General features: G+C 47.0%; 1 protein-coding gene across 1 annotated transcript; it reads left to right on the forward strand.

Moving 5' to 3' along the window:
- The first annotated feature begins 13,798 nt into the window (after nt 1–13,798).
- On the forward strand, nt 13,799–59,313 carry cenpv (centromere protein V). Its single transcript, XM_078224587.1, has 5 exons — nt 13,799–14,024; nt 19,056–19,154; nt 38,566–38,635; nt 56,741–56,855; nt 58,849–59,313. Exons 1-5 carry the CDS (start codon nt 13,960–13,962, stop codon nt 58,968–58,970), a joined length of 471 nt encoding a protein of 156 aa, XP_078080713.1. The 5' UTR covers nt 13,799–13,959; the 3' UTR covers nt 58,971–59,313.
- The last annotated feature ends 1,635 nt before the right edge of the window (nt 59,314–60,948 follow it).

A 60,948-nucleotide genomic window follows, 5' to 3' on the forward strand; every position in this document is an offset into this window, starting at 1 on the left:
GTCCTTGGTACCCAAGTGCCTGATTCAAATTGTGTGGCTAAATTCAAAAGCCTGTTGTCTTGGTAATGCTGCTGCTTGGCATTTCGATGCAAATATTTCAGTTTGGGCTCTCTGTGTACTTGCAAATTTTAAAACTCTCTAAGCATTGATAAAGCACCACCTTTTAAAGGGACCATGCAACGCTTCCCCCCGCCCCCCCCCCCCCCCCCCCAAAACATTTTACAATTTTACCCCAAATTCTAACTTCCTACCTCCCAATCTACAATTATGTCAGTTAGAGGCACGGACAGGCGATTCTGTGGGTGCGAACAGGACTCCAGGATGGTAGTCTGCCTACCTGGTGCTGGGGTACTGGATGTCTCTGAGCGGATAGGAGGCATCTTAAAAGGGGAGGATAAAGAAACGGATGTCATTAGACACATTGGTGCGAATGACGTAGATAGGAAGAGCAGGGGGATCCTACAAGAGCAATTCAGGGAGTTGGGAAATAGACTAAAAAGTAGGGCCTCCAGAGTGGCAATCTCTGGGCTGCTCCCAATGCCTCGTGCCAGTGAGGCTAGGAATAGGGAGATAGTACAATTGAACGCTTGGCTAAAGGACTGGTCCAGGAGGGAGGGCTTCATATTCCTGGATCACTGGGAAGTTTTCAAGAGATGAGGGCACCTGTACAAGGACGGGTCACAACTAAATTGGAAGGGCACGAATATCCTGGCTGGGAGTTTTGCGAGTGCAGTTCGGGTGGGTTTAAACTAATATGGCAGGGGGGTGGGGATCAAAAAATTAGGTCTACAAGTGTAGAGGCTGGGCACGAGCTTGGGGCCAGGACAGGGCTGGCAAAGAAGAAGAGCACTCTGGGGAGGATGACCTCACTGGGCCTGGAGGTCTGGAGTGCTTCGACTTCAATGCAAGGAGCGTAGCAGGTAAGACAGACGAACTTAGGGCCTTAATGCTCACGAGGAATTTGGATGTGGTTGCAGTGACAGAGACTTGGTTGAAAGAGGGACAGGACTGGCAGCTGAATATTCCGGGGTACAAGTGTTTTAGGCGAGACAGAGGAGGGGCCAAAAGAGGTCGGGGAGTAGCAGTATTAGTTAGAGAGCATATTACAGCGGTGCAGAGGGAGGACAATTCAGAGGGGTCGTGTAACGAGTCACTGTGGGTGGAGCTCAGAAACAGGAAGGGCGCAGTCACTATGTTGGGGGTATACTACAGACCCCCCAACAGCCCAAGGGAAGTGGAAGAACGGATATGTCAGGAGATAATGGATAGGTGCAGGAAAAATAGGGTTGTTGTAGTGGGAGACTTCAATTTCCCTGGTACAAACTGGAAATCGCGTAGGGCTGGGAGTCTGAATGGGGAGGAATTTGTAAAATGCGTACAGGAAGGTTCTTTGGAACAATATGTAGATAGCCCGACTAGAGAGGGGGCTATACTGGACCTAGTACTGGGGAATGAGCCCGGTCAGGTCTTCAAAGTTTTGGTAGGGGAACATGTGGCAAATAGTGACCACAATTCTGTTAGCTTTAGGATAGTGATGGAAAAGGATGAGTGGTGTCCCAAGGGTAAGTGTTGGATTGGGGGAAGGCTAACTTTAGTGGGATTAGGCAGAATTTGGCAGCAGTTGATTGGGAGAGGCTGTTTGAGGGTAAATCCACATCTGGCATGTGGGAGTCTTTTAAGGAACAGTTGTTAGGGCTGCAGGATAGGCATGTGCCTGTAAAAAAGAAGGATAGGAAGGGTCGAGAACCGTGGATAACCAGGGAAATTGAGCGATTGGTCATAAAGAAAAGAGAGGCGTACATTAGGTCCAGGCAGCTAAAAACGGAGGGAGCTCTGGAGGAATGCAAAGAAAGTAGGAAAGAACTCAAATGAGGAATTAGAAGGGCAAAAAGGGGTCACGAAATGTCCTTGACAGACAGGATTAAGGAGAATCCCAAGGCATTTTATTCATATGTGAGGAGCAAAAGGGTTGTAAGGGAAAAATCGGACCTCTCAGGGACAAAAGTGGAGAATTATGCTTAGAGCCCAAAGAAGTAAGGGAGATCCTAAATGAATACTTTGCGTCGGTATTCACAAAGGAGAGGCATATGTTGACTGGGAGTGTCTCGGAGGGGAGTGTTGACCCGTTAGAGAAAATCTCCATTACAAGGGAGGAAGTGTTAGGTTTTTTAGGGATTATAAAGACTGACAAATCCCCAGGGCCTGATGGAATCTATCCCAGGCTGCTCAGGGAGACGAGAGATGAAATCGCTGGGCCTCTGACGCAAATCTTTGTCTCGTCACTGGACACAGGTGAGGTCCCAGAGGATTGGAGGATAGCTAATGTGGTCCCGTTATTTAAGAAGGGTCGGAAGGATAACCCGGGAAATTATAGGCCGGTGAGCTTGACGTCCGTGGTAGGGAAGTTGTTGGAGAGGATTCTTAGGGATAGGATGTATGCGCATTTAGAAAGGAATAAACTCATTAACGATAGTCAGCATGGTTTTGTGAGAGGGAGGTCATGCCTCACTAACCTGGTGGAGTTTTTTGAAGAAGTGACTCGAATGGTTGATGAGGGAAGGGCCGTGGATGTTGTCTATATGGACTTTAGTAAAGCGTTTGACAAAGTCCCTCATGGTAGGTTGGTGTAAAAGGTTGGAACTCATTGGATAAAGGGGGAGGTGGCTAGATGCGTGGAGAACTGGCTTGGTCACAGAAGACAGAGGGTGGTAGTGGAAGGGTCTTTTTCCGGCTGGATGCCTGTGACTAGTGGTGTTCCGCAGGGCTCTGTATTGGGACCTCTGCTGTTTGTGATTTATATAAACGATCTGGAAGAAGGTGTAACTGGGGTGATCAGTAAATTTGCGGACGACACGAAAATGGCTGGACTTGCAGATAGTGAGGAACATTGTCAGAAGCTACAGAAGGATATAGGTAGGCTGGAAATTTGGGCAAAGAAATGGCAGATGGAGTTCAATCCAGATAAATGCGAAGTGATGCATTTTAGTAGAACTAACGTAGGGGGGAGCTATACGATAAATGGCAGAACCATAAAGAGTGTAGATACGCAGAGGGACCTGGGTGTGCAAGTCCACAGATCCTTGAAGGTGACGTCTCAGGTGGAGAAGGTAGTGAAGAAGGCATATGGCATGCTTGCCTTTATAGGACGGGGCATAGAGTATAAAAGTTGGAGTCTGATGTTGCGGTTGTATAGAACGTAGGAAGGAAGAGTGAGGAGGTCCTAAAGAGTGAGTACAAAGAGCTTGGAAGGAAGTTAAAAAGCAGGACCCCGAGGGTAGTATTCTCAGGATTGCTACCTGAGCCACATGCCAGTGAGGGCAGGAGTAGGATGCTTGGGCAGATGAACACGTGGCTGAGGAACTGGTGCAGGGGGCAGGGTTTCCAATTCTTGGATCAATTGGACCTCTTCTGGGGCAGGTGGGACCTGTACAAGAGAGACGGGTTACACCTAAACTACAAGGGGACCAATATACTTGCAGGGAGATTTGCTAGTGTTATTGGGGAGCGTTTAAACTAGATTTGCAGGGGGGTGGGAACCAGAGTGCCAGAGCAGATAGTGGAGCAGGGGTAAAAAGACAGGTTAGTTCAAGCAAAATCACAAATGGAAGGGTAGAGTGTGGTGGAAATAATCTTTTGAGGTGTGTCTATTTCAATGCCAGGAGTATTGTGGGGAAGGCAGATGAGCTGAAGGCGTGGATAGACACATGGAAATATGACATTATAGCCATTAGTGAAACTTGGCTACAGGAGGGGCAGGACTGGCAGCTCAATGTTCCAGGGTTCCAATGTTTGAGGCGGGATAGAGGCAGAGGGATAAAAGGTGGGGGGGTGGCATTGTTGGTCAGGGAAAATGTTACAGCAGTACTCAGGCAGGATAGATTAGGGAGCTTGTTTACAGAGGCCCTATGGGTGTAGCTGAGAAACAGGAAAGGTATGACCACATTAATAGGCTTGTATTATAGACCACCCAATAGTCAGCGAGAATTGGAGGAGCAAATCAGCGGAGAGGTAGCTGACAACTGCAAGAAACACAAAGTTGTGATAGTAGGGGATTTTAATTTTCCACATATAGATTGGGACTCGCATACTGTTAAAGGTTTAGACGGGGTAGAGTTTGTAAAATGTGTTCAGGATAATTTTCTACATCAGTATATAGAGGTGCCAACTAGAGAGGATGCGATATTGGATCTCCTATTGGGAAATGAGTTAGGGCAGGTGATGGATGTGAGTGTGAGGGAACACTTTGGATCCAGTGATCATAATGCCATTAGTTTCAACCTGATCGTGGATAAGGATAGATCTGGTCCTCGGGTTGAAGTTCTGAACTGGAAAAAGGCCAAATTTGATGAAATGAGAAGGGATCTGGGAAGTGTGGATTGGCACAGGCTGTTCTCTGGTCAGGATGTAAATGGAAAGTGGGGGGCCTTCAAAGGAGAAATTTTGAGAGTGCAGAGTTTGTATGTTCCTGTCAGGATTAAAGGCAAAGTAAATAGGAATAAGGAACCTTGGTTCTCGAGGGAGATTGTAACACTGATTAAGAGGAAGAGAGAGTTGTATGAAATGTACAGGCAGCAAGGAACAGATCAGATGCTCGAGGAGTATAAAAAGTGCAAGAAGCTACTTAAGAGGGAAATCAGGAGGGCTAAAAGAAGACATGAGGTTGCTTCGGCAGACAGAGTGAAGGAAAATCCCAAGAGCTTCTATAGGTATGTTAGGAGCAAAAGGATAGTGAGGGATAAAATTGGTCCTCTTGAAGACCAGAGTGGTACACTGTGTATGGAACCAAAAGAGATGGGGGAGATTTTTTGCATCCGTATTTACTGAGGAAACGGGCATGGAGTCTTCGGAAACAGGGCAAACTGGTAGGGAGGTCATGGAACCTTTACAGATTAAAGGGGAGGAGGTGCTCGCTGTCTTGAGGCAAATCAGAGTGGATAAATCCCCAGGACCGGACAGGGTATTCCCACGGACCTTGAGGGAAGCTAGTGTTGAACTTGCAGGGGCCCTGGCAGACATATTTAAAATGTCAGTATTCACGGGGGAGGTGCCGAATGATTGGAGGGTGGCTCATATTGTTCCGTTGTTTAAAAAAGGTTCCAAAAGAAATCTGGGAAATTATAGGCCAGTAAGTTTGACGTCAGTGGTGGGCAAGTTATTGGAAGGTGTGATAAGGGATAGGATCTACAAATATTTGGATAGACAGGGACTTATTAGGGAGAGTCAACATGGCTTTGTGCGTGGTAGGTCATGTTTGACCAATCTATTAGAGTTTTTCGAGGAGGTTACCAGGAAAGTGGATGAAGGGAAGGCAGTGGATGTTGTCTACCTGGATATCAGCAAGGCCTTTGACAAGGTCCCTCATGGGAGGTTAGTTAGGAAGGTTCAGTCGCTAGGTATACATGGGGAGGTAGTAAATTGGATTAGATGCTGGCTCAATGCAAGAAGCCAGAGAATGGATGTGGAGGATTGCTTCTCTGAGTGGAGGCCTGTGACTAGTGGTGTGCCACAGGGATCGGTGTTGGGTCCATTGTTGTTTGTCATCTATATCAATGATCTGGATGATAATGTGGTATATTGGATCAGCAAGTTTGCTGATGATACAAAGATTGGAGGTGTAGTGGACAGTGAGGAAGGTTTTCAAAGCTGGCAGAGAGATTTGGACCAACTAGAAAAATGGGCTGAAAAATGGCAAATGGAATTTAATGCAGATAAGTGTGAGATATTTCACATTGGAAGGACAAACCAAAGAAGAACGTACAGGGTAAATGGTAGGACTCTGAAGAGTGCAGTTGAACAGAGGGATCTGGGAATACAGGTACAGAATTCCCTAAAAGTGACATCACAGGTGGATAGGGTCGTAAAGAGTGCCTTTGGTACATTGGCCTTTATAAATCGGAGTATCGAGTATAAAAGTTGGAGTGTTATGGTAAGGTTATATAAGGCATTGGTGAGGCCGAATTTGGAGTATTGTGTACAGTTTTGGTCACCTAGTTACAGGAAGGATGTAAATAAGGTTGAAAGAGTGCAGAGAAGGTTCACAAGGATGTTGCCAGGACTTGAGAAGCTGAGTTACAGAGAGAGATTGAATAGGTTGGGACTTTATTCCCTGGAGCGTAGAAGATTGAGGGGAGATTTGATAGAGGTGTATAAGATTTTGATGGGTATAGATAGAGTGAATGCAAGCAGGCTTTTTCCGCTGAGGCTAGGGGAGAAAAAAACCAGAGGGCATGGGTTAAGGGTGAAAGGAGAAAAGTTTAAAGGGAATATTAGGGGGGGCTTCTTCACGCAGAGAGTGGTGGGAGTGTGGAATGAGCTGCCGGATAAAGTGGTAAATGCGGGGTCACTTTTAACATTTAAGAAAAACTTGGACGGGTTCATGGATGAGAGGGGTGTGGAGGGATATGGTCCAAGTGCAGGTCAGTGGGACTAGGCATAAAATGGTTCGACACAGACAAGAAGGGCCAAAAGGCCTGTTTCTGAGCTGTAATTTTCTATGGTTCTAACGTTGGTTCAGCCGCATTTGGAATACTGCGTCCAGTTCTGGTCGCCACACTACCAGAAGGACGTGGAGGCTTTAGAGAGAGTGCAGAGGAGGTTTACCAGGATGTTGCCTGGTATGGAAGGGCTTAGTTATGACGAGAGATTGGGTAAACTGGGGTTGTTCTCACTGGAAAGACGGAGGATGAGGGGTGACCTAATAGAGGTGTATAAAATTATGAAAGGCATAGATAGGGTGAATGGTGGGAAGCTTTTTCCCAGGTCGATGGTGACGTTCACGAGGGGTCATAGGTTCAAGGTGAGGGGGGGGGAGGTTTAACACGGATATCAGAAGGACGTATTTTACACAGAGGGTGGTGGGGGCCTGGAATGCGCTGCCGGACAAGGTGATGGAGGCGGACACACTGGGAACGTTTAAGACTTATCTAGATAGCCACATGAATGAAGTGGGAATGGAGGGATACAAAAGAATGGTCTAGTTTGGACCAGGGAGCGGCGCGGGCTTGGAGGGCCGAAGGGCCTGTTCCTGTGCTGTCTCATTCTTTGTTCTTTGTTTTGTTTGTACTCTGTCCAACTTCGCAACATAGGTTGGCTGTACTTAAAGTGGATAAGACACCAGGACTGGATGGGATGCAGCCAAAGATATTGAGGGAAGTAAGGATGGAAATTGCAGAGGCACTGGCCGTAATCTTCCTATCCTCCTTAGATACAAGGGTGGTGCCAGAGGACTAAATGTTGCACACATGTTCAAAAAAAGATGTAAGGATAAGCCTAGTAACTAAAGTCCAGTAAGTTTAACCTCGATAGTGGGAAAACTCTTAGAAACAATAATTTGCACAAAATTGACAGTCACTTGGGCAAATGTGTATTAAGGAAAGCCAGCATAGATTTGTTGAAGGCAAAATGTGTTTAACTAATTTGCTTAACAGAGAGGGTTGATGAGGGTAATGCAGTTGATTTGGTGTACATGAACTACAAAAAGGCATTTATAAAGTGCCACACAACAGGCTTGTGAGTAATGTTAAAGCATGGGCAATAATAGGGACAACACAGTAAGAAGTTTAACAACACCAGGTTAAAGTCCAACAGGTTTATTTGGTAGCAAAAGCCACACAAGCCACAATAATAGGGACAGCAGCAACATGGACAAAATCAACAGAGTAACAGGAAACAGAGCCTTGGTACATAACATAAAACAATGTTGGATATACTTAGCAGGTCAGACCACATTTCTGGAGAGAATGATTCATGTTCATGATGACCCTCCGTCAGAGCTAAGCAAAAGTAGAAATGCAAGACCATAAGATATAGGAGCAGAATTAGGCCATTCAGCCCATCGAGTCTGCTCCGCCATTCCATCATGGCTGATATGATTTTCATCCCCATTCTCCTGCCTTCTCCCCGTAACCCTTGATCCCCTTATTGATCAAAAACCTATCTACCTCTGCCTTAAAGACACTCAATGACCTGGCCTCCACAGCCCTCTGTGGCACTGAGTTCCATGGATTCGCCACCCTCTGGCTGAAGAAATTCCTCATCTCAGTTTTAAAGGAGCGTCCCTTTCACTCTGAGTTTGTGCCCTCGAGTTCCAGTCTCTCTCACTAGTGGAAATATCCTCTCCACGTCCACTCTATCTAGGCCTCTCAGTATTCTGTAAGTTTCAATTAGATCCCTCCTCATCCTTCTAAACTCCATCAAGTATAGACCCAGACTCCTCAATTGCTCCTCATATAACAAATCCTTCATTCCTGGGGTCATTCTAGTGAACCTCCTCTGGACTCCCTCCAAGGCCTTCCTTAGGTATGGGGCCCAAAACTGCTCACAAAATTCCAAATGGGGTCTGATCAGAGCCTTATACAACCTTAGCAGTACATCCCTGCTCTTGTATTCTAGCCCTCTAAGAACAAATGCTAAGATTGAATTTGCCTTCCGAACTGCCGACTGAACCTGCATATTAACCTTAAGAGAGTCCTGAACTTGGACTCCCAAGTCCCTTTGTGCTCCAGATTTCCGAAGCCTTCCCCCATTTAGAAAATAGTCTACGCTTCTATTCTTCCTGCTAACGTGCATAACATCACACTTTTCCACATTGTATTCCATCTATCACTTCTTTGCCCACTCTCATAGCCTGTCCAAGTCATTCTGCAGCCTCCCCACTTCCTCAACATTACCTGTGTCTCTATATATCTTTGTATCATCTGCAAATTTAGCAACCATGCCCTTAGTTCCATCTTCCAGATCATTTATGTAAATAAGTGAAAAGTTGTGGTCCCAACACTGACCCTTGTGGAACAGCACTGGTCACCAGTTGCCGAACTGAAAAGGATCCCCTTATCCCCACTCTCTGCCTTCTGCCTGTCAGCCAATTTTCTATCCATGCCAGTACCTTGCCTCTAACACCATTGGCTCTTAAGCTTATTTAGCAGCCTCATGTAAGGCACCTTCTCAAAGACTTTCTGGAAATCCAAATAAATCACGTCCACTGGCTGTAACTTCTTCGCTATGTCCTCAAAGAATTCTAACAAAGAACAAAGAACAGTACAGCACAGGAAACAGGCCCTTCGGCCCTCCAAGCCTGTGCCGCTCCTTGGTCCAACTAGACCAATCGTTTGTATCCCTCCATTCCCAGGCTGCTCATGTGACTATCCAGGTAAGTCTTAAATGATGTCAGCGTGCCTGCCTCCACCACCCTACTTGGCAGCGCATTCCAGGCCCCCACCACCCTCTGTGTAAAAAACGTCCCTCTGATGTCTGAGTTATACTTCGCCCCTCTCAGCTTGAGCCCGTGACCCCTCGTGATCGTCACCTCCGACCTGGGAAAAAGCTTCCCACTGTTCACCCTATCCATACCCTTCATAATCTTGTATACCTCTATTAGATCTCCCCTCATTCTCCGTCTTTCCAAGGAGAACAACCCCAGTCTACCCAATCTCTCCTCATAGCTAAGACCCTCCATACCAGGCAACATCCTGGTAAACCTTCTCTGCACTCTCTCCAATGCCTCCACGTCCTTCTGGTAGTGCGGCGACCAGAACTGGACGCAGTACTCCAAATGCGGCCTAACCAGCGTTCTATACAGCTGCATCATCAGACTCCAGCTTTTATACTCTATACCCCGTCCTATAAAGGCAAGCATACCATATGCCTTCTTCACCACCTTCTCCACCTGTGTTGCCACCTTCAAGGATTTGTGGACTTGCACACCTAGGTCCCTCTGTGTTTCTATACTCCTGATGACAGATTTGTCAGACATGACCTCCCTTTGACGAAGCCCTATTTTATCATGCATTTCCAAGTATTCTGTAATTTCATCCTTAATAATGGACTCCAAGATCTCACCAACGACCAAGGTCAGGCTAACTGGCCGATAATTTCCCATCTTCTGCCTCCGTCCCTTCTTAAACAGGGGTGTTACATGAGCAGCATGGTACGGTAGCACAATGGTTAGCACTACTGCCTCACAGCACCAGGGACCCGGGTTCGATTCCTGGCATGGGTCACTGACTGCGTGGGTTTCCTCAGGATGTTCCAGTTTCCTCCCACATTCTGAAAGACATATTGGTTAGGTGCATTGACCCGAACGGGTGCTGGACTGTGGCGACTAGGGGAATTTCACAGTAACTTCACTGCATTGTTAATGTAAGCCTTACTTGTGACGAGTAAATAAACTTTACTTAGCCTTTTTCCAGTCCTCTGGAACCCTCCCTGCCTCTAGTGATTCCTGAAAGATCACCACTAATGGATCCACAATCTTCTCAGCTATCTCCTTCAGAACCCTGGAGTGTAGTCCATCTGGTCTCGGTGATTTATCCACCTTCAGCCCTTTCAGCTTCCCTAGCACATTCTCCTTAGTGGTGGCCACTACATTTACCTATTTACCTCTGCCCCCTGACCCTTAACCACTCCTTGTCACCAGATCTCCCGTTTCCCACTTCTTAGTAGATGTTACTAGGCTGACTTCTCCCAGAATGCTCCAGTGAGGTCCCTCTGTCACCTCTATCGGATGCTCTTCCTCCCGTTTATCACTGGAGGAACATGGTGTGGAAAACATAAGGAGAGATTTTTGATAGGGTGAAGAACAGGAGAGACAAAATGACAAAAAGTTTCATTGTACAAAAACCAAAGAGGATGGTAATAGATATAATAAATGAAAGATGTATCCAAATGAGGTGTGGACGGTTGGTTAGATAGCAGCCATTGGAATGCAAATTAATGGAATAAACAAAAAAGTGAACCCACAAAAACAAGACATGAAGCAAAAGAGAGAGAGATTATGATGGAAAATTGAATTCAATATTTGGTACAAAGGCTGTAGCGGGCCAAGTCAAAAGGAGAAGATCTGTTCCTCCAACTTGCCTTGAGGTTCATTGGAACACTAGCAGGCCGAGAACAGAAAGGTCAGAGTGGGAGCAAGGTAGAGGATTTAAATGATGGTGACATGTTCAGGGTCATGCTTGCAGAGCAGGTCTCGTAATTTCAATCCTCCAACCTTGCTGCCAGTCTGACCTTTCCTCGACCTGTTACTGTGTTCCAGTGAAGCCCGCAGGTGTTGTTCAGGGATCTGGACAGTCCATAGAGAACAACTGTTTGTTGTTGGAAATTAGGAGAGCCAGAAGGGGTCACGAGAAGGCTTTGGCAGGTAGGATTAAGGAAAACCCTAAGGCGTTCTATAAATATGTGAAGAGTAAAAGGATGAAACGTGAAGGAATAGGGCCTATAAAAGGTGAAGGTGGGAAAGTCTGTACAGAACCAGTAGAAATGACAGAGGTGCTTAATGAGTATTTTGCCTCAGTTTTCTCAGACGAGAAGGACCTGGGTGGATGCACTGCGGGCTTGCGGTGGACTGAAAGGATTGAGTATGTGGACTTTAACAAAGAGGTTGTGCTGGAATCTCTGAATGGCATCAAGATAGATAAGTCGCCGGGTCCAGATGGGATGTACCCCAGGTTACTGTGGGAGGCGAGGGAAGAGATTGCAGAGCCTCTGGCGATGATCTTTGCGTCGTCGATGGAGACGGGAGAGGTGCCGGAGGATTGGAGGATTGCGGATGTGGTTCCTATTTTCAAGAAGGGGAATAGGGATAGCCCAGGAAATTACCGACCGGTGAGTCTAACCTCAGTGCTTGGTAAGCTGATGGAGAAGATCCTGAGGGACAAGATTTATGAGCATTTAGAGAGGTTTAGTATGCTCAAGAATACTCAGCATGGCTTTGTCAAAGGCAGATCGTGCCTTATGAGCCTGGTGGAGTTCTTCGAAAATGTAACTAAACGCATTGACGAAGGGAAAGCGGTAGATGTGGTTTATATGGATTTTAGCAAGGCGTTCGATGAGGTCCCCCATGAAAAGTGAGAGGGCATGGGATCCAAGGGGCTGCTGCCCGGTGGATCCAGAACTGGCTTGCCCAAAGGAGGCAGAGAGTGGGTATAGATGGGTCTTTTTCTAAATGGACGTCGGTCACCAGTGGTGTGCCCCAGGGATCTGTTCTGGGACCCTTGCTGTTTGTCATTTTCATAAATGACCTGGATGAGGAAGTGGAGGGATGGGTTGGTAAGTTTGCCGACGACACGAAGGTTGGTGGGGTTGTGGATAGTCTGGAGGGATGTCAGAAGTTACAGAGGGACATAGATAGGATGCAAGACTGGGCGGACAAGTGGCAGATGGACTTCAACCCAGATAAATGCGTAGTGGTCCATTTTGGCAGGTCAAATGGGATGAAGGAGTACAATATAAAGGGAAAGACTCTTCGTACTGTAGAGGGTCAGAAGGACCTTAGGGTCCGGGTCCATAGGACTCTAAAATCGGCCCCGCAGGTGGAGGAGGTGGTTAAGAAGGCGTATGGTGTGCTGGCCTTTATCAATCGAGGGATTGAGTTTAGGAGTCCGGGGATAATGATGCAGCTATATAAGACCCTCGTCAGACCCCACTTGGAGTACTGTGCTCAGTTCTGGTTGCCTCATTACAGGAAGGATGTGGAAAAGATTGAAAGGGTGCCGAGGAGATTTACAAGGATGTTACCTGGATTGAGTGGCATGCCTTATGAGGATAGGCTGAGGGAGCTCGGCCTTTTCTCCTTGGAGAGACGTAGGATGAAAGGAGACCTAATAGAGGTATATAAGATGTTGAGAGGCATAGATCGGGTGGACTCTCAGAGGCTTTTTCCCAGGGTGAAAATGGCTGCTACAAGAGGACACAGGTTCAAGGTGCTGGGGGGTAGGTACAGGGGAAATGTTAGGGGGAAGTTTTTCACACAGAGGGTGGTGGGCGAGTGGAATCGGCTGCCGTCAGTGGTGGTGGAGGCAAACTCAATAGGGTCTTTTAAGAGACTCCTCGATGAGTACACGGGACTTAAGAGCATGGAGGGTTATAGGTAGGCCTAGAAGGTAGGGATATGTTCGGCACAACTTGTGGGGCCGAATGGCCTGTTTTGTGCTGTAGTTTTTCTATGTTTTCATTGACAGGGTTAAGATGTGGGGATGCCGGCGTTGGACTGGGGTAAACACAGTAAGAAGTTTAACAACACCAGGTTAAAGTCCAACAGGTTTATTTGTTAGCTTTTGTGGCTTTTGCTACCAAATAAACCTGTTGGTCTTTAACCTGGTGTTGTTAAACTTCGTCGAGTGTTAAGAATCAGAGGATAGCGATTTACATTGATTGGCAAAAGAAGCAATGGTGATATGAGGAAAATCTTTTTACACAATGAGCCATTAAGATCTGGAAAGCACTGTCTGAGAGTATGGTGGATGCTGTGGGGAAAAGGTGGTTGAGTGGCAGTTGCTAAATTGACCTTTCAGAGAGACAGCAGAGAAATATTGGACTGAATGACCTCCCTGTGCTGTAATTATTCAATGAATCTTGATGGAGTGCTCTGGGGGCAGGTGCAGTGTGTTCTATGTTTTTATATTTGCCCTTTTAAGAAAAACAATTTCAGCTTCTGGAGTTTCACCTACTGATTCCTTGCTGAGTGAACCTCTTGTCCACTCTGGCCAAAGACCTCGATATCCTTCCTTAAATGAAATGTCCAGAACTCCACTCCAACTGAGGCCTAATTAATGTTTCATAAAGCTTTCGCATAACTCCTCACTATCGAACTAAACAGCCCAACTGTTTGCGAGCCCCACCCCAATGCATACCCCCCAGTCTGCTTGCTATCTCCTTTATTTTGGGACCATTTAGTTTATATTCCGTCTCCTGATTCTTGTCAAAAACAATTATTTCACACTTGTCTGTGCTGAGTTCCTCCCACCAGTTTCACCAATCCAACTGCTGCATTTTGATTTGCTGTCTGGAATTTGGACGAAGCGTCTGACCTTTGCTTCCGACAGCAGCGAGTGGTGAACAGAACCCGCAGCGAGTGGTGAACAGAACCCGCAGCGAGTGGTGAACAGAACCCGCAGCGAGGCTGATTGAGACGCCCCTGACTGGGATTCTCAGCACCGCCGAGGCGCTCTGCTCCCAGGGTAAATGGAGTTAGTCACACCGGAGGAACTCACTCAGTCCGCAAGCTCCGAGCTGCCTCGTTCTTCCAGGTGAATCGGGGGGTGTTGGCGGGGATTCTGTGCGCTCATTTTCCAAACCACAATCTCCGGGGAGATTCCGCTTCTCCCTCCCGGTGAATGAGGACGGTTCGCGGCGCCGGGAACACAAAACTCCCCGGCCAGAGGCGGAGAGGCTGGGGAGGGGATACAACACCCCACCCCTCACTGTAACACTCTGATACACCCCACACCCCTCACTGTAACACTCTGATATACCCCACACCCCTCACTGTAACACTCTGATATACCCCACACCCCTCACTGTAACACTCTGATATACCCCACACCCCTCACTGTAACACTCTGATATACCCCACACCCCTCACTGTAACACTCTGATATACCCCACACCCCTCGCTGTAACACTCTGATATACCCCACACCCCTCACTGTAACACTCTGATATACCCCACACCCCTCACTGTAACACTCTGATATACCCCACACCCCTCACTTTAACACTCTGATATACCCCACACCCCTCACTGTAACACTCTGATATACCCCACACCCCTCACTGTAACACTCTGATATATCCCACACCCCTCACTGTAATACTCTGATATACCCCACACCCCTCACTGTAACACTCTGATATACCCCACACCCCTCACTGTAACACTCTGATATACCCCACACCCCTCACTGTAACACTCTGATATACCCCACACCCCTCACTGTAACACTCTGATATACCCCACACCCCTCACTGTAACACTCTGATATACCCCACACCCCTCACTGTAACACTCTGATATACCCCACACCCCTCACTGTAACACTCTGATATACCCCACACCCCTCACTGTAACACTCTGATATACCCCACACCCCTCACTGTAACACTCTGATATACCCCACACCCCTCACTGTAACACTCTGATATACCCCACACCCCTCACTGTAACACTCTGATATACCCCACACCCCTCACTGTAACACTCTGATATACCCCACACCCCTCACTGTAACACTCTGATATACCCCACACCCCTCACTGTAACACTCTGATATACCCCACACCCCTCACTGTAACACTCTGATATACCCCACACCCCTCACTGTAACACTCTGATATACCCCACACCCCTCACTGTAACACTCTGATATACCCCACACCCCTCACTGTAACACTCTGATATACCCCACACCCCTCACTGTAACACTCTGATATACCCCACACCCCTCACTGTAACACTCTGATATACCCCACACCCCTCGCTGTAACACTCTGATATACCCCACACCCCTCACTGTAACACTCTGATATACCCCACACCCCTCACTGTAACACTCTGATATACCCCACCCCCCTCACTGTAACACTCTGATATACCCCACCCCCCTCACTGTAACACTCTGATGTACCCCACACCCCTCACTGTAACACTCTGATATATCCCACACCCCTCACTGTAGCACTCTCATATACCCCACACCCCTCACTGTAACACTCCGATATATCCCACACCCCTCACTGGAACACTCTGATATATCCCACACCCCTCACTGGAACACTCTGATATACCCCACACCCCTCACTGTAACACTCTCTGATATACCCCACACCCCTCACTGTAACACTCTCTGATATACCCCACACCCCTCACTAACACTCTGATATACCCCACACCCCTCACTAACACTCTGATATAGCCCACACCCCTCACTGTAACACTCTAATATACCCCATACCCCTCACTGTAACACTCTGATATACCCCACACCCCTCACTGTAACACTGATATACCCCACACCCCTCACTAACACTCTGATATACCCCACACCCCTCACTAACACTCTGATATACCCCACACCCCTCACTAACACTCTGATATACCCCACACCCCTCACTAACACTCTGATATAGCCCACACCCCTCACTGTAACACTCTAATATACCCCATACCCCTCACTGTAACACTCTGATGTACCCCACACCCCTCACTAACACTCTGATATACCCCACACCCCTCACTAACACTCTGATATACCCCACACCCCTCACTAACACTCTGATATACCCCACACCCCTCACTAACACTCTGATATACCCCACACCCCTCACTAACACTCTGATATACCCCACACCCCTCACTAACACTCTGATATACCTCACACCTCTCACTGTAACACTCTAATATACCCCACACCCCTCACTGTAACACTCTAATATACCCCACACCCCTCACTGTAACACTCTGATATACCCCACACCCCTCACTGTAACACTGATATACCCCACACCCCTCACTGTAACACTGATATACCCCACACCCCTCACTGTAACACTGATATACCCCACACCCCTCACTGTAACACTGATATACCCCACACCCCTCACTGTAACACTCTGATACACCCCACACCCCTCACTGTAACACTCTGATACACACCACACCCCTCACTGTAACACTCTGATACACCCCACACCCCTCACTGTAACACTCTGATACACCCCACACCCCTCACTGTAACACTCTGATACACCCCACACCCCTCACTGTAACACTCTGATACACCCCACACCCCTCACTGTAACACTCTGATACACCCCACACCCCTCACTGTAACACTCTGATATACCCCACACCCCTCACTGTAACACTCTGATATACCCCACACCCCTCACTGTAACACTCTAATATACCCCACACCTCTCACTGTAACACTCTGATATATCCCACACCCCTCACTGTAACACTCTAATATACCCCATACCCCTCACTGTAACACTCTGATATACCCCACACCCCTCACTAACACTCTGATATACCTCACACCTCTCACTGTAACACTCTAATATACCCCACACCCCTCACTGTAACACTCTAATATACCCCACACCCCTCACTGTAACACTCTAATATACCCCACACCCCTCACTGTAACACTGATATACCCCACACCCCTCACTGTAACACTGATATACCCCACACCCCTCACTGTAACACTGATATACCCCACACCCCTCACTGTAACACTGATATACCCCACACCCCTCACTGTAACACTCTGATACACCCCTCACTGTAACACTCTGATACACCCCACACCCCTCACTGTAACACTCTGATACACCCCACACCCCTCACTGTAACACTCTGATACACCCCACACCCCTCACTGTAACACTCTGATACACCCCACACCCCTCACTGTAACACTCTGATACACCCCACACCCCTCACTGTAACACTCTGATACACCCCACACCCCTCACTGTAACACTCTAATATACCCCACACCCCTCACTAACACTCTGATATACCCCACACCCCTCACTAACACTCTGATATACCCCACACCCCTCACTAACACTCTGATATACCCCACACCCCTCACTAACACTCTGATATACCTCACACCTCTCACCGTAACACTCTAATATACCCCACACCCCTCACTGTAACACTGATATACCCCACACCCCTCACTGTAACACTCTAATATACCCCACACCCCTCACTGTAACACTCTAATATACCCCACACCCCTCACTGTAACACTCTGATATACCCCACACCCCTCACTGTAACACTCTGATATACCCCACACCCCTCACTGTAACACTCTGATATACCCCACACCCTCACTGTAACACTGATATACCCCACCCCCCTCACTGTAACACTCTCTGATATACCCCACACCCCTCACTGTAACACTCTGATATACCCCACACCCCTCACTTTAACACTCTGATATACCCCACACCCCTCACTGTAACACTGATATACCCCTCACTGTAACACTGATATACCCCACGCCCCTCACTGTAACACTCTGATATACCCCACACCCCTCACTGTAACACTCTGATATACCCCACACCCTCACTGTAACACTCTAATATACCCCACACCCCTCACTGTAACACTGATATACCCCACACCCCTCACTGTAACACTCTCTGATATACCCCACACCCCTCACTGTAACACTCTGATATACCCCACACCCCTCACTGTAACACTCTGATATACTCCACACCCCTCACTGTAACACTCTGATATACCCCACACCCCTCACTGTAACACTCTCTGATATACCCCACACCCCTCACTGTAACACACTGATATACCCCACACCCCTCACTGTAACACTCTGATATATCCCACACCCCTCACTGTAACACTCTGATATACCCCACACCCCTCACTGTAACACTGATATACCCCACACCCCTCACTGTAACACTCTCTGATATACCCCACACCCCTCACTGTAACACTCTGATATACCCCACACCCCTCACTGTAACACTCTGATATACTCCACACCCCTCACTGAAACACTCTGATATACCCCACACCCCTCACTTTAAGACTCTGATATACCCCACACCCCTCACTGTAACACACTGATATACCCCACACCCCTCACTGTAACACTCTGATATATCCCACACCCCTCACTGTAACACTCTGATATACCCCACACCCCTCACTGTAACACTGATATACCCCACACCCCTCACTGTAACACTCTGATATATACCACACCCCTCACTGTAACACTCTGATATATCCCACACCCCTCACTGTAACACTCTGATACACCCCACACCCCTCACTGTAACACTCTGATATACCCCACACCCCTCACTGTAACACTCTGATACATCCCACACCCCGCACTGTAACACTCTGATGTACCCCACACCCCTCACTCCACCATGATCCTCTCTGTGTGAGTTGCAGTATGAATCATAATAGGCCGATCCTATTGAAGTCATAACCATAGAATGTGCTGGAAATACTCAGCATGTCTGGAAGCTTCTCCAGTGAGAGAATCAGAGCTATCATTTCAGCTCACTGATCTTTGCCAGATTGTGAAATGTTACCATATCTTCCAGAGCTGCTGACTAATTCTCACGTTTTGTGTTTGATTTCAGACTTTTGGCAGTCACGATGTTTAGCTGTCGCTTTGTACTGATTATGTTCCCAGACAGTGAGAGAGAGAGGGCTGGTGTTTCGTAAAGATAAGAATGATTGTAATGTTCTGCTTCTGTATTTACAGTGAGCATCAAGATCTGGTGAAGCATACAGGAGGATGTCACTGTGGGGCTGTCCGCTTTGAGGTGAAGGCCTCAGCAGATTTGAACCTCCTTCACTGCAAGTAGGTGTGAAATAAACTTAGTTTGGTGCAGTGGATGTAATGACAAGTGTGGTAAACATGTCCGGAGCAGCAATAGGAAGGATATGAGCAATAATTACAGAGAGAGCAGAAAGTATTAAATATAGATGCTTCAAGCAGGGCAGAAGTTGGTGCAACATTCTACAACATGGAAACATACATAGAAAATAGAAGCAAGAATAGGCCATTCGGCCCTTTGAGCCTGCTCCACCATTCAATATGATCATGGCTGACCATCAAAATCAATATCCTGACTTGCATTCCCCCATAATCACATGATCCCTTTCGCCCCAAGAGCTGTATCTATGCCAGGGCGACATGGTGGCACAGTGATTAGCACTGCTGCCTCAGCGCCAGGGACCCGGGTTCAATTCCCGGCTTGGGTCACTGTCTGCACGTTCTCCCCGTGTCTGCGTGTGTTTCCTCCGGGTGCTCCGGTTTCCTCCCGCAGTCTGAAAGACGTGCACTGACTAGGTGCATTGGCCATGCTAAATTCTCCCTCCCATCTGTTAGAGGGGGTAAGAAGCAGTCGGTGCAGCGATCCCCTGTGGCCGTTCCTCTGTCTAACAAGTATACCGTTTTGGATACTGTTGGAGGGGGGGGTACTTACCAGGGGTAAGCCTTGGGGTACAGGTCTCTGGCACAGAGTCTGCCCCTGTTGCTCAGAAGGGAAGGGGGGAGAGGAGTAGAGGATTAGTCATTGGGGACCCCATAGTTAAAGGGACGGTTAGGAGATTCTGTGGGAACGAGAGGGACTCGCGGTTGGTGTGTTGCCTCCCAGGTGCCGGGGTCCGTGATGTCTCGGATCGTGTTTTCGGGATCCTTAAGGGGGAGGGGGACCAGCCCCAAGTCGTGGTTCACATCGGCACCAAAGACATAGGTAGGAAAATGGATGGGGATGTAAGGCAGAAATTCAGGGAGTCAGGGTGGAAGCTTAGAGCTAGAACAAACAGAGTTGTTATCTCTGGTTTGTTACCCGTGTCACGTGCTAGTGAGGAGAGGAATAGGGAGAGAGAGCAGTTGAACACGTGGCTACAGGGATGGTGCAGGAGGGAGGGATTCAGATACCTGGATAATTGGGGCTCATTCTGGGGTAGCTGGGACCTCTACAAACGGGATGGTCTGCACCTGAACCAGAGGGGTACCAATATCCTGGGGGGGAAATTTGCCAATGCTGTTTGGGAGGCTTTAAACTAATTCAGCAGGGGGATGGGAACCTGAATTGTAGCTCCAGTGTACAGTAGGTTGAGGGTCGTGAGGTCATGAATAAGGTTTCAAGGTCGCAGGAGTGTACCGGCAGGCAGGAAGGTGGTTTGAAGTGTGTCTACTTCAATGCCAGGAGCATCCGGAATAAGGTGGGTGAGCTTGCAGCATGGGTTGGTACCTGGGATTTCGATGTTGTGGCCATCTCGGAGACATGGATAGAGCAGGGACAGGAATGGTTGTTGCAGGTTCCGGGGTTTAGATGTTTCAGTAAGATCAGGGAAGGTGGTAAAAGAGGGGGAGGTGTGGCATTGTTAGTCAAGGACAGTATTATGGTGGCAGAAAGGATGTTTGATGAGGACTCGTCTACTGAGGTAGTATGGGCTGAGGTTAGAAACAGGAAAGGAGAGGTCACCCTGTTGGGAGTTTTCTATAGGCCTCCGAAAAGTTCCAGAGATGTAGAGGAAAGGATTGCAAAGATGATTCTGGATAGGAGCGAAAGTAACAGGGTAGTTGTTATGGGGGACTTTAACTTTACAAATATTGACTGGAAACGCGATAGTTTGAGTACTTTAGATGGGTCAGTTTTTGTCCAATGTGTGCAGGAGGGTTTCCTGACACAGTATGTAGATAGACCAACAAGAGGCGAGGCCACATTGATTTGGTACTGGGTAATGAACCAGGCCAGGTGTTAGATTTGGAGGTAGGTGAGCACTTTGGTGATAGTGACCACAATTCGGTTACGTTTACTTTAGCAATGGAAAGGGATAGGTATATACGGCAGGGCAAGAGTGATAGCTGGGGGAAAGGAAATTATGATGCAATTAGGTGAGATTTAGGATGCATAGGATGTGGAAGGAAACTGCAGGGGATGGGCACAATTGAAATGTGGAGCTTGTTCAAGGAACAGCTACTACGCGCCCTTGATAGGAATGTACCTGTCAGGCAGGGAGGAAGTGGTCGAGCGCGGGAACCGTGGTTTACTAAAGAAGTTGAATCTTCTTTAGTAAAGTGAATGTGAAGAGGAAGAAGGAGACTTATATAAAGATGAGACGTGAAGGCTCAGTTAGGGCGCTTGAGAGTTACAAGTTAGCCAGGAAGGACCAAAAGAGAGAGCTAAGAAGAGCCAGGAGGGGACATGAGAAGTCTTTGGCAAGTAGGATCAAGGAAAACCCTAAAGCTTTCTATAGGTATGTCAGGAATAAAAGAATGACTAGGGTAAGATTAGGGCCAGTCAAGGACAGTAGTGGGAAGTGGTGCGTGGAGTCCGAAGAGATAGGAGAGGCGCTAAATGAATATTTTCCGTCAGTATTCACACAGGAAAAAGACAATGTTGTCGAGGAGAATACTGAGATACAGGCTATTAGACTACACGGGATTGAGGTTCATAAGGAGAAGGTGTTAGCAATTCTGGAAAGTATGAAAATAGCTCAGTCCCCTGGGCCGGATGGGATTTCTCCTAGGATATTCTGGGAAGCTAGGGAGGAGATTGCAGAGCCTTTGGCTTTGATCTTTATATCGTCATTGTCTACAGGAATAGTGCCAGAGGACTGGAGGATAGCAAATGTTGTCCCCTTGTTCAAGAAGGGGAGTAGAGACAACCCTGGTAATTATAGACCAGTGAGCCTTGTGTTGTGGGCAAAGTTTTGGAAAGGATTATAAGAGATAGAACAAAGAACAAAGAACAGTACAGCACAGGAAACAGGCCCTTCGGCCCTCCAAGCCTGTGCCGCTCCTTGGTCCAACTAGACCATTCGTTTGTATCCCTCCATTCCCAGACTGCTCATGTGACTATCCAGGTTAAGTCTTAAACGATGCCAGCGTGTCTGCCTCCACCACCCTATTTGGCAGCGCATTCCAGGCTCCCACCACTCTGTGTAAAAAAACGTCCCTCTGATATCTGAGTTATACCTCGCCCCTCTCACCTTGAGCCTGTGACCCCTCGTGATCGTCACCTCCGACCTGGGAAAAAGCTTCCCACTGTTCACCCTATCTATACCCTTCATAATTTTGTTCACCTCTATTGGGTCTCCCCTCATTCTCCATCTTTCCAGGGAGAACAACCCCAGTCTACCCAATCTCTCCTCATAGCTAAGACCCTCCATACCAGGCAACATCCTGGTAAACCTTTTCTGCACTCTCTCTAAAGCCTCCACGTCCTTCTGGTAGTGTGGCGACCAGAACTGGACGCAGTACTCCAAATGTGGCCTAACCAGCATTCTATACAGCTGCAATATCAGACTCCAGCTTTTATACTCTATACCCAGTCCTATAAAGGCAAGCATACCATATGTCTTCTTCACCACCTTCTCCACCTGTGCTGCCACCTTCAAGGATTTGTGTTTCTATACTCTTGATGGCTCTGCCATTTATTGTATAACTCCTCCCTACATTAGTTCTTCCAAAATGCATCACTTCGCATTTATCCAGATTAAATTCCATCTGCCATTTCTCTGCCCAATTTTCCAGCCTATCTATATCCTGCTGTATTGTCCGACAATGTTCATCGCTATCCGCAAGTCCAGCCATCTTCGTGTCATCCGCAAACTTGCTGATAACACCAATTACACCTTCTTCCAAATCATTTATGTATATCACAAATAGCAGAGGTCCCAGTACAGAGCCCTGCGGAACACCACTGGTCACAGACCTCCAGCCGGAAAAAGACCCTTCGACTGCTACCCTCTGTCTCCTGTGGCCAAGCCAGTTTTCTACCCATCTAGCCACCTCTCCTTGTATCCCATGAGCCTTAACCTTCTTAACCAACCTGCCATGAGGGACTTTGTCAAATGCCTTACTGAAATCCATATAGACGACATCCACGGCCCTTCCTTCGTCAACCGTTTTTGTCACTTGCTCAAAAAACTCCACCAAATTTGTAAGGCACGACCTCCCTCTTACAAAACCATGCTGTCTGTCACTAATGAGATTGTTCCATTCTAAATGCGCATACGTCCTGTCTCTAAGAATCCTCTCCAATAGGAGAGGATTTATAATCATCTAGAAAGGAATAATTTGATCAGAGATAGTCAACACGGTTTTGTGAAGGGTAGGTCGTGCCTCACAAACCTTATTGAGTTCTTCGAGAAGGTGACCAAAGAGGTGGCTAAGGGTAAAACAGCAGATGTGTATATGGATTTCAGTAAAGCGTTTGATAAGGTTCCTCACGGTAAGCTATTGCAGAAAATACGGAGGCATGGGATTGAGGGTGATTTAGCAGTTTGGATCAGGAATTGGCTAGCTGTAAGAAGACAGAGGGTGGCGGTTGATGGGAAATGTTCATCCTGGAATTCAGTTACGAGTGGTGTACCGCAAGGATCTGTTTTGGGGCCACTGCTTTGTGGATATCTTGGGAGAGTTGAAGGGCAACGGAGTAAATCTTGACAACAAGTCCCCTGCAATCATTTGTCCGAAGTGGTGCAGGACAGAGGGAGAGATTCTCAGCAGGAGTACTGAGGGTGAGTAAAGTGCTGTGATTTATTTATTTAATCCGTTTTTTTCGCGGGCTTTTTTCAAAGGTTTAAACTCTGAGGAAGTGGGAGTAGGCTGCAGGGGATTCTGGGAGATTGTGTTTTTTAGTATAAAAGTCACTCTATACAGCGGGCAGCGTCGGGAGTGGGCTGAGGAGTGAGTGGGAAGCTGAGTGAAAGTTGTAAGGGCTTTGGCTCACAGGGCTTCGGGGGAAAGGGCGAGCAGGGGTGAGTTTAAATTCATTTTTGCTGTTTCTACCTGGTACTGGCAAGGTATCTAGAGGGGATGGGTGTGAAGGCAGTGCAATGTTCCTCTTGCAGTATGTTTGAGGTGAGGGACGACGACAGTGTCCCTGCTGATTACACCTGTGGGAAGTGCACCCATCTGCAGCTCCTCCAAAACCGTGTTAGGGAACTGGAGCTGGAGTTGGATGAACTTAGGATCATCAGGGATGCAGAGGTGGCCATAGACAGAAGCTTGAGGGAAACAGTTACTCCGAGGAATGAAAATAGATGGGTGACGGTGAGAGGGGCTGGGAGGAAGTAGTCAGTGCAGGGATCCCCTGTGGTCGTTCCCCTTAGCAACAAGTATTCTGCTTTGGATACGGTTGAGGGGGATGACATACCAGTGGTGAGCCGCAGTGAGAGGATCTCCAGCACTGTGTCCGTCTCTGTGGCTCGGGAGGGTAAGGGGCAGAGCGGGAGGGCAATAGTTATTGGGGACTCGTTAGTTAGAGGGATATAGATAGGAGGTTCTGTGGCAGCAAAAGAGACTCGAGGATGGTATGTTGCCTACTGGATGCCAGGGTCCGTGACGTCTCGGACCGTGTCTTCCGGATTCTTAAGGGGGAGGGGAAACAGTCACAAGTCGTGGTACACATTGGTACCAACGACATAGGTAAGAGAAGGGACGGGGATTTAAAACAGGAATTTCGGGGGCTGGGCTGGAAGCTGAGAGCCAAGACAAAACATGTGGTCATCTCTGGTACGTTACCGGTGCCACGTGATAGCGAGTTGAGGAACAGGGAGAGAGTGCAGTTAAACATGTGGTTGCAGGGATGGTGTAGGAGGGAGGGTTTCAGATACGTGGATAATTGGAACACATTCTGGGGAAGTGGGATGGGGTGCACTTGAACCAGAGGGGCACCAATATCCTGGGAGGGAAATTTGCTACGACTCTTCAGGGGGGTTTAAACTAATTTGTGAGGGGAGTGGGAAATTGAGTTATAGTCCAGAAGTCAGTGTTGAGGGTGGTGAGGTACTGGGGAAGGTATCAAGGTCAAGGGTGGGTATCGGTAGACAGGAAGGTGGGTTGAAGTGTGTCTACTTCAATGCAAGGAGCATCCGGAACAAAGTAGATGAACTTGGGGCGTGGATTCGTACTTGGGACTACGATGTTGTGGCCATTAAGGAGACGTGGGTAGAACAAGGACAGGAATGGTTGTTGGACGTTCCGGGGTATAGATGTTTCAGTAAGTGTAGGGAAGCTGGTAAAAGAGGTGAAGGAGGGGCATTGTTAATCAAGGATAGTCTAACGGCTGCGGAAAGGCACTTCGAGGGGGATCTGCATACTGAGGTAATATGGGCTGAAGTTAGAAATAGGAAAGGAGCGGTCACGTTGTTAGGAGTTTACTATAGGCCCCCAAATAGTAATAGAGATGTGGAGGAAGAAATTGCTAAGCAGATTATGGATAGGTGTGGGGGTCACAGGGTAGTTGTCATGGGGGACTTTAACTTTCCAAATATTGATTGGAACCTTTGTACGTCAAATAGTTTGGATGGGGCAGTTTTTGTGCAGTGTGTGCAGGAGGGTTTCCTGACACAATATGTGGATAGGTCGACAAGAGGTGAGGCCACATTGGATTTGGTACTGGGAAATGAACCGGGCCAAGTGTTAGATTTGGTTGTGGGAGAGCACTTTGGAGATAGTGACCACAATTCGGTGTCTTTTGTTATTGCAATGGAGAGAGATAGGGCTGTACGGCAGGGCAAGGTTTACAATTGGGGGAGAGGTAATTATGATGCGATTAGGCAAGAATTAGGGGGCATAAGATGGGAACAGAAACTATCAGGGAAAGGCATTAATGAAAAGTAGAACTTTTTCAAGGAACAAATACTGGGTGTCCTTGATAGGTATATCCCTGTCAGGCAGGGAGGAAATGGCCGAGTGAGGGAACCATGGTTCACGAAAGAGGTGGAATGTCTTGTGAAAAGGAAGAGGGAAGCTTATGTAGGGATGAGGAAACAAGGTTCAGATGGCTCGATTGAGGGTTACAAGTTAGCAAGGAATGAGCTGAAAAAGGGGCTTAGGAGAGCTAGGAGGGGACATGAGAAGTCCTTGGCGGGTCGGATCAAGGAAAACCCCAAGGCTTTTTACTCTTATGTGAGGAATAAAAGAATGACCAGGGTGAGGTTAGGGCCGGTCAAGGACAGTAGTGGGAACTTGTGTATGGAGTCAGTAGAGATAGGCGAGGTGATGGATGAATACTTTTCTTCAGTGTTCACCAAGGAGAGAGGCCATGTTTTTGAGGAAGAGAAGGTGTTACAGGCTAATAGGCTGGAGGAAATAGATGTTCGGAGGGAGGATGTACTGGCAGTTTTGAATAAACTGAAGGTCGATAGGTCCCCTGGGCCTGATGAAATGTATCCTAGGATTCCTACGGATTCCTACGGAATGCTGTCCTACGGGTAGGGTGCTAAATTGGGGGAAGGCTAACTATAGCCGGATTAGGCAGGAATTGGTGGATGTTGATTGGGAGAGGATGTTCGAGGGTAAGTCCGCGTCTGGCATGTGGGAGTCTTTTAAGGAACTATTGATAAGGCTGCAGGAAAGGCATGTGCCTGTAAAAAGGAAAGGTAGGATTCGAGAGCCGTGGATAACCAGGGAAATTGAGGATCTGATTAAAATGAAAAGGGAGGCGTACGTTACGTCCAGGCAACAGAAAACAGATGGAGCTCTGGAGGAATACAGAGAGAGTAGGAAAGAACTCAAACGGGGAGGTAGAAGGGCAAAAAGAGGTCACGAGATGTTCTTGGCAGGCAGGATTAAAGAGAATCCTAAGGCATTCTATTCATATGTTAGGAACAAAAGAGTTGTCAGGGAGAAAATCGGACCTCTCAGGGACAAAGGAGGGGAATTATGCTTAGAACCCAAGGGAATAGGGGAGATCCTAAATGAATACTTTGCATCGGTATTCACGAAGGAGAGGGGCGTGTTAACCGGGAGTGTGTCGGAGGGAGGTGTTGACCCATTAGAGAAAATCTCCATTACAAGAGAGGAAGTGTTAGGTTTTTTAGGGAACATTAAAACTGACAAAGTCCCAGGGCCTGATGGCATCTATCCTCGACTGCTCAGGGAGACGAGAGGTGAAATTGCTGGGCCTCTGACAGAAATCTTTGTCGCTTCTTTGGACACGGGTGAGGTCCCTGAGGATCGGAGGATAGCGAATGTGGTCCCGTTGTTTAAGAAGGGTAGCAGGGATAACCCAGGAAATTATAGCCGGTGAGCTTGACGTCTGTGGTAGGGAAGTTGTTGGAGAGGATTCTTAGAGACAGGATGTATGTGCATTTAGAACGGAACAATCTCATTAGTGACAGACAGCATGGTTTTGTAAGAGGGAGGTCGTGCCTTACAAATTTGGTGGAGTTTTTTGAGGAAGTGACAAAAACGGTTGATGAAGGAAGGGCCGTGGATGTCGTCTATATGGATTTCAGTAAGGCATTTGACAAAGTCCCACATGGCAGGTTGGTTAAGAAGGTTAAGGCTCATGGGATACAAGGAGAAGTGGCTAGATGGGTGGAGAACTGGCTTAGCCATAGGAGACAGAGGGTGGTGGTGGAAGGGTCTTTTTCCGGCTGGAGGTCTGTGACCAATGGTGTTCCGCAAGGCTCTGTACTGGAACCTCTGCTATTTGTGATATATATAAATGATTTGGAAGAAGGTGTAACTGGTGTAATCAGCAAGTTTGCGGATGACACGAAGATGGCTGGAATTGCGGATAGCGAAGAGCATTGTCGGGCAATACAGCAGGATATAGATAGGCTGGAAAATTGGGCGGAGAGGTGGCAGATGGAGTTTAATCCGGATAAATGCGAAGTGATGCATTTTGGAAGAAATAATGTAGGGAGGAGTTATACAATAAATGGCAGAGTCATCAGGAGTATAGAAACACAGAGGGACCTAGTCCACAAATCCTTGAAGGTGGCAATACAGGTGGAGAAGGTGGTGAAGAAGGCATATGGTATGCTTGCCTTTATAGGATGGGGTATAGAGTATAAAAGCTGGAGTCTGATGATGCAGCTGTATAGAACGCTGGTTAGGCCACATTTGGAGTACTGCGTCCCATTCTGGTCGCCGCACTACCAGAAGGACGTGTAGGCGTTAGAGGGAGTGCAGAGAAGGTTTACCAGGATGTTGCCTGGTATGGAGGGTCTTAGCTATGAGGAGAGATTGGGTAAACCGGGGTTGTTCTCCCTGGAAAGACGGAGAATGAGGGGAGATCTAATAGAGGTGTACAAGATTATGAAGGGTATAGATAGGGTGAACGGTGGGAAGCATTTTCCCAGATCAGAAGTGACGTTCACAAGGGTTCACGGGCTCAAGGTGAGAGGGGCGAAGTATAACTCGGATATTAGAGGGATGTTTTTTACTCAGAGGGTGGTGGGGGCCTGGAATGCGCTGCCAAGTAGGGTGGTGGAGGCAGGCACGCTGACATCGTTTAAGACTTACCTGGATAGTCACATGAACAGCCTGGGAATGGAGGGATACAAACGATTGGTCTAGTTGGACCAAGGAGCGGCACAGGCTTGGAGGGCCGAAGGGCCTGTTTCCTGTGCTGTACTGTTCTTTGTTCTTTTGTTATTCTTTGGGAGGCAAGGGATGAGATTGCAGAGCCTTTGGCTTTGATCTTTGGGTCCTCACTGTCCACGGGGATGGTGCCAGAGGACTGGAGAGTGGCGAATGTTTAAGAAAAGGAATAGAAATGACCCTGGTAATTATAGACCGGTTAGTCTTACTTCGGTGGTTGTTAAATTGATGGAAAAGGTCCTTCGGAATGGGATTTACGACCATTTAGAAAGATGCGGATTAATCCGGGATAGTCAACACGGATTCGTGAAGGGCAAGTGGTGCCTCACAAATTTGATAGAATTTTTTGAGGAGGTAACTAGGTGTGTTGATGAAGGTAGGGCAGTTGATGTCATATACATGGATTTTAGTAAGGCGTTTGATAAGGTCCCCCATGGTCGGCTTATGATGAAAGCAAGGAGGTGTGGGATAGAGGGAAAGTTGGCCGATTGGATAGGTAACTGGCTATCTGATCGAAGACAGAGGGTGGTGGTGAATGGAAATTTTTTGGACTGGAGGCAGGTTGCTAGCGGAGTGCCACAGGGATCAGTGCTTGGCCCTCTGCTCTTTGTGATTTTTTATTAATGACTTAGAGGAGGGGGCTGAAGGGTGGATCAGTAAATTTGCTGATGACACCAAGATTGGTGGAGTAGTGGATGAGGTGGAGGGCTGTTGTAGGCTGCAAAGAGACATAGATAGGATGCAAAGCTGGGCTGAAAAATGGCAAATGGAGTTTAACCCTGATAAATGTGAGGTGATTCATTTTGGTAGGACTAATTTAAATGTGGATTACAGGGTCAAAGGTAGGGTTCTGAAGACTGTGGAGGAACAGAGAGATCTTGGGGTCCATATCCACAGATCTCTAAAGGTTGCCACTCAAGTGGATAGAGCTGTGAAGAAGGCCTATAGTGTGTTAGCTTTTATTAACAGGGGGTTGGAGTTTAAGAGCCGTGGGGTTATGCTGCAACTGTACAGGACCTTGGTGAGACCACATTTGGAATATTGTGTGCAGTTCTGGTCACCTCACTATAAGAAGGATGTGGAAGCGCTGGAAAGAGTGCAGAGGAGATTTACCAGGATGCTGCCTGGTTTGGAGGGTAGGTCTTATGAGGAAAGGTTGAGGGAGCTAGGGCTGTTGTCTCTGGAGCAGAGGAGGCTGAGGGGAGACTTAATAGAGGTTTATAAAATGATGAAGGGGATAGAGTGAACGTTCAAAGACTATTTCCTCGGGTGGATGGAGCTATTACAAGGGGACATAACTATAGGGTTCGTGGTGGGAGATATAGGAAGGATATCAGAGGTAGGTTCTTTACGCAGAGAGTGGTTGGGGTGTGGAATGGACTGCCTGCAGTGATAGTGGAGTCAGACACTTTAGGAACATTTAAGCGGTTATTGGATAGGCACATGGAGCACACCAGGATGATAGGGAGTGGGATAGCTTGATCTTGGTTTCAGATAAAGCTCGGCACAATATCGTGGGCCGAAGGGCCTGTTCTGTGCTGTACTGTTCTATGTTCTACAAGGGCGTGGAATGCCCTGCCTGCAGCAGTAGTGGACTCGTCAACATTAAGAGCATTCAAATGGTTATTGGATAAACATATGGATGATATTGGAATAGTGTAGATGAGAGGGGCTTTAGATTGGTTTCACTGGTCTGCGCAACATCGAGGGCCGAAGAGCCTGTACTGCGCTGTAATGTTCTACGTTCTATCTCTCAGCCCAGCGCTGCAGCTTATCTATGTCCCTCTGTAACCTGCAACAACCTTCCGCACTGTCCACAACTCCACTGACTTTAGTGTCATCCGCAAATTTACTAACCCATCCTTCTACGCCCTCATCCAGGTCATTTATAAAAATGACAAACAGCAGTGGCCCCAAAACAGATCCTTGCGGTACACCACTAGTAACTGAACTCCAGGATGAACATTTCCCATCAACCACCACCCTCTGTTTTCTTACAGCTAGCCAATTCCTGATCCAAACCACTAAATCACCCTCAATCCCATGCGTCTGTATTTTCTGCAATAGTCATAATAATACGATAGGACAGATGAATGTGTGGTTAAGGAGCTGGTGCAGGGGGTGCAGCTGGAATCATTGGGACCTCTGGGGCAGGGGTGATGGTCGCACCTAAACTGGAGGGAATCAATATTCTTGCACGGAGGTTCACTAGTGCTACTAGGGAGGGTTTAAACTAGAGCAGCAGGTCAGCAAGTGGAGGGATTGAGGGGAAGGTAGGTGTTAGGACCAGTATGTCTGAAAGGAAGAACAGGCAGGGACAGGTTAATTAACATGATGGGATTGACGGGCTGAAGTGTGTTTATTTCAATGCAAGCAGTATTATGGGTAAGACAGATGAACTTGGAGCCTGGGTCAATACATGGGACTATGATGTTGTGGCCATTACAGTGACTTGGTTGAGAGAGGGACAGGACTGGCTGCTCAATGTTCCAGCGTTTCGATGTTTAAGATGAGATAGAGAGGTAAAAGAGGTGGTGGAGTTGCATTTCTAATCAGGAAGACTGTCACATCTGCAGTTGGGGAGGACACACTGGAGGCCTCATCCACTGAGGCAATATGGCTAGAGCTCAAAAATAAGAAGGGTGCAATCACTCTGATGGGATTATACTATAGGCCCCCCAACAGCCACCGGGACATTGAGGAACAAATATGTAGGCAGCTTCTGGAAAGAAGCAATAACAACAGGGTTGTCATAGTGGGTGATTTTAACTTCCTCAATATTGACTCGGACTTCCTTAGAGCAACAGGCTTAAATGGGGCAGAATTTGTTAGGTGTGTCCAAGAGGGTTTCTTGAAACAGTATGTGGATAACCCAACCAGAGGAGGGGTCATACTGGACCGTGTATTGGCAAATGAGCCTGGCGAAGTGACTTTTCAGTCAGAGAGCATTTTGTAAACAGTAACCACAACTCCTTATGTTTTAAGCCAGCTCTGAATAAGGATAAGTCAGGACCCTGTGGGAAGGGACTAAATTGGGGAAGGGCAAATTACAACAGTATTAGGCAGGAGCTAGGGAGAGTTAATTGGGAGCAGCTGATATAGGGCAAGTCCCCATTTGACATGTGGGAGATGTTTAAAGACCTATTGATCAGAGTTCAGGACCAGCATGTTCCAGTAAGGAGGAAGGACAAGGATGGTAAGGTAAGGGGTTCTTGGATGACGAGGGAGGTTGTGAATTTAGTCAAAAGGATAAAAGAAGCAAATGGAAGTTTAGGAAGCTAAAATCGGACTGGGCCCATGAGGAATATAAAGAAAGCAGGAAAGAACTCAAGCAGGGAATTAGGAGCGCAAGGAGGGGCCATGGAATGACCCCTTGGCAATGAGCGTTAAAGAGAATCCAAAGGTATTTTATGGGTACATGAAAAACAAGAGGATAACAAGGGAGAGGGTAGGATCACTCAAGAATAAAGGAGGGAACTTGTGCTTGGAGGCAGAGGATCTGGGCGAAATCCTAAATGAGTATTTTGCATCAGTATTCACCAAGGAGAAAGAGATATAGAATGATAGTGAAGCCACAGCTCGAGTACTGTGTGCAGTTCTGTTCGCCACATTATAGGATTTTGATTTATTATTGTCACATGTATTAACATACAGTGAAAAGTATTGTTTCTTGCGCGCTATACAGACAAAGCATACATAGAGAAGGAAACGAGAGAGTGCAGAATGTAGTGTTACAGTCATAGTTATGGTGTAGAGAAAGATCAACTTAATGCAAGGTAAGTCCATTCAAAAGTCTGACAGTAGCAGGGAAGAAGCTGTTCTCGAGTCGGTTGGTGCGTAACCTCAGACTTTTGTATCTTTTTCCCAAAGGAAGAAGGTGGAAGAGAGAATGTCTGGGGTGTGTGGGGTCCTTAATAATTCTGGCTGCTTTGCCGAGGCAGCGGGAAGTGTAGACAGAGTCAATGGATGGAAGGTTGGTTTGCGTGATGGATTGGGCTACATTCACTGAAACATGGCTAAGGGAGGGACAGGACTGGCAGCTCAATGTTCCAGGATACAGATGCTATAGAAAAGATAGAACAGGAGGTAAGAGAGGAGGGGGAGTTGCACTTTTGATTAGGGAAAGCATCACGGCCGTACTGAGAGGGGATATATCCGAGGGTTCGGCCACTGAGTCGATATGGGTAGAACTGAGAAATAAGAAGGGGGAAATCACTTTGATGGGGTTGTACTCTAGGCCCCCAAATAGTCGGCGGGAAATTGAGGAGCAAATATGTAAGGAGATTACAGATAGCTCCAAGAATAATAGGATGGTAATAGTTGGAGATTTTAACTTTCCCAACATTGACTGGGACAGCCATAGTATTAGAGGGTTGGATGGAGAGAAATTTGTTGAGTGTATTCAGGAGGAATTTCTCATTCAGTATGTGGATGGCCTGACTAGAGAGGGGGCAAAACTTGACCTCCTCTTGGGAAATAAGGAAGGGCAGGTGACACAAGTATTAGTGAGGGATCACTTTGGGACCAGTGACTATTGGTTTTAAGATAGCTATGGAGAATGATAGGTCTGGCCCAAAAGTTAAAATTCTAAATTGGGGCAAGGCCAATTTTGGTGGTATCAGGCAGGAACTTTCAAAAGTTAATTGGGAGAGTCTGTGGGAAGGCAAAGAGACGTCTCGTAAGTGGCACGCTTTCAAAAGTCTGTTAACTAGGGTTCAGGGTAAACACATTCCTCTTAGAGTGAAGGGCAAGGCTGGCAGAAGTAGGGAACCCTGGATGACACGGGATATTGAGGCCCCGATCAAAAAGAAGAAAGAGGCACATGACATGCATAGGCAGCTGAGATCAAGTGAATCCCTTGAAGAGTATAGGGGGTGTAGGAATAGAGTTAAGAGAGAAATCAGGAGGGCAAAAAGGGGATACGAGATTGTTTTGGCAGATAAGGCAAAGGAGAATCCAAAGAGCTTCTACAAATACATAAAGGGCAAAAGAGTAACAAGGGAAAGAGTAGGGTCTCTTAAGGATCAACAAGGTCATCTATGTGCGGATCCACAAGAGATGGGTGAGATCCTAAATGAATATTTCTCATCAGTATTTACTGTTGAGAAAAGCATGGATGTTATGGAAGTTGGGGAAATAAATAGTGATTGATGTCTTGAGGAGTGTACATATTACAGAGAAGGAGGTGCTGGAAGTCATAAAGCGCATCAAGGTAGATAAATCCCCGGGACCTGATGAAGTGTATCCCAGGACATTGTGGGAGGCTAGGGAGGAAATTGTGGGTCCCCTAGCCGAGATATTTGAATTATCGATAGTCACGGGTGAGGTGCCTGAAGATTGGAGACTGGCAAATGTTGTGCCTTTGTTTAAAAAGGGCTGCAGGGAAAAGCCTGGGAATTACAGGCCAGTGAGCCTCACATCTGTGGTGGGTAAATTGTTGGAAGGTATTTTGAGGGACAGGATCTGCAGGCATTTAGAGACACAAGGACTAATTAGGGACAGTCAGCATGGCTTTGTGAGTGGAAAATCAAGTCTCACAAATTTGATTGAGGTTTTTGAAGGGGTAACCAAGAAAGTAGATGAGGGCAGTGCAGTTGATGTTGTCTACATGGACTTCAGCAAGACCTTTGACAAGGTACCGCACGGCAGGTTGTTGCATAAGGTTAAATCTCATGGGATCCAGGGTGAGGTATCTAAATGGATACAAAATTGGCTTCAGAGGGTGGTTGTAGAGGGTTGTTTTTCAAACTGGAGGCCTGTGACCTGCGGTGTGCCTCAGGGATCAGTGCTGGGTCCATTGTTATTTGTCATTTATATCAATGATTTGGATGAGAATATAGGAGGTATGGTTAGTAAGTTTGCAGATGACACTAAGATTCGTGGCATAGTGGACAGTGAAGAAAGTTATCTCCAATTGCAACGGGATCTTGATCAATTGGGCCAGTGAGCTGACGAATGGCAGATGGAGTTTAATTTAACAAATGCGAGGTGATGCATTTTGGTAGATTGAACCAGGGCAGGACTTGCTCAGTTAATGGTAGGGCGTTAGGGAGAGTTACAGAACAAAGAGATCTAGGGGTACATGTTCATAGCTCCTTGAAAGTGGATTCACAGGTGGACAGAGTGGTGAAGAAGGCATTCGGCATGCTTGGTTTCATCGGTCAGAACATTGAATACAGGAGTTGGAATGTCTTGTTGAAGTTGTACAAGACATTGGTAAAGCCACACTTGGAATACTGTGTGCAATTCTGGTCACCCTATTATAGAAAGGATATTATTAAACTAGAAAGAGTGCAGAAACGATTTACTAGAATGCTACCGGGACGTGATGGATTGAGTTTTAAGGAGAGGCTGGATAGACTGGGACTTTTTTCTTTGGAGCGTAGGAGGCTGAGGGGTGATCTTATAGAGGTCTATAAAATAATGAGGGGCACAGATCAGCTAGATAGTCAATATCTTTTCCCAAAGGTCGGGGAGTCCAAAACTAGAGGGCATAGGTTTAAGGTGAGAGGGGAGAGATACAAAAGTGTCCAGAGGGGCAATTTTTTCACACACAGGGTGGTGAGTGTCTGGTGCAACTGCCAGAGGTAGTAGTTGAGGCGGGTACAATTTTGTCTTTTAAAAAGCATTGAGATAGTTACATGGGTAAGATGGGTATAGAGGGATATGGGCCAAATGCGGGCAATTGGGATTAGCTTACGTGTTTTAAAAAAGAAAGGGCGGCATGGACAAGTTGGGCTGAAGGGCCTGTTTCCATCCTGTAAACTTCTATGACTCTATTCATGACCTTTTGTAGTTCCTTGCAGTCTTGGGCAGAGCAGGAGGCGTACCAAGCTGTGATACAACCAGAAAGAATGCTGTAAAAAGCTGTAAAAGTTGGTGAGAGTCGTAGCTGACATGCCAAATTTCCTTAAGTCTTCTGAGAAAGTAGAAGCATTGGTGGGCTTTCTTAACTATAGTGTTGGCATGGGGGGACCAGGACAGGTTGTTGGTGATCTGGACACTTAAAAATTTGAAGCTCACGACCCTTTCTACTTCGTCCCCATTGATGTAGACAGGGGCATGTTCTCCTTTACGCTTCCTGAAGTCGATGACAATCTCCTTCATTTTGTTGACATTGAGGGAGAGATTATTGTTGCTGCACCAATTCACCAGATTCTCTATCTCATTCCTGTACTCTGTCTCGTCATTGTTTGAGATCCGACCCACTACGGTGGTGTCGTCAGCAAACTTGAAAATCGAATTGGAGGGGAATTTGGCCGCACAGTCATAGGTGTATAAGAAGGATGTATAAGAAGGATTGCACTGGAGGGGGTGCAGAGCAGATTCACCAGGATGCTGCCTGGGTTGGAACATTTAAGTTATGAAGAGAGGTTGGATAGGCTTTGGTTGTTTGGAGGGTAGCTAATGTAAGCCCGCTATTCAAAAAGGGAGGTCGAGAGGAAACAGGTAACTATAGACCAGTGAGCCTAAAGTGGGTACCGGGGAAGTCACTACAATCCATTATCAAGGATTACATAACTCGACATTCGGAAGGCAGTGGTTTAATCAGACAAAGTCAGCATGGATTTACAAAGGGAAATCATGCGTGATGAATCTATTAGAATTCTTTGAGGATGTAACTAGTAGAGTTGACCGAGGAGAACCAGTGGATGTGGTTTATTTAGACTTTCAGAAGCTTTCAAAAAGGTCTCATTGTTCAGTTCGTTTTTCTCGAGACGCTTCCGTCCTTGATACAAAGGCAAACACCAACCGTTGTCAGAATCAAAGTTCTTTATTTGTCCTATATATGCAGGCTGGCTAACCTTTACTACTTAACCTCCACTCAGTGCTGGAAGTCCGTTAGTAAAAAGCACACGAAGCAACAAGGCTGACCCCTTTTATACAGTTTACAATCCCATCAGGTAGATGTGATTTCAAACAAGACTTAAACACACATCACCCGATTCAATCAAAAATGTCTAGACTTAAACACACATCACCCGATTCAATCAAAAACGAGTAGTTACAGGGATTGCTGCATAAGAAAGAACATCCTATTAAAATACACATTTACTACTTACAATCCCCACCCATCAGAACATAATCATAATGTCTTTAGGATACACCATTTGTTAGCGCAAAAGAGAACATTGTCATGTACTCAGCTAGACTCACATCCCAGCCGGGCTCAGCAAGCTGGAGCCTGTGGTTAACCTGTTTTGTCAGTTTCCTCCCATGAGCTGTTTCTCTGCCGTTCTTGCAAACCCAATAGTTCACCGTGCCCTCTACATTAACTGTTTAACATCTCATCATAACAGACTACTATGTAAAGTTAAAGCACATGGGATTGCAGGTAATGTCTTGAGATGGATAGAAAGCTGGTTAGCAGACAGGAAGCAAAGAGTTGGCATAAATGGGTCTTTTTCTGATTGGCAGTCAGTGACTAGTGGGGTTCCGCAGGGATCTGTACTAGGACCCCAACTGTTCACATTATATATTAATGATTTGGAAGAGGGAACTGAATATATTATCTCTAAATTTGCAGATGATACAAAGTTGATACAAAGTGGGAGGGTGAGCTGTGAGGAGGATGCAGAGATGCTTCAGCGTGACTTGGACAGGCTGAATGTGGGGGCATCTGCATGGTAGATGCAGTATAATGGGATAAATGTGAGGTTATCCACTTTGGTAGCAATAATAGGAAGACATTATTATTTGAATGGGTGTAAATTGAGAGAGGTAGATACTCAAGACCTTGGAGTCCTCGTGCATCAGTCACCGAAAGTAAACGCGCAGGTACAGCAGGCAGTAAAGATGGCAATTTGTATGTTGGCCTTCCTTGGGAGAGGATTTGAATATAGTGATAGGGATGTTTTGCTGCAATTGTACAGGTGTTGGTGAGGCCACACCTGGAGTATTGTGTGCAGGTTTGGTGTCTTTATCTGAGGAAGAATGTCCTTGCTATAGTGGGATTACAGCGAAGGTTTACCAGGCTGATTTTGGAATGGCATCTCTGTCAAATGAGGAGAGACTAAGTCGGTCAGGATTATATTCACTGGAGTTTAGAAGAGTGAGAGGGGATCTCATAGAAACTTATAAAATTCTAACAGGATTGTACAGGGTAGATTCAGAAAGAATGTTCCTGATGGTGGGAGGAGTCCAGAACTAGGGGTCATAGTTTGAGGATAAGGGGTAAACCTTTCAGAATTGAGGTGAGGAGAAATTTCTTCACCCAGAGGGTGATGAATGTGTGGAATTCACTGCCACAGAAAGTAGTTGAGGCCAAAATATTGTGCGATTTCAAGAAATTAGATATAGCCCTTGGGGCTTAAGGGATATGAGGGGAAAGGTGGGATCAGGATGTTGAATTTGATGATCAGCCATGATCAAAATGAATGGCAGAGCAGGCTCAAAGGGCCAAATGGCCTGCTGCTTCTAGTTTCTATGTTCCTACGGTCACCTGGGATTATGGCAATTTTGCCTTTTACCTCTTGTAGAGTCATTGTACACTTTTGCTACTATACAGCAGTTTGGCCCAGATTACACGGATACCTGTGCTATCTGATTCAGAGACATAAAATCTATCAACTAATTCAGACTTGATACTGTGCAGATTAAATTGCTTATATATTGAGATGTGCTGTTACCAAGGTACGAACCCTTCCCCCTGCCCCCATCACTGGTAATATCGGGTCCTTGACTGTACAGAGGCACAGAGAACAAAAATCAGAGATTACCCTTCATAAAACAGAGGTTAAATCAGAATAAATAAAGATAAGCCATTAAATAAAGAGAAACAGTGGCAGAAGAGTCTGTACCGAGAGAACACACATTTAAGATAATTTGAGAAAAGATAGCATGTGCATGCACAAGCGGCTTCTTTCTGTAACATCAGATCGCATTATTCTGACAAATTGATTCTCTGTCTCAGTTGCAGTATTTGTACAAAGAAACAGATTAAAGGCTTTATTGTCCCAGCCTCCCAGTTCAGGCTCCTCAAGGTAAGCCGTGTCTATGCAACAAGCTCTGACCCCTTTGTCTTCACGAACATTGTTAGTGAATATCTTATTGCTGCATTAGCCAATGTCTAGTTCTGAGCGTGTTACCCACTTGCACGAGCAGGTGTTGAAGTGTGCTGTGCTGTGAGATGTGTACACAAATGTGACGGATGTACCATTTGTTTTGGAAGGTCAATGATTATTTCAGGTTCTTCATCCCTCAGTGTGAAAGACTCGAGTTTCACACTAATATGAACTTAAGATCCCAAGGGTCTGATTTATTGATACTTGAGGCAGCATTATGTAGCCTCAATTCCAAGTAGGTTTCTTCACCATCCCTCACTCCCCAGCCAGTGTCGCTCCTTTCTTACTTGCTCAGGTTCTAGGTGCTAGAATCATGGAGTGGAATTCTCCCATTCCACTGGGTTTAATGGTGGGCAGGCGCTGAGAATCTAGTGGGAGCCAAATTAATGGAAATAACGTTGCAATTCTCCCAATGGTGGGTTACTGGCCGTTTGGATTTTCCACTGGCAGTTGGTGCGAAGGCCATTTGCATTTATTTACATCTCATGAATGCTCATTAAAATAGCAGCCCGCCGGCGTCCTATCAGGCTTCAACCTGGCATCATACCAACAGATGGGTGGAGAACTGGCTTAGCCACAGGTCTGTGCACTGTTGGAGAACAGATATCCACTCCATCTGACAAAGTGCTCCGAAAGCTTATGGTATTTGCTACCAAATAAACCTGTTGGACTTTAACCTGGTGTTGTGAGACTTCTTACTGTGCTTAGCCGTAGAAGACAGGGGGTAGCAATGGAGGGGTCTTTTTCCGGTTGGAGGTCTGTGACTAGTGGTGTTCCGCAGGGCTCTGTACTGGGACCTCTGCTGTTTGTGATATATATAAATGATTTGGAGGAAGATGTAGCTGGTGTGATCAGTAAGTTTGCAGACGACCCGAAGATTGCTGGAGTTGCGGAGAGTGATGAACATTGTCAGAGAATACAGCAGGATATAGATAGGCTGGAACATTGGGCGGAGAAATGGCAGATGGAATTTAATCCAGATAAATGCGAAGTGATGCATTTCGGTAGATCTAATGTAAGGGGGAGCTATACAATAAATGGCAGAACCATCAGGAGTATAGACACACAGAGGGACCTGGGTGTACAAGTCCACAGATCCTTCAAGGTGACAGCACAGATGGAGAGGGTGGTGAAGAAGGCATATGGCATGCTTGCCTTTATTGGACGGGGCATAGAATATAAAAGTTGGCATCTGATGTTGCGGCTGTACAGAACGTTGGTTAGGCCACATTTGGAATACTGCGTCCAGTTCTGGTCGCCACACTACCAGAAGGATGTGGAGGCTTTGGAGAGAGTACAGAGAAGGTTTTCCAGGATGTTGCCTGGTATGGAGGGTCTTAGCTATGAGGAGAGATTGGGTAAACTGGGGATGTTCTCCCTGGAAAGACGGAGAGGGGCGACCTAATAGAGGTGTATAAAATTATGAAGGGCATAGATAGGGTGAACAGTGGGAAGTTTTTTCCCAGGTCGGAGGTGACGAACACAAGGGGTCACAGGTTCAAGGTGAGGGGGGCAAGGTTCAACACAGATGTCAGGGGGACGTATTTTACACAGAGGGTGGTGGGGGCCTGGAATACACTGCCAAGCAAGGTGATTGAGGCGGGCACGCTGGGATCGTTTAAGACTTATCTAGATAGCCACATGAACAGACTGGGAATAGAGGGATACAAACGAATGGTCTAGTTGGGCACATGAGTGGTGCAGGCTTGGAGGGCCGAAGGGCCTGTTCCTGTGCTGTATTGTTCTTTGTTCTTTGAAATCAAGTCAGCGTCAAACCTGACTGCTGAGAAGTGGTTTGCACAAGGCAGTCCTCTGTTGGTGAGAGACATTGAGGGAGTGCGATACTCCCTTTGTTCCGCTCCTGATGCGCTGTAACCACTGGCCCGGGTCAGATCTGTTCCTGCCTCCATCTCCAAGCTGAGCTGGTCTTCATGCTCAGCACCGTGCTGCTGGATCCATGGACCCACCTGTGTCAGAGTCAGATCAGCCCAGCACCTGAAGTTGGGGGGTACAGGGGTCTCCTTCCTTCCTAGTGTCACATAGCAATATGTATCTGGACAGGACTGTGCTGTGGGACTCATGCTGCATCGCGATATATGCCTGAAGTTTGACCAGGAGCGTGCTGTGATAGAACCATAGAACCATAGAAAATTACAGCTCAGAAACAGGCCTTTTGGCCCTTCTTGTCTGTGCCGAACCATTTTATGCCGAGTCCCACTGACCTGCACTTGGACCATATCCCTCCACACCCCCCTCATCCATGAACCCATCCAAGTTTTTCTTAAATGTTAAAACTGACCCCGCATTTACCACTTTATCCGGCAGCTCATTCCACACTCCCACCACTCTCTGCGTGAAGAAGCCCCCCCTAATATTCCCTTTAAACTTTTCTCCTTTCACCCTTAACCCATGCCCTCTGGTTTTTTTCTCCCCTAGCCTCAGCGGAAAAAGCCTGCTTGCATTCACTCTATCTATACCCATCAAAATCTTATACACCTCTATCAAATCTCCCCTCAATCTTCTACGCTCCAGGGAATAAAGTCCCAACCTATTCAATCTCTCTCTGTAACTCAGCTTCTCAAGTCCCGGCAACATCCTTGTGAACCTTCTCTGCACTCTTTCAATCTTATTTACATCCTTCCTGTAACTAGGTGACCAAAACTGTACACAATACTCCAAATTCGGCCTCACCAATGCCTTATATAACCTTACCATAACACTGCAACTTTTATACTTGATACTCCGATTTATAAAGGTCAATGTACCAAAGGCACTCTTTACGACCCTATCCACCTGTGACGTCACTTTTAGGGAATTCTGTACCTGTATTCCCAGATCCCTCTGTTCAACTGCACTCTTCAGAGTCCTACCATGTACGTTCTTCTTTGGTTTGTCCTTCCAAAGTGCAATATCTCACACTTGTCTGCGTTAAATTCCATTTGCCATTTTTTAGCCCATTTTTCTAGTTGGTCCAAATCCCTCTGCAAGCTTTGAAAACCTTCCTCACTGTCCACTACACCTCCAATCTTTGTATCATCAGCAAACTTGCTGATCCAATTGACCACATTATCATCCAGATCATTGATATAGATGACAAACAACAATGGACCCAACACCGATCCCTGCGGCACACCACTAGTCACAGGCCTCCACTCAGAGAAGCAATCCTCCACAACCACTCTCTGGCTTCTTCCATTGAGCCAGTGTCTTATCCAATTTACTACCTCCCCATGTATACCTAGCGACTGAACCTTCCTAACTAACCTCCCATGAGGGACCTTGTCAAAGGCCTTGCTGATATCCAGGTAGACAACATCCACTGCCTTCCCTTCATCCACTTTCCTGGTAACCTCCTCGAAAAACTCTAATAGATTGGTCAAACATGACCTACCACGCACAAAGCCATGTTGACTCTCCCTAATAAGTCCCTGTCTATCCAAATATTTGTAGATCCTATCCCTTATCACACCTTCCAATAACTTGCCCACCACCGACGTCAAACTTACTGGCCGATAATTTCCCGGATTTCTTTTGGAACCTTTTTTAAACAACGGAACAACATGAGCCACCCTCCAATCATCCGGCACCTCCCCCGTGAATACTGACATTTTAAATATGTCTGCCAGGGCCCCTGCAAGTTCAACACTAGCTTCCCTCAAGGTCCGTGGGAATACCCTGTCCGGTCCTGGGGATTTATCCACTCTGATTTGCCTCAAGACAGCGAGCACCTCCTCCCCTTTAATCTGTAAAGGTTCCATGACCTCCCTACCAGTTTGCCCTATTTCCGTAGACTCCATGCCCGTTTCCTCAGTAAATACGGATGCAAAAAAACCATTTAGTACCTCCCCCATCTCTTTTGGTTCCATACACAGTGTACCACTCTGGTCTTCAAGAGGACCAATTTTATCCCTCACTATCCTTTTGCTCCTAACATACCTATAGAAGCTCTTGGGATTTTCCTTCACTCTGTCTGCCAAAGCAACCTCATGTCTTCTTTTAGCCCTCCTGATTTCCCTCTTAAGTAGCTTCTTGCACTTTTTATACTCCTCGAGCATCTGATCTGTTCCTTGCTGCCTGTACATTTCATACAACTCTCTCTTCCTCTTAATCAGTGTTACAATCTCCCTCGAGAAACAAGGTTCCTTATTCCTATTTACTTTGCCTTTAATCCTGACAGGAACATACAAACTCTGCACTCTCAAAATTTCTCCTTTGAAGGCCTCCCACTTTCCATTTACATCCTTACCAGAGAACAGCCTGTGCCAATCCACACTTCCCAGATCCCTTCTCATTTCATCAAATTTGGCCTTTTTCCAGTTCAGAACTTCAACCCGAGGACCAGATCTATCCTTATCCACGATCAAGTTGAAACTAATGGCATTATGATCACTGGATCCAAAGTGTTCCCTCACACTCACATCCATCACCTGCCCTAACTCATTTCCCAATAGGAGATCCAATATCGCATCCTCTCTAGTTGGCACCTCTATATACTGATGTAGAAAATTCTCCTGAACACATTTTACAAACTCTACCCCGTTGATCTGAGGTGGTTGGGCAGCCTGGTGAAGACAAGGGGGTGCAGTGTTGGGGAGGGCTGTGCAAGGAGGGTGATTGGGTGGGGGCGCAGGCTCGTGACGTCAGGCGGAGGGGGCGCAGGCTCGTGACGTCAGGCGGAGGGGCAAGGAGGTGGATGCAGAAGACAAACAATGGAAGGCAGAGGGAAGACCGAAAGGACGGAAGCTGGAACCCACCGAAAAACTTCCAAACAACAGGGTCAAAGGAATCTCACCTGGTTTACTGGAAGGGGATGCACAAAGACTCCAGACGTAGGAGGTAGAGGTGCAAGTGGGGCACATCACAAGTGACTGGAACAGGGGACAGATGGTTGAATAGAGGAACTGACTTCTTCTTGGTTCTCGATCCTTCGACCGTTAGGAAGTTTCTCCTTATCTAATCAGTCCCAACCCCTCATGATTTTGAACATCTCTCGCAAATCTCTCAATTTTTTTCTTTTAATGTGGTGCCAGGGTCAAACCTGTCAGCTGAGGGTAGTCGATGAATCAGGTGCCTGTTCACGAGGCGTGTCTGAGGGGTACTTGCCTGTGCATAATTAATGAGGTTTCAAGTGCAGAATCTATTGCGGATCCCACTATTCTGGCCAGCGGGAAAGGTGTTGCTCGATCCTCCCACCACCGCACTTAGTCTCAAAATGGGAGAATTCCGCCATTGTTACAGCTCAGGAGGCCATTCATAGAAACATAGAAAAACTACAGCACAAACAGGCCCTTCGGCCCACAAGTTGTGCCGAACACATCCCTACCTTCTAGACCTACCTATAACCCTCCATCCTATTAAGCTCCATGTACTCATCCAGGAGTCTCTTAAAAGACCCTATTGAGTTCACCTCCACCACCACTGACGGCAGCCGATTCCACTCGCCCACCACCCTCTGTGTGAAAAAATTCCCCCTAACATTTCCCCTGTACCTACCCCCCAGCACCTTAAACCTGTGTCCTCTCGTAGCAGACATTTTCACCCTGGGAAAAAGCCTCTGAGAGTCCACCCGATCTATGCCTCTCAACATCTTAGATACCTCTATTAGGTCTCCTCTCATCCTTCGTCTCTCCAAGGAGAAAAGACCGAGCTCCCTCAGCCTATCCTCATAAGGCATGCCATTCAATCCAGGTAACATCCTTGTAAATCTCCTCTGCACCCTTTCAATCTTTTCCACATCCTTCCTGTAATGAGGCGACCAGATCTGAGCACAGTACTCCAAGTGGGGTCTGACGAGGGTCTTATATAGCTGCATCATTATCCTTGGACTCCTAAACTCAATCCCTCGATTGATAAAGGCCAGCACGCCATACGCCTTCTTAACCACCTCCTCCACCTGCGTGGCCGATTTTAGAGTCCTATGGACCCGGACCCCAAGTTCCTTCTGATCCTCTCCAGTACTAAGAGTCTTTCCTTTTATATTGTACTCCTTCATCCCATTTGACCTGCCAAAATAGACCACTACGCATTTATCTGGGTTGAAGTCCATCTGCCACTTGTCCGCCCAGTCTTGCATCCTATCTATGTCCCTCTGTAACTTCTGACATCCCTCCAGACTATCCACAACCCCACCAACCTTCGTGTCGTCGGCAAACTTACCAACCCATCCCTCCACTTCCTCATCCAGGTCATTTATGAAAATGACAAACAGCAAGGGTCCCAGAACAGATCCCTGGGGCACACCACTGGTGACCGACGTCCATTTAGTAAAAGACCCATCTATACCCACTCTCTGCCTCCTTTGGGCAAGCCAGTTCTGGATCCACCGGGCAGCAGCCCCTTGGATCCCATGCCCTCTCACTTTTTCTCGAAGCCTTGCATGGGGGACCTTATCGAACGCCTTGCTAAAATCCATATAAACCACATCTACCGCTTGCCCTTTGTCAATGTGTTTGGTCACATTTTCGAAGAACTCCACCAGGCTCGTAAGGCACGATCTGCCTTTGACAAAGCCATGCTGAGTATTCTTGAGCATACTAAACCTCTCTAAATGCTCATAAGTCTTGTCCCTCAGGATCTTCTCCATCAGCTTACGAACCACCGAGGTTAGACTCACCGGTTGGTAATTTCCTGGGGTATCCCTATTCCCCTTCTTGAAAATAGGAACCACATCCGCAATCCTCCAATCCTCCGGCACCTCTCCCGTCTCGACGACGCAAAGATCATCGCCAGAGGCTCTGCAATCTCTTCCCTCGCCTCCCACAGTAACCTGGGGTACATCCCATCCGGATCCGGCGACTTATCTATCTTGATGCCATTCAAAGATTTCAGCACAACCTCTTTGTTAAAGTCCACATACTCAATCCTTTCAGTCCACCGCACGCCCGCAGTACATCCACCCAGGTCCTTCTCCTCTGTGAAAACTGAGGCAAAATACTCATTGAGCACCTCTGCCATTTCTACTGGTTCCGTACAGACTTTCCCTCCTTCACCTTTTATAGGCCCTATTCCTTCACGTCTCATCATTTTACTCTTCACATATTTATAGAACGCCTTAGGGTTTTCCTTAATCCTACCTGCCAGGGCCTTCTCGTGACCCCTTCTGGCTCTCCTAATTTCCTTCTTTCGTCCCTTCCTACAAGCCGTATACTCATCTAGATCCCTATCTTCGCCAAGCTCTCTGAACCTTTTGTACGCTTTCCTTTTCTTCTCGACTAGGTCCCGCACAGCTTTCGTGCACCACGGTTCCTTTAACCTACCAACTCCTCCCTGTCTGCTCGGAACGTTGTCCTGTAGAACTCTAGACAGACATTCCTTGAAAAACTGCCACCCCTCTTCAGTACATTTCCCCGAGAATACCTCCTTTCAATTTACTTCTCTAATTTGCTGCCTTATGTCTTCATATTTCCCCTTACTCCATATAAACACTTTCCTATCTTGCCTGATCCTCTCTTTTTCCAATGCAAGCATAAAGGAGATAGAGTTATGATCGCTATCCCCAAGATGCTCTCCCACTGAGAGATCTGACACCTGTCCAGGTTCATTGGTCAGTATCAGATCAAGTACAGCCTCTCCTCTTGTAGGCTTGTCCACATGCTGTGTCAGGAAACTCTCCTGAACACACCTAACGAACTCCTCCCCATCCAATCCCCTTACCCTTGGGATATTCCAATCTATGTTTGGGAAATTAAAGTCTCCCATCACAACAAGTCTGCTATTACTGCATCTCTCCAGGATCTGTTTCCCTATCTGCTCCTCCACCTCCGTTACTATTGGGCGGCCTAGAAAACTCCCAGTAAAGTGATCGACCCCTTCCCACTCCAAACATCCACCCACAGAGACTCTGTAGACAATCCCTCCACAGCATACACCTTCTCTACAGCTGTGACACTATTCCTGATCAGCAGTGCCACTCCACCCCCTCTCTTGCCTCCCTCCCTGTCCTTCCTGAAACATCTGAATCCCGGCACCTGTAGTATCCAGTCCTGTCCCTGAGACATCCAAGTCTCCGTAATGGCCACCACATCACACTTCCAGGCATCGATCCACGCTCTGAGCTCATCCCCTTTATTCACTATACTCCTGGCATTAAAGTAAACACACCTCAATCCTTTGGTCTGAGCTCTCCCCTTCTCTATCCCCCGTCCATCCTCCCTCTTGCACTGTCTATAACCCTTCTCTGTTTGCGAGCTAACTTCCTCGCTCCCAGTCACCTCATCTCGATCCCCTCCCCCCAACCTATCCAGTTTAAACTCTCCCCAGTAGCCTTAGCCAACCTTCCCACCAGGATATTGTTCCCTCTGGGATTCAAGTGCCACCCGTTTTGTGTGTACAGGTCACACCTGCCCCTGAAGAGGCCCCAATGGTCCAGGAACCTGAATCCCTGCCCCCTGCACCAGTCCCTCAGCCACACATTCATCCTCCACTTCACTCCATTCCTGCCCTCACCTTCCCGTGGCACAGGCAGCAATCCTGAGATTACTACCTTTGCTTTCCTCCTTCTCAGCTGTCTCCCTAGTTCCCTATACTCTCTTTTCATGACCCCTTCCCTCCCACATCAGCGGTACCAATATGTACCGCTACCTCTGGCTCCTCTCCCTCCCCCCTCAGGATTTCCGGGAGTCGACCAGCGACATCCTGGATCCCGGCCCCAGGGAGGCAGACCACCATCCGAGACTCCCGCCTGCCTCCGCAAAATCGCCTGTCCGACCCCCTGACTGTCGAGTCCCCGATTAACACTGCCTTCTTCCTCTTTTCCTTAGCCCTCTGAGTTACAGGGCCAGACTCCATTCCGAGGACACGGCCACTGCTGCTTCCCCCAGATGGGCTGTCCCCCCCAGCAGTACTCAGGCAGGAGTACTTGTTGTGTAGGGGCACACCCACCGGGGTGCTCTCAATCACCCGAGCTTTACCCTTCCTGGCCGTCACCCACTTGGCCTCCACCCGTGGCCCTGGTGTGACCACCTGATGATAGCTCTTGTCTGTCACCACCTTTCTCTGCATGGAGGTCAGTGACCAGTGGAGTGCCCCAGGGATCTGTTCTGGGACCCTTGCTGTTTGTCATTTTCATAAATGACCTGGATGAGGAAGTGGAGGGATAGGTTGGTAAGTTTGCTGACGACACCAAGGTAGGTGGTGTTGTGGATAGTTTGGAGGGATGTCAGAAGTTGCAGCGAGACATAGATAGAATGCAAGACTGAGCGGAGAAGTGGCAGATGGACTTCAACCCGGATAAGTGTGTAGTGATCCATTTTGGCAGATCCAATGGGATGAAGCAGCAGTATAATATGAAGGGTACCATTCTTAGCAGTGTAGAGGATCAGAAGGACCTTGGGGTCCGGGTCCATAGGACTCTTAAATCGGCCTCGCAGGTGGAGGATGCGGTCAAGAAGGCGTACGGCGTACTGGCCTTCATTAATCGAGGGATTGAGTTTAGGAGTCGGGAGATAATGCTGCAGCTTTATAGGACCCTGGTTAGACCCCACTTGGAGTACTGCGCGCAGTTCTGGTCACCTCATTACAGGAAAGATGTTGAAGCCATTGAAAGGGTGCAGAGGAGATTTACAAGGATGTTGCCTGGATTGGGGGGCATGCCTTATGAGGATAGGTTGAGGGAGCTTGGTCTCTTCTCCCTGGAGAGACGCAGGATGAGAGGTGACCTGATAGAGGTTTACAAGATGTTGAGAGGTCTGGATAGGGTAGACTCTCAGAGGCTATTTCCAAGGGCTGAAATGGTTGCTACGAGAGGACACAGGTTTAAGGTGCTGGGGGGTAGGTACAGAGGAGATGTCAGGGGTAAGTTTTTCACTCAGAGGGTGGTGGGTGAGTGGAATCGGCTGACGTCGGTGGTGGTGGAGGCAAACTCGTTGGGGTCTTTTAAGAGACTTCTGGATGAGTACATGGGATTTAATGGGATTGAGGGCTATAGATAGGCCTAGAGGTAGGGATATGATCGGCGCAACTTGTGGGCCGAAGGGCCTGTTTGTGCTGTGGCTTTCTATGTTCTATGTTCTCATTCTCCCTTAACAGCCTAAGATCCCCGAGCTGCTGTTCCAGCTCCGTAACACAGTCACTCAGGAACCGCAGCTCGACACACCCCTCACAGATGTGGATGTCCGGGAGGCCAGGTGCCTCCAGGTCCTCCCACATACTGCACTGCGAACAACACACTGGCTTCACACTCATATTTGACCCTTTATATCAAGGTACCCAGAGAAAAGTAAAAAAGAATTAAAAACTCACCCCTGCTCGCCCTGTCCCCCAAGCCCTGTGAGCCAAAGCCCTTATAGCTCACACTCTGCTTCCCACTCACCCCACTGCCCGTTCCCGACACTGCCCGCTATACACTGCGGCCTCCCTTTTATACTTCGCGCGCTTAAAAAAGAACCCTTCCCGGACTCCTTGGTGGCCTACTTCCGGTTTTCAGTTTAAAATTAAGAGAAGAAAAAAAACTACTCAAAAAATAAAGACAAAAAACACTAAATAAATAAATAAATAAATCTCAGCAGCACTCCTGCCACAAATCACTCCCTCTCTGCTTGCTCCAGAATATCAAGAAACGATTGGAGGCTCTGGATACTGCAAAGGCAATGGGCCTGATAACATTCTGGCAATAGTACTGAAGACTTGTGCTCCAGAACTTGCCGCTCCCCTAGCCAAGCTCTTCCAGTACAGTTACAACACTGGCATCTACCCAACAATGTGGAAAATTGCCCAGTTATGTCCTGTACACAAAAAGCAGGATAAATCCAACCCGGCCAATTACTGCCCAATCAGTCTACTCTCGATCATCAGTAAAGTGATGGAAGGGGTCATCAACCGTGCTATCAAGCAGCACCTGCTCAGCAATAACCTGCTCAGTGACGCCCAGTTTGAGTTTCGCAAGGGTCACTTGGCTCCTGACCTCATTATAGCCTTGGTTCAAACATGGATGAAAGAGCTGAATTCTAGGGGTGAGGTGAGTGACAGTCCTTGACATCAAGGAGCCCTAGCGAATTAGTGTGTATCAGGGGGCAAACTCTCCGCTGGTTGGAGTCATACCTGGTGCATAGGAAGACGGTTGTGGAGGGTCAGTCATCACAGCTCCAGGACATCTCTGCAGGAGTCCCTCAGGGTCAGTGTCCGAGGCCCAACAATCTTCAGCTGCTTCATCAATGATGTTCCCTCCATCATAAGGTCAGAAGTGGGGATGTTCGCTGATGATTGCACAATGTTCAGCACCATTTGCTACTCCTCAGATACTGAAGCAGTCCATGTTCAAATGCAACAAGATCTGGGCAATATCCAGGCTTGGGCTGACAAGTGGCAAGTAACATTCGTGCCACACAAGTGCCAGGCAATGACCATCACCAATAAGAGACACTCTAACAACCGTCCCTTGACATTCAATGGTGTAACCATCACTGAATCCCCCACTGTCAACATCCTTGGGATTGCCATTGACCAGAAACTCAACTGGACTCACCACATAAACACAGTGGCTACAAGAGCAGGTCAGAGGCGAGAACATTACAGCGCAGTACAGGCCCTTCGGCCCTCGATGTTGCGCCGACCAGTGAAACCAATCTAAAGCCCATCTAATCGATGCTATTCCAATATCATCCATATGTTTAGCCAATAACCATTTGAATGCTCTTAATGTTGACAAATGTTGAATGCTCTTAATGTTGACAGGCTAGGAATACTGCGGTGTGTAACTCACCTTCTGACTCCCCAAAGCCTGTCCACCATCGACTAGGCACAGGTCAGGAGTGTGATGGAATACTCCCCACTTGTCTGGATGGGTGCAGCTCCAACAATACTCAAGAAGCTCAACACCATCCAGGACAAAGCAGCCCCGCTTGATTGGCACCACATCCACTAACATCCACTCCCTCCACCACCGATGCTCAGTAGCAGCAGTGTGTACTATCTACAAGATGCACGCAACAATTCACCAAAGGTTCTTAGACTGCACTTTCCAAACCCACGATCACTTCCATCTAGAAGGACAAGGGCAGCAGATACACGGGAACACCACCACCTGCAAGTTCCCCTCCAAGCCACTCACCATCCTGACTTGGAAATATATCGCCGTTCCTTCGCAGTCACTGGGTCAAAATCCTGGAATTCCCTCCCGAACAACATTGTGGGTCAACCCACAGAACATGGACTGCAGCGATTCAAGAACGCAGCTCACCACCACCTTCTCAGGGGGCAACTAGGGATGGACAATAAATACTGGACAGCCAGTGATGCCCATGTCCCACAAAGGAATAAAAAAATTAGCTGTACATTCCAGATCCAATCTACTTACTGCATTAAAAAAATCTTTCCTCAAGTTGCTGTGCCTCTTTCACCAATGGCTTTAAACTAGTGTCCTTTGGTTCTCAGTCCTCCCTCCGTACCGACTCTCTCCAGAACACTCATGATTTTGAACATCTCTATCAAATCTCTTAATCTTCTCTTAATTTTCCAGGTCATTAATATATATTAATAAAAGCAGCAATGCTAACACTGATCCTGGGAAACTCCATGATAAACTTTCCTCTAATCCAAAAAAACCAACTGCTTCCTGCTACACTTTTTCCTGTCATTCAGCCAATTTTGCATCTGTGCTGCTTCTGTCCTTTTTATTCCGTGAACTCTAACTTTTCTGACAAGCCTGAAGCCTGCTATGTGGCACTTAGCAAATATTTGTTTTGAAGCCCACATACACCACCTGAGCGATTTTCCCCCCAAAAAACTAAGTGCCCAACAGGTGGGGTTTTTCCCGCTCGTTTTCTGGGTGAGGTTAGGTGATCGAATTTACAGGACTCTGTACACTACAGAGTAGTACACCAGAGTAGTACAGACTACATCAGAGTACACTACAGAATTTACAGGACTCTGTACACGACAGAGTCCATCAGGGGATTTACGCAGGTGGGGTGGGGGCCTAATCCTACCCAAGATTCCGGCATCAGACTGCATAAGGGGCGAGTGCGCATGTGCCACTCTCCAGTACACTGGGAGATTGGTTGACAAGCAGCTCCCCCCCCCCCCCCCAGATCACTGGCCTCTGATCCCCAACCCTATCACCAGCCCCCACCTCTCATGCAGAGTTCCCCCCCATTCCCTCCCCTCCTTCCTACCCCCAACACCGCTCTAGCACCCCCCCTCAGACCCCAACCCATTGGCAGTGCCCGATGCCTGATGGGCGGTGCCAGGCTGGCACTGCCCAAGTGGTGCCCTCCTCTCTCTCTCTCCCCCCCCCCCCACCCCCCCCATTTCTGACCTCTGGCCCCACCAGTGAGGCTATCACGCCTGATCCCGGTTGATGGGGACCATATGTGATCCCGGCTTGTGTGGAGCTCCACCGGCAGATGCAGAAATTTTCGCAAGCTTAGACAACTGAGTCCCGGGTCACTAAAGAGATGCAGAGCAGCTTCTGCATATGGTAATCAGCTGCGCGCTGTTCCCTGACACAAAGATCATAGAAGATCATAGAAACCCTACAGTACAGAAAGAGGCCATTCGGCCCATCGAGTCTGCACCGACCACAATCCCACCCAGGCCCTACCCCCATATCCCTACATATTTTACCCACTAATCCCTCTAACCTACGCATCTCAGGACACTAAGGGGCAATTTTAGCAGGGGCAATTTTAGCATAGCCAATTAACCTAACCCGCACATCTTTGGCCTGTGGGAGGAAACTGGAGCACCCGGAGGAAACCCACGCAGACACGCGGAGAATATGCAAACTCCACAGACAGTGACCCAAGCCGGGAGTCGAACCCAGGTCCCTGGAGCTGTGAAGCAGCAGTGTTAACCACTGTGCTACCGTGCCGAGGCTGATTACGCTGGGAAAATGGACCGGGACGATCACAATCGGCCGGACGCCGGTGGCGAATCCTGTTTTTTCCCACCCACTGCCATTTCCAGGCCCATTTGTACTACTCGAGCAGCACAGTGGGCTGGGAAAATCGCACTCCACATCAATCCATGTGAGGTGATTCATTTTGGTAGGACAAATTTAAATGTGGATTACAGGGTCAAAGGTAGGGTTCTGAAGACTGTGGAGGAACAGAGAGATCTTGGGGTCCATATCCACAGATCTCTAAAGGTTGCCACTCAAGTGGATAGAGCTGTGAAGAAGGCATATAGTGTGTTAGCTTTTATTAACAGGGGGTTGGAGTTTAAGAGCCGTGGGGTTATGCTGCAACTGTACAGGACCTTGGTGAGACCGCATTTGGAATATTGCGTGCAGTTCTGGTCACCTCACTATAAGAAGGATGTGGAAGCGCTGGAAAGAGTGCAGAGGAGATTTACCAGGATGCTGCCTGGTTTGGAGTGTCGGTCTTATGAGGAAAGGTTGAGGGAGCTGGGGCTGTTCTCTCTGGAGCGGAGGAGATTGAGGGGAGACTTAATAGAGGTTTATAAAATGATGAAGGGGATAGATCGAGTGAACGTTCAAAGACTATTTCCTCGGGTGGATGGAGCTATTACAAGGGGGCATAACTATAGGGTTCATGGTGGGAGATATAGGAAGGATATCAGAGGTAGGTTCTTCACGCAGAGAGTGGTTGGGGTGTGGAATGGACTGCCTGCAGTGATAGTGGAGTCAGACACTTTAGGAACATTTAAGCGGTTATTGGATAGGCACATGGAGCACACCAGGATGGTAGGGAGTGGGATAGCTTGATCTTGGTTTCAGATGAAGGTCGGCACAACATCGTGGGCCGAAGGGCCTGTTCTGTGCTGTACTGTTCTATGTTCTATAATCAATTACCCTCAACAACCCTTCGCTATTACTTCATCAAAAAACTCAAGTAAGTTAGTTAAACACAATGATATTGGCATAGTTGTGATTATTGCCCATTGCTAATTGTCCTGAAGGTTATAATTCAACGTGGGCAAGTGCGAGGTCTTGCACTTTGGAAAAAAGAATAGAGGTATGGACTATTTTCTAAACGGTGACAAAATTCATAATGCTAAAGTGCAAAGGGACTTGGGAGTCCTAGTCCAGGATTCTCTAAAGGTAAACTTGCAGGTTGAGTCCGTAATTAAGAAAGCAAATGTAATGTTGTCATTTATCTCAAGAGGCTTGGAATACAAAAGCAGGGATGTACTTCTGAGGCTTTATAAAGCACTGGTTAGGCCCCATTTGGAGTACTGTGAGCAATTTTGGGCCCCACACCTCAGGAAGGACATACTGGCACTGGAGCGGGTCCAGCGGAGATTCACACGGATGATCCCAGGAATGGTAGGCCTGACATACGATGAACGTCTGAGGATCGTGGGATTATATTCATTGGAGTTTAGGAGGTTGAGGGGAGATCTAATAGAAAATAACAAGATAATGAACGGCTTAGATAGGATGGACGTAGGGAAGTTGTTTCCATTAGCAGGGGAGACTAGGACGCGGGGGCACAGCCTTAGAATAAAAGGGAGTCACTTTAGAACAGAGATGAGGAGAAATTTCTTCAGCCAGAGAGTGGTAGGTCTGTGGAATTCATTGCCACAGAGGGCTGTGGAGGCCGAGACGTTGAGCGTCTTCAAGACAGAAATGGATAAATTCTTGATTTCTCGAGGAATTAAGGGCTATGGGGAGAGAGCGGGTAAATGGAGTTGAAATCAACCATGATTGAATGGTGGAGTGGACTCGATGGGCCGAATGGCCTTACTTCCGCTCCTATGTCTTATGGTCTTATAATGGGCCTTCATCTTGAACCAGGGCGCTCTGTAAACTGATGCTTTGTCCACAATGATATTCCATCACACCCTGACTGGATTCTTGTTATTGATAGATTACATGGGATATACAGCACAGAAACAGGCCATTTGGCCCAACCAGTTCCTGCTAGTATTTATGCTCCACTCCAGTTTCCTCCCATCTTTCCTTGTCTAAGTCTGAGTACAGATCTCCCGTTGGTACATTGCTGAATGGGCCATTCTTCATTTAAGCCTGGCAAGCAGTGTCAGTGAAGTATGGAACTGCAAGGAGTAATTAGTCATACCTGCCTGTCCTTCCCCAGTGTCCATATAAGCGGACTTTCCAGAAGAGATTACTTGCTAGACCGTGCAAACATGAAAATGTTCCAAAATACCTCACAGTCAATCGCTTTTTGAAACCCAGCCACTGTTGGTTGAATCTGAACACCCTCGCTCATTTTCTTTACCCTATTCCGGGGGTACTGAGGTTAGTTCTCAAATTATAGAGAACATAGAAAAGCTACAGCACAAACAGGCCCTTCGGCCCATAAGTTGCGCCGAACAATTTCCTTACCTTCTAGGCTCCTCTATAACCCTCTATCTTACTAACCTCCATGAACCTATCCAAAAGTCTCTTAAAAGCCTCAATCGAATCCGCTTCCATCACCACTACCGGCAGCCGATTCCACGTACCCACCACCCTCTGAGTGAAAAACTTACCCCTAACATCTCCTCTATACCTACTCCCCAGCACCCTAAACCTGTGGCCCCTCGTGACAACCATTTCAGCCCTGGGTAAAAGCCTCTGAGAATCCACTCTATCAATACCTCTCAACATCTTATACACCTCTATCAGGTCACCTCTCATCCTTCGTCTCTCCAAGGAGAATAGACCTTGCTCTCTCAACCTATCCTCATAAGGCATATCACTTAATTCTGGCAACATCCTCGTAAATCTCCTCTGCACCCGTTCCATGGCTTTCACATCCTTTCTGTAATGAGGCGACCAGAACTGGGCACAGTACTCCAGGTGGGGTCTGACCAGGGTCCTATACAGCTGCAGCATTATCTCCCGATTCCTAAACTCAATTCCTCTATTGATGAAGGCCAGTATTCCATACGCCTTCTTAACCACAGCCTCTACCTGCGACGCCGCTTTGAGCATCCGATGAACCCGGACCCCAAGATCCCTCTGATCTTCCACACTGCCAAGCATCTTACCCTTAACATTATATTCTTCCATCCATTCGACCAGCCAAAATGAACCACCACACACTTATCTGGGTTGAAGTCCATCTACCACTTCTCCATTCAGTCTTGCATCTTATCTATGTCTCGTTGCAACTGCTGACATCCCTCTACACTATCCACAACACCTCCAACATTTGTGTCATCAGCAAACTTGCCAACCCATCCTTCCACTTCCTCATCCAGGTCATTTATAAAAATCACAAAGAGCAAGGGTTCCAGAACAGATCCCTGGGGCACCCCACTGGTGACCAACCTCCACTCTGAAAAAGCCCCATCTACAACCACTCTTTGCCTTCTGTGGGCAAGCCAGTTCTGAATCCACAAAGCAACGTCCCCTTGTATCCCATGCCCCTTCACTTTCTCCATAAGCCTTGCATGGGGCACCTTATCAAACGCCTTACTGAAATCCATATAAACCACATCTACCGCTCTTCCCCCGTCTAAGTGTCTAGTCACATCTTCAAGAATCAGACTCGTAAGGCATGATCTGCCTCGGACAAAGCCGTGCTAGCTACTTCTGATCATACTATTCCTTTCCAAATGTTCATAAATCCTGCCTCTCAGGATCTTCTCCATCAACTTACCTACCACTGAGGTTAGACTCACCAGTCTATAATTTCCTGGGCTATCTCTTCTCCCTTTCTTGAATAACGGAACCACATCCGCAATCCTCTGGAACCTCTCCCATCTCCATTGACGACGCAAAGGTCATTGCCAGAGGATCAGCAATCTCTTCCCTTGCCTCCCACAGTAACCTGGCCATCACTTCCCAGGCTGAGCTTATCTGATTCAGCAAAGAGTAGGGTGTGAATATGGGACCTTATAATCTATATGGTCCAGCTTCTCCCTGATTTAACAAGGTAACTGAAAGGACAATTTCAAACAGAAATGTAATAATTTATGAGCAGCATATGCTGGCCTCAGTGATAAAGAATGAAAATGATTCCATGCTTCTGTGATTTATGGAATTGTGTGAATTGTTTGCTGATGTTTAAATTGCCTGAAGCTTCATATTAGAATTTAAAGCAGAAGTGAAACACATTAAGATTCAGTTATTCATTTTCAAGTCTGGGACTCACTTGGAATGATCTGTCTTTACAGGGAGCTGATAACTTAACTGTTTATACATTCAACACGAGGGCAGCAAAGCATACTTTCTGCAAAACATGTGGAGTACAAAGTTTCTACACCCCTCGTTCCAACCCTGACGGATATGGTAGGGAAAATAAATCATTATGTATGTGCATGTTAATTCCAAAACTGATTTGTAGAATCTTGTGTACAAATCATAGAATCATCTATTCTCTATTATAAAGTACCTTATCCAGGCTTTTTCCCCCACCTGATCACCGTAACCCCACATACTTATTAAGGCTAATCCCATTGAACCTACACATCTTAGATAGCTTGATCTTGGTTTCAGATAAAGCTCGGCACAACATCGTGGGCCGAAGGGCCTGTTCTGTGCTGTACTGTTCTATGTTCTATCTTGGGACACTAAGGGGCAATTCAGCACAGCCAACCCACCTAACCTACACATCTTTGGACTGTGGGAGGAAACCGGGGCATCCAGAGGAAACCCACAGAAAGAGGAGAATGTGCAAACTCCACACAGTGACCCGAGGCTGGAATTGAACCCAGATCCCTGGTGCTGTGAGGCAGCAGTGCTAACCACTGAGCCACCGCGCTGCCCCGGGTCCCTGGCACTGAGGCAGCAGAGCTAACCATTATGCCACCATGCCACCGGGAATTGAACCTGGGTCCCTGGCGCTGTGAGGCAGCAGTGCTAACCACTGTGCCGCTCTGGGTCCCTGGCGCTGTGAGGCAACAGTGCTAGCCACTGTGCCGCTCCAGGTCCCTGGCGCTGTGAGGCAGCAGAGCTAAACACTGTGCCACCGTGTTATGAGATACTTTTTAAACACTGATTAAATTCCATTTATGTAATGGGACTTTTCCACCAAGAGTTCCTGTGGGTCAATGAGGATCATCAATAGGTGATAACATAGAAACAGGCCATTCGACCCCTCGGATCTGCTCCGTTATTCAATAAGATCATATCTGATTGCGGCCTCAATTCCACATTCCGCCCACCCCATGTAACTTTTGACTCCCTTTTTAGTCAAGAATCTATCTACCTCTGCCTGAAAAATATTCAGTCACCCTGCCTCCACTGCTCTAAGAAAAAAATTCTTCTCAAGTTTGCTTTAAGTGAAGACCCCTTATTTTTAAACTGTGTCCCCTAGTTCTGGTCTCTCCCATAAGGGGAAACATCCTCTCCTCATCCAGCCAGTCTGGTCCTCTTGGGATCTTATATTGTTCAATAAGATCACCTCTCAATCTTCTAAACTTCGATGGATACAGACCCAACCACGCCATCCTAGGTGTCAGATGAGTGAACCTTCTCCGAACTGCTTCTAATGCATTTATATCCTTTCTTAAATAGAGAGACTAAAACTGTACACAGTATTCCAGATGTGGTCTCACCAAGGCCCTGTACAGCTGGAGAAAAACATTACTTTTATATTCCATTCCCTTGTAATAAACAACAACATTCTATTTGCCTCCCTAATCACTTGCTGTGTCTGTGTGCACTAATGTTTCCTGATTCATGTACCAGGATACCCCGATCCCTCTGTACCTCAAAGCTCTACAATCTCTTTCCATTTAAATAATGTGCTCTTTTCTATTCTTTCCATCCAGTCGAGTGTCCCAATGTTAGACCCTCAAAAACTAGAAACTTTCTGTTTCTACCTACCTTGTCCCATCCTTTCATCATTTTAAGCACTACTATATTGGCTGAAATGTGTAATGTTCCACTGATAAAAGCCCCAATTTTCAGATCTACTTTGTATTTGTGGAAACTTGCAGCTTCAGATCTTGTCGGTTGACATTGGCTAGGTTTCATTCAAAATGCTCATGTATTTTCACCACTGCTCATGTCAAGTCTTGTGTCCAATTCGTTTTTTTCAAGTGTCACTGTTGCTTGAGCCCAGGGCAATGCTAGCTCATATTGGTGCTATATTTATGCAACAATTCCTGACGTGATCCCTGGTGCACCTTCTGTATTCCTCTGGCCTTTTCTAGATAGTTGATGCTATTTGTAGCTCTGTTCTGTACTCAGCCATTTGCCATGTCTGCCCTCTGCTTCACTCTTGCTCACATTTACCTGTTACTTCATTTGTTGAATCAGCTGTATTTTCTATCCGTAGTTGTGATGGCTTACTGCCTGGATGAAGGCACGGTGAACAGCATCACTGTGGAACTTTTCAATGGCAAGGACTGGGAGAAAAGCATGGAGGAGCACAAAACTATAAAGAATTTGTCTAAGTAATTGAATGTGTGAACATTCACGGTTCATTCATGTCATCAAACTTTGGTTACTCATGTTCCTATTCTCCTCCCACCCCTTTGCCTGTCACCAGCCCTTGGAACTAAAGCTTTGAGGCTAAAATCCAGCCCTAGAAAATTTAGCAAGATCACTGCAGCTATCCATTCACACCAAGATCAGATCAAAAACAATCACAGGGACAGAGGGTCATGCACACATACATCACCCTAACATGGACCACAATAGTCAAGTAGTCTGAGACAACACACAGCTGAACTATTTTAAAATGCTGAAAACTTGGATGTGTAACCATTGTCAAAATTAAATAAATTATAAAAGAACATGACTTCTCAGCCTTTCCGTTGTTCTGGGTGAACTGGAGCGTGGGGACATGGTGGAAGAGTGTTCCTGCTGATATACAAATAATAGACTGTACAAAGGACATAACTCTTTCACATGATCCTACATTTGAATGAACTAGTCTGTTATGGATAGTCAATGTTGATGAGTTGATTTGAGATAAAAACAATTTCTATTGATGGTTGGGTGAGCATACGGCCTCAGGAATGGATCTTACTGAATTTGTATGGGGAGAGAAGCTGCCCCTTTAGCCTGTCCGATAAACCATTTGATTGCTGCACACTGTACCTGATAAAATGGTGCACACATAAGACAGGGAGGTGAGGAGGCCTTCATTCCCAGGTATATTGGTTTTGTTCCAGTATATTTTCTATTTTCATGAAACTATGTGAAAGAAGATGTCATTTTTAATTGAGGATATTATTGCACCAGAACATGCTGCATAGCAAATAAATATTGAAATTGTTTCAGATCACAATGAAGCCACAGGGACAATGGGGATAATGCTAAACGAACCTATTCCTGTTGGGTGGCTGGGACTAAAATTCCTCCATGTGTTGCACCATGTTAATGACAGTTGTTATGATCCAGGCCAAAAACTCCAAGGTATTTTGTGAAATTAGCCTCGACCCTAAGTTTTATATTTGATTTTGGCATTGTGAGCATAATGTGTTTCACTCCAGGTATGATTCAAGTGACCCACAAAGTATATTTAAGAATACAGAATATAATTACAAGAATTAGCATAACTTTTACAAGACTTAAACATGACACAGTATAATTCCTAAGAGCTAGCTATCACTGTTGTTCCAAGTTAAACACCGTCCCTTCTCTAGACTTCGCACACAGAACAAGTATGCTCACGTGATGCTGGATTTGCAGCTTTTTAACACCTGCTGTGAGTTGGTGCTTTGACTATTGGATCAATTCTCTGAGGCTCCCCAGTCTTGGAAATTCCAGAAAGCCTCTGGGGGGGGGGGGGAGAGAGAGAGACAGAGAGATACTGCCTTCTTCCACTAGCTTCTAGCAGCAACTGAGAAACATGCAGGCACCTTTGTTTAACATGAACTAACCAGTTTTAACCATTGCTTAGAAACACAAGTTAAACTTAAACTGATAGCTTATTTCTAATACCCACAAATAGAAATATAAATTGTTTAAACCAGCTTTACTTCCTAGCATGATGAATGATATCATCAAGGGTGAAGGTATTTTAATGTAAAAATAGCATTGGATAAATTAGGAATAGAGTCATAGAGGTTTACAGCATGGAAACAGGCCCTTCGGCCCAACTTGTCTATGCCGCCCTTTCTTTTTTAAAACACGTAAACTAATCCCAATTGCCCACATTTGGCCCATATCCCTCTATACCCATGTAACTATCTCAATGCTTTTTAAAAGACAAAATTGTACCCGCCTCAACTACTACCTCTGGCAGCTTGTACCAGACACTCACCACCCTCTGTGAAAAAATTGCCCCTCTGGACACTTTTGTATCTCTCCCCTGTCACCTTAAACCTATGCCCTCTAGTTTTAGACTCCCCTACCTTTGGGAAAAGATATTGACTATCTAGCTGATCTGTGTCCCTCATTATTTTATAGACCTCATTAAGATCACACC

The sequence above is a fragment of the Mustelus asterias genome, chromosome 12, assembly GCF_964213995.1.
Source record: "Mustelus asterias chromosome 12, sMusAst1.hap1.1, whole genome shotgun sequence".
NCBI classification, from domain to species: domain Eukaryota; kingdom Metazoa; phylum Chordata; class Chondrichthyes; order Carcharhiniformes; family Triakidae; genus Mustelus; species Mustelus asterias.

What these genes read in the sequence shown, in the direction of transcription:
- cenpv (XM_078224587.1), top strand. Translation starts at nt 13,960, where the DNA reads ATGGAGTTAGTCACACCGGAGGAACTCACTCAGTCCGCAAGCTCCGAG. An exon ending in TTGAACCTCCTTCACTGCAA is followed by an intron (nt 19,155 to 38,565) that starts GTAGGTGTGAAA and finishes TCTCTGTCTCAG; the next exon opens with TTGCAGTATTTGTACAAAGA. An exon ending in TTCCAACCCTGACGGATATG is followed by an intron (nt 56,856 to 58,848) that starts GTAGGGAAAATA and finishes TTCTATCCGTAG; the next exon opens with TTGTGATGGCTTACTGCCTG.